This window comes from Pangasianodon hypophthalmus, chromosome 5 (genome assembly GCF_027358585.1).
Source record: "Pangasianodon hypophthalmus isolate fPanHyp1 chromosome 5, fPanHyp1.pri, whole genome shotgun sequence".
In the NCBI taxonomy this organism is placed as follows: domain Eukaryota; kingdom Metazoa; phylum Chordata; class Actinopteri; order Siluriformes; family Pangasiidae; genus Pangasianodon; species Pangasianodon hypophthalmus.
This window is the reverse complement of record NC_069714.1, coordinates 10,721,674-10,793,762: the sequence shown is the minus strand read 5'-3', so window position 1 is coordinate 10,793,762 and position 72,089 is coordinate 10,721,674. Positions and strand designations below refer to the sequence as shown.

Sequence of the window (72,089 nt, the reverse complement as noted above, 5' to 3'; positions counted from 1 at the left end):
GATTAGCAACCATGTACTGAACATGGGTGTGTCTTCACACTCCAACCCTAATGTTTCTCTCTCTCTCTCTCCCTCTGTGTCTTTCTCTCTGTGTATTAAATGAGCTTGAGTGGTTGCATGGGGCTCGGTGTAGGCTAGCAGCCAGAGCAACCTGAGTCTCTGAACCTCACAGGCGGACAGCTAAGCTCTTCTCCATGGGTGTATCCAACACTTGACTGCAGCAGAACATTAGACTGAGAGACACTCTGCATTATTAACCAGAGAGATGGGGATAGAGAGAGAGAAAGAGATAAAGTGAGTAGGCCAGCTTCGCTTCTGGCTGAAATGCGACACTGCACCCAGCAGACATGCATAGCGGAGCCAAACACACCCGCAGACTTTTCCTTCTCCTTTGTTTTCTAATTCAGTCCGTGACAAAAAAACTGAGAGGGCAACAATCATGGCCATTCCATCCTGCCAAAACCACAGGGGGATCAATGCGAAACATCTGGGGCTTGGAGTGGACAGGGCAGCTTTTGTTTGCACAGAGTGAAGTTAGTGTAATGTAGCTCCGGCAGGGTTCCCAGCTACGGTGTGGGTTACCAAGGACTGAAGGGAAAGGTGTTTGCTTTGCTCTGGGGCAAAGGCTGGCCTGGAGCTGCTGGAGTAGAGGATGGCCTTGGTAATGAGTTACAGAGCAAAACATCTCTAAAGCCAGTTCATTGCCTTCACAGGGACTGTCGTTCTAGTTTTCAGGTTTATGAATAATCTGAATAGGACTGGCCATGTAAATATAGTGGGCGATCTCTGATCAGTCAAATTCCGCCACACAGCCTCAGGTTAATGAGATTTTGCTATATCAGTAAAGCTGTCATTGAACATTTATTCAAGTCTCTGCTGGTAATCTCAGCTATATTTGATCCACTATTTATGTCTTTGGAAGAATCCATATAAAATTATTTTAGATATTTGAGATGATTACACTACAGTTAATGCACTTCCTCTTTAAGAAGGATGCATTTAATAAAGGCATAATATTGTACTAGGTTGCTTATAATCTCATGCAACTCCACCTGCTGGCCTAGATGTTACTCCATGGCGCTCTACTACTCTGCATCGACTCTAGGTTCATTGTGGTCCTGAGATGTATCAGTGCCACTCAGTCAGGGGCACACTGCGTGGGTGAAGCCGAGAGTATTAACTGCAGAGGACATCAAGTGCTCTACATCAAGGACAGTGAGGAGTGTCGAGGGTCTTTTAGCTTACATTAAGCAACCGTAATGCATAGACCAGTACCATACTAGCAATACCTGCATTAGCATGTAAATGGATATGCTAAGTTCCTAAAATGCTTTGCTGAACTTACTGGGCAGCATTTTCATTGAAGAGGAACTAATTGGAAAGTTTGAATTTGTCTAACACTTTCTGGATGTATTAGTTAGTTCAAACTTTGTAGCAGGTACAGTCTGCATCTCTTGTATCAGCTGTTCTCAATAGTTATTTCTAATAGGGATGAGTCATCACAACAGAATCAGCTGTGTTGTGAAGAGATTGAGGCTAGATATTTACCATGTCTGAAAGAAGTGTGTGAGCCAGCCTCCTAAACGATCTCAACATATCCTGAGCAAACCACAGAAACTCTTTCAACTTTGAGTTATTCGTTAAGTTTGTCTACAGCCTTACATTTGTAGTGAACTGCTGAGTACATTAGGCTCTGAGAGTGGGCTGCATATGGAGGACTGATGCACTGGGGTAATGAGCCCTTTGACTGGCTGTGCAACACTGTTGTGAGGAGACTAATTGGGAAAGACTTGCTAATTTAAGCACTCTGCTGGATAAATGTAGTGCAACCAACTATGAAGGGTAAATCAATGCATTACCTCGCCACAACTTTTTCTATTGACTGCAAGAATTATACCTGAATATTAGTTTTAAAATGAGTGTAGTCCTCAGAAGGGTTCCATGTAGTCTCTTGCTATTGACAGAACCAAGCTGTGGTAGTAATATTAGGTCCTAACCATAACTACAGGATTCCAAGTGCAAATTCCTTCAAACTAAAACCAAATGTAAAGAAAGCTGTAACATATTTATCTTCCACTGCTTTTCTGAAGAAAGTACAAATAGTGATGATAATGACATATGATAAAACACAGTTAAGGCCTGATTAATTTTTTTTTAAATTAATGATTCAGAATAGACAGTAAAGAAGAATTACCCCAGTGGAGCAAGCTGAAGAACCCACATTTCTTTCTTTCTTTCTTTCTTTCTTTTTAATTATTCTATTGGAAATGTGGTGAGTATCAAATCATTATTGAAGAGAAATAACATAGAAAATAAACCAGGAACTGTTAAGATCAGAGGATTGACATTAAAAGTTGAAATCATAGCTGTGTGTCTTGAGTGCAATTCTTTATCAGACATTAAAGTCTATTACTGGGTGGTATTCCTGCCCCACTGGGATAAGAGTGTGTTTTTTTTGGGACAGCTGGATGGCACTGCAGAGAGAGGAAATGGAACTCATCCTCCCCTGCTGTGAACTGATGGGTGGCAGAGTACAGAAGCACAGAACCAAAGGAGGGGTCTTAATAAGACTTATCCCTCCCTAGAGAAGAGTGTTCTCTCTCTCTCTCTCTCTCTCTCTCTCTCTCCACCTCTGCTCTCTATGAACTTCCTCTGCTCAGGAAAAATGCTTCCAAACAACCAATTCCAAATATCTGTGTTAGAGGACTCAACGGCTATAACTGTTCAAGGCAAGAATAAGCAGCAGCAGGTCATGACCATAGGCAACATTCATAACGACATAGCCTCAAAACAAAATTAAATTGAGGGGCTATCACACATGATTTATACTATACTTACTCCATACTCCAACTCCATATTTTAAAATGTATGGAGATAATGAGGACTTACAGTGAAGATTAGCATTTTTTGAACAGTTGATATATATGGTAGGCCTCTGCCCCACCTGCACTACCAGCTACTGGCAAGAAGTAACCTGGGTAAAAAAGTTGTGGAAAGGGGATCTCTGCCATCTGTCTCTCAGGCCATGCTGTGCCTGGAGCAGCCCCCTGGGAGATGTGCTGTGGATACGTTATTCAATTAGAGGTGCATTATTGGCCCAACTGCCTCCACGTGCTGAGCTGATGATGTTGATTGCCCAGCTCTGCATTCCTCCATGTCCCCAAACACAGCACAATTGCTTCTGTCACATTAAGTGTGTGTGCGTGTGTAAAAAACAGAGAAAAAAGGAGGGCGAATAAGGATATAAGCAAGAGATGAAGTGAAGGGGGGACAGGGTAAAAATGGGGATCTATTAAATAAATCTCCTAAGCAGCTCCGTCTTGTTCACATTACACCCTTCTTTATAATGCTGGAGGAAGCAGCAGCAACCTGCTACCTCTTTATCAGTACAATGTCTGGAAGCCTGCACCATTACTCTTCTTGGAATTCTTTCTTTCTTTAATATGGGCTTTTCTTTTTTTTGACTTTATCAAGAACTAGGTTTTAGAATGTGATAGCAGCTTTTAGTTCATTTCTAAGAGACATGGTGTAGTTTATCATAGCATCATTCAGTCATATAGGTTAATGTCTCAGAGGTATTTCCCATGACTGGAGAATCTTTAATATATTAGAAGTATTTGACTGAATGTTGCTTGGCATTATTATGGCTGAGATGTCCAGTCTTGGCATGGTGGCACAGAGGGTAGCATTGCTTCCTAACAGCTCCAGGGTTCCTGGTTGGATCCTGAACTTGGGTTACTGAGCTTGTGGAGTTTATTTGTATGTTCTCCACACGTCCATGTGGTTTTCTCGGGGTTCTCTGGTTTATTCCCACCTCCCAAAAACATGCTAGATTGGCTACATTACATTGCCCCTAGTTGAGAACAAGTGTGTGAATGTATGTGTGCATGGTGCCTTGTGATGGACTGACATCCCATCCAGAGTTCCAGGGATAGGCTTCTGATCCACCTCTACCATTACCAGGATAATGTGGTTAATGAAGATGAATGAATGGATGTCCAGCCTATAGAGGAAGTAGGTATCTAAAATGGGTATGCCAAGTCTAGATATACAGGAGCTCCTGAGAAAAGTGCACAATGTATCCCCCTCATCCCATCCCAGTCTATGCTTTAAGACACATGTTCCATTGCCTTTCTAGTTCTGGATCTCCTGAAACATGCTGGGCAATTCCTCTTCTTACAGGACCCTAATAACAATATGTACCAAATAAACTTTCAGTGTTTAGGAAAGACTTTGAACACTGGGGTAGGTGACATCTTGTTCACCTTGAAGCATTTCTGTAATTTCTTTATAGTGTTTTTCGAATTTTTAGCAATTGCAAGATTACCCTTCCAATCTGCAACCTTGACTGGTCTTGTGTGTTGATTGCTCTTGTGTTGTATGTTATGACCATTTAAAATACAGAGCACTGCAGACTGATGTTCCTCTCACCTCACATGGCTGGCAGGGACTGTGTGTGTATGTGTATGTGTGTATGTGTGTGTGGAGTTGCTGAAGACTGCTTTCTCTTCTTGCCAGGCAAGGCTGGCTATGACACCCATAGCCATCCCCCAGATGCCCAGAGTGAAGAGGGCTGGGTGCCTCATCTGCTGTGGAGAGAATACAAATAGGTCAGTGTTGCAGAAAAGGGGTGGCCCTGGTCAGAAAGCCCTGCCAGATAAATTCCTCCATCAGACATGATGGTGAGGGCCATCTGCTGCAAATGTGGGGGAAGTCAGGGACAAGGCAGGGCTGCGACTCCCACAAACCCATCACACACAGACAGTGATGCACCTGAAAATGCCAGTGCTCACACTTCACACTTGTCACTCAAACTCACAAAGGTCCCCTTCATCTATTTGTTGCCTTGTACATACAGATTCTGTTCACTCATTGTTTTGTTGTTCTTTTTTCCACACTATTTGATGTAATGTAATGTGTGTTCTTAAAACAAGACCTTATAAGGACATCTTGAGGTCCCTCAGCTTGTAACATTATCAGATTACAAACATGGGAACTTTATTGTCATATCACCCTTTTAAACCCAACTTAACTTCAGAACATACACGACCACTGAAAAGAAACCTAATGAATCATACAGGAAGTTTAAATCCTTAGAGGTTTTGAACATTCATTGAACACTGCAGACTTCCGGTTGTAAGACTGTTCAATCTGTTAATTTTTCTGGGTGTACTGAGAATGTTTTTGTGGTAAAAATACTGTTCAAAAACGCATAGGTGAGTATGCAGGAATGAATGAGGAGTACTATATTAAAGCAATAAGTCATGAGAGGGCGTACGCTACAGTGATTTTATCATGGGTAAGGATGTTCTTAGGCACTATGCATAGGAACATGGTTCCTATTATGTTAGCCAGACATCTAGCTATTGCTAAAGAGTCTAGTGTTTCGTCAATAAACCTGGGCAATTAAGGACTTCTTACTTTTGCCGAAAGAGGCCATTTGACTGACATGCAAACAATACAAGCTTTACTCCTTTCTTTCTTTCTTTCTTCTTTGACTTTTTTCAATCCAATGACTATATTGTATTCCAAGAAGCTATTCTGTTATGATATTCAAAAGTTTGTTTACCAGGTGCAAACCAGTACATGGAAGTGTGTATACCAATCAGATTGTAACCTTTATTTCAGTTTAGCATCTGAGACTAGCTTGTGGGAACATTGTGTGAGCAAAGTTCTTAGAATATTGCAATGCAAAACACCAGCAAAACACAGCTTTTTTTTATGTTACAGGAACATTATTTTAGTAACATTTCAGCCTTACATTTTTAGAACCTGAATATCATTGAATATCATACTGAATGTTCTGATAATATTTGTGCTATGGGGGGTACATACAGCCAGACAACTAGCCACCATCTTGCAGACTACCAATGTACACGTTCCAGCTGTAATTTACCAAAATTTCAGACAGATTATAAATACCATCATAGTCACTGTATTATCAATAAATTTCTTCATTATAATCATTTGAATGTACCAGGGAAGAAAAGAGCTTGACTATGCTAGAAGCTATATGGGTGCATTTCAGACAATATCTGAAGTAAATACAGGTTTTCAGGTCTTGTGATTTCCAAATACAGAATCAGTGTAGATTTAAAATCAACAACAGATCAAACTCTTCTTACAGGAGAGGGATCGGGTTATGTGTTATTTTAGTCTGCAGTAACTCTTCATTCAGATTCCTGCTGTTTGTCATTATACTTGCTGCTGCATTTTCAGTCTAATCAGTGTGATTTAACAATGTGCCATTATCATGGGCATTGCTATGAAGAGAAGGAGACCATGAAAGAATTGTGCATCACTCACATAAAATTATCTTGTTTAGCTAATTATTCAGATAGAATACCTGTGGCGATAACTTTAGCTCTTGCATAGAAGTAGTTCTGTATATGACAGTTGCTAATGTTATACTACATATTACATGCCCTATTAGAGCAGCTCTAAACACTCTTACTGGTCCTGAATTAGGGTGGTTTAGAGGTTCAAAATAAATGAATCTTTTTAGAGAGAAAGGATTACTTGTATATGTGCATTAACATTTCCTTGTGATGCATCAAGGTTGTAGACATCTTGGCTCTAAGAACAAGTGAGCACATAAATTTCAAGTCAAACAAATGTTTTATGCATGAGTTAAAAGCAAGCAAAATCACAAAGCCACAGTTTATAGCATACACTTACACACTCATATGTAGCACATTATTACTCCATGTCTTTATATTCACTCAACCACAGCAAAGTTTAAATAAAGACTACAACTAAAACTCCACAGATGTGATTTTAAATTTACACATCTGTGGAGATGTGTAGCATGGTACCCTTTGTATTTATTTTGTAAAAAGATGGAATTATTATGATTGCTTTAATTAAAAGACTATTTACTATTTACATTCACTACCCCTCTCACTTCGTAATATTTCCTCTCTACCTGCTTTCAAATCTCAGCTTAAAACATATTTATTTGAAATGTATTTTCAGTGATTCATATATTTAATTGTACTGTGTTGATGTATAGTATTGTATTAATCATACTGTATTGTATTGTATTAATTGTATTGTATTGATGTAAATGTGTTAAGCGTCCCTGAGCTTGTGGAAAGGCGCTATACAAATAAAACTTCAACTTCTTCTTCTTCTTCTTCTTCCAGTAGAACAAATATCTGTTAGGCTGTTTGAGAGTTCAGTATGTGGTGTAAAGTGGATAAGATAATCAGACTATATTGAGGTTTGCTAAATATAGGAACAGTGCCTGTCAAAAAAACCCCCATCAGTGCACAATCTGAATAAAAAGCTCAAACTTTAGAGTGTCCTGTTTTGATGCTTTTGCCACTTAAGACAAGAACTTAAAAGGTTTTGTTGAAATCTCATATGCCTTCAAGCTTCCAGTTTTTGTTTTTTCAGCTGGCCTACCTGATAGAAATGTTGTTTTTATTAGAGCTGCTTTGGATGTGTTACAGTGATCTTCTGGAGATTTTGTCTTGGCCAAACACACATAACTTTTACCAAGAATGAACTCATTAGTAGCCAAAAATAGAATTATACAGTTTGTCTTGAAGAGTTTTTTTTTTAAACATTTCAAGTCCACTTTTGGACTTCTTTGAAAATGCCATGAAGATGAAGAAAAACTGTTTAAACTAAACATAAAATTAGACATTGTTTAACTATGTTGTAATATAAACTAAAGCATTCCAGTAATTCAGGAGACCAGAAGCCTGTGTGTATTACCTCAGCCTGGGTTAAAGGGATATAAGGATGATGGAATTATAGGAAATAGATGTCGGTTTCTAGGTTTTTTTCCGGCTTATGGAATACTTGAGGCTGCCAGTTATGTAAATGTGTGAGAAGTGGATTACAGTTTTTTGGCACACATGTAGTATACCAGAAATCCCAAAACTGTTGATGGAAATCAGAATGTGGGCGGCTTCCGGTATCTAATATTGCTATTGAATATTCAACAGCTCATATCCAATACATTGCAATAATCATGCAATACATTTAGCAAACCACACTCTCATGCAGGTTTAAGATTCCAGGTTTTTCTTAATTGATGTAACTCGCAGGCAACATTTATTGATGTAATTCACTGGCAACATTTATTGCTGAAGGTGCTACTCTCAGTATTAATAACTACCTTTCTGTCTTGTTGATGCAAATGAATGGTAATCATTCCTTTACAGTTCATTATTGGCTTGTGCTTTTTTGTTACAATGAACTCAAAAGGTAAATGAACGGCTTTCATTTTCTCCTTCCCACATGTAGTGAGAAAATAATAAACAGTTTCCGAGCTGTCTTGGCTTAATACGGTCATCTCTAATTTTTGTATCTCACCATTGCTTTGCAACACATCCGTCTCCATGATCATTTCAACTGGTGCCAGCAAATGACTGTGACCTCTTTAATTTTGCCTGTGATGAGGGCCCCTCCAATTCTCCACAGTCCCTTTTAGAGCGCAGAAAAAAAGTAGCGAGTGAAAGCAATGTTGTTGCCATGGCTACCTTCTGGCAGCCTCCTCGGTGTACCAAAAGCCCCCACAATGAAGAGCACTGGCTGTTCCCAACCTCCAGCCTGCACAGGAGGGGTGGAGCTGATCACAAACAACAAGAGGTCTCTCCTCCACCAAACCAAGGCTGAGGGCTGGAGAAAGAGCAAGAAAAGTGCACTGCAGCACATAATGCTGCCGGGTGCTGGGCCTGCTTAGTACAACCTGAGCGTTTGTAAGTTTGTAAGAGAGGCACATAAGCGGTTATATACTGATTGCAAAGCAAATGATTTGAAATCAGGTGCTGGATGTAGAGAGGAACAGTGGATGTACTGCTCCTCTGCTACCTAAGAGCTGAATATGTTTGAAGACTGTTGCTTATCAAAACCAAGACTCAGAGACCAACATAAATGTTTTTGCGATGATGTGTAAAACAGCAGTGAGTTGAATTGTTCACTAAAATCTTAAGAAATTTTTAAGAAGCAAATTAATAATGTTTTCTATGAAATGCGCAAAGTGTCAACAGTAAAAGCCACCAGGACCGCATCATGTCAAATATGCACATTCATGTCTATTCCAATCATTTGAGATGCAGCAAATCTTTAATATGCAACTGAAAATCAATAGTTGACGTTGCTTTATTCACAGTGACCCAGTTGCTATCAGATGACTCATGCATTTGAGGCGGGTTAAATGTCAGCACCAGAGGGAAGGTGATCCAGGTAATGCATCTGCATCTAGTGCACGTAATACCTAGACACCAGCTCACAAACATATCGCTCCCCTTGTTACTTCCACAACCATTCTTTTACAAAGTGGAGGACACATTGTGTAACAGTCACACTGCATGCTGTCTGTTAATCCAAACCTTTTAAAATTCCATTATGCCTGTAAATCATCAAGTACATTAGGAGAGCACTTGAGAGTGAAATGCATGGGTGTGTGAATTTTTGGAGTGGAGATACATGTGCAAATGCGCTTGCATGTGCACAGATTCCACAGCCTCCTGTTTCTCCACTTTTTCCCTCCATCTGTATTTTAAGCATGGTTTGTGCAGCTTCTCTCTCTCTCTCTCTCTGAGTGTGTGTGTTTTGTCCACTTATGTGTTTGTGTTTGTGTGTGCAGTTCTCCACAGTGTGTGTTTGAGCCCCGCAGCTGCAGATGCAGTCACTATTGGACACAGTGTTGGTTGTGGTGGTGGTGGAGTCGAGGCAGCCGACCCCGTTCCTGCCCCTGCCTCTGCCTGCGGTATCTCACTGACCTTGGCCCCAGCATAGAGAAGCACTGCCTGCAGCTCTAACAGGCAGAGCCCTCCCTGTGTGGCAGGTGGATATACACACACATACAAGCACACACACACACACACATATATACTGACTCCAGGAGACCTGTGCCTCCCCCAAGCAAACACATTGTCATGTGTCTCTGGACTTGCCTCACTGATGAACAGTGGAATAATGGACTCATTGGCAGGAAAAGAGCAGCTGATTCAGTGTGGCTTCAGTACAGATAGTATTTTGTGTTATGTTGAAATGAATCAGTAATGAAATACAAAAATATTGCATTTAGGCTTTTTGTGAGTGTCAACATTCAAAATACTGATGGATGTTCACTCACATATTGATGACTGTATTAAGAAGAAAGATTATGAACGTTTGTATTGTCTTTTCATAATTTTGCACTATCTTGTCTGTGTACATACCAAACAACTGTGTTATATGTCTACATTTGACCACTTCCATTTTATATCCATTTCTGCAAGTGTAAAATTGAATAATGCACACCATATAAAAGGAATCATTCATAACAGCCAAGTATTTGAAAAATGTTATAGTGTTGCTTAAGGGAAAAAAAAAAAAAAAAAAAAAATCAAGTGTGTTAGTTGATTCTGCCAGAATGTCCCTAAACACAGTGGTCTCAGTGGACTTCCATACAAATGAATTAATGAAACCACATGCAAAAACGTCCAGTGACAAGTAACCTGTCTTATCCTGTAACTGCTTTCATGGTTGAGCTAAAGTTAGAACAGCATGATGCCATTTACACATATTCTTTGAATGGATATAGCCTATATAATTGTATAGGGTTCTTTGTGAAGAGATTTACCTCCCCAGTATAATTGTTTTGGGGAGGTAGTCTTTGCATACAGCTTGTCTTTTATTTTTCTATTTTGCCAGTTGTGAATGAAATGAAAGGTGAGACATACCTTTTTAAACGTGCACCCACATGAAAATAGGGGTAATTTTAGAGCAATATTATTTTCCGGATGAAACTTCTGAGAAAATATCCATAATGGCAGTGATGTCAAATTCTGAACAATTTGAGAGCAGGAGTGCTGGACGGCAAGGAAAGTGATGCAGCAGGAGAAACAATTATTACACTGCAACTGTAGAAAAATGCTGGAGACTAACACTCCTCTACTCTACTGTACTGCTTGTGGTTTCTTTATTGACTTGAGATTAGCCTTAATCTTTCAACTTCACCTTATATTTCTGCTTAGAATTGCCATCAAGCCATATCCTTATGAAATAAGGAATAAAACACAATGGAGCCTGCTGTTATATGAAAAACAATGGGGTGGTGCATTCCCATTGTTTTCCTGTAATAGCACATCCTGAAGTGTTTTATTCCTCTTATACCACATTTGATGTTGTGGAACGTCCAAGGGCAAGTTAATTCAGGTTATCACTTACGTTATAGGTACAAGAAACAGTGGAGGAAAATTTAAGGAAACAAATTTACCTCTGACTGTTACAAATAGATCAATAATTATATGGTTAAATAACACATTTTTAATCTATGTTTGTTAGTCTTAGATTATATGGAACCTCCATCATAAGGACATAATACATGAACTGCGATATCATTCATTCATCTTCAGTAACTGCTTTAACCTTGTCAGAGCCTATCCCAGAGTGCAAGGCAGAGAATTCACCCCGAATAGGACACCAGTCCATCGCATCATACACATACACACATTAACACTCATTCACACTTAGTGTAGCCAATCTGCCTACATGTTTTTGGACAGGAGGAAACTGGAGAACCCAGAGGAAACCAAAGCAGACACAGAGAGAACATGAGAAACTCCACACAGACCAGGGTTCAAACCCTGGAGCTATGAGGCAGCAAAGCTACCCAGTATAATATGCATTTCATATAGTCTCTGTTTCTGAAACTGTAGGGGGTGAACTCCTAAAGCTTCTGAAACATGTTGCTTGGACAGCAGATGAAGGACTTTTTGTCCAAAACGTCTTGTTTCTCTGGAAACCTTTAGTATCCCAGATGAAAATTTTTAATATTTACATATACATACTGTACATATTTATATATAATTTTTGAAAGCATCTTCGCTTTACAGATTTTCTTTTCTAAGATTTTTGTATGTACTGTATGTCTAGTAGCCACTACTGTAGATCAATCAAATCAATCTTAGTGGAATTGGAAATTATCAGACAAAACCAAAGCTACGGAAAGCCCCTAAGACATTCCAGCACCTAGCAGCAGGGTGTATGTTGCAGGCTGTTGTGCCTGTAAGCATACAATTACCAAATGGAAGGAATATGGGTTGGACTCTCCTGAGTTCAAAAAGGAGGAACCACTGAGAGTAGTAGATAACAAAGCTAAGATCCTGTGGGACCTCCAGATCCAGGCAGATAAACAATTAATAACAAACCAACCAGACATAGTAATAATAGATAAGGAGCAGAAACAGCAGTGGTGATAGATGTAGCAATCCCAAGTTATGATAACATCCAAGGAAAGGAGAAATACCAGAGACTAAAAGAAGAACTAGAGAGAATGCACTGGGTTAAAACTGAGTTGTCCCATGGTGATAAGAGCACTTGGGGCTGTGACCCCTATGCTGAAAGAATTCAACAGATTCCTGGAATGACATCAGTCATACTCAGTTCAGAAGAGTGCAATCTGAGGGACAAAAAAAAAGAAGAAATACAAAAACACAACATCAAAAAAAAAAAACCTGCACTGCACCACTCCCATGTACAAGGGAACAGACCATCCACCAAGATAGAAAAGCTGTTTGTTTCCTACACTGTCATCTTTCATCAAGGTTAATGAAAGACACAACAATTTATTATACCTAGCATCATGTTAACACTAGAAGCGACTAATTCTCTACACAGTGTTGGCCTAGCTGAGCATGTATAATCTTATCACCCTAAACCAGCTGTTTCCCTTGTGTGTAGGTAAACGTTCGGCTGTGGACACTTGAGCCCACCTAATCGCTTTGGGTCCACTCTGCCACTTAGAAACAGCTTTAATCAGAGGTTGGTTGTTAGCTCAGGTCCCCCTCCCTACCCACTTTTTCTCTTTCCCTCTCTCTCTCTCTCTCTCTCTCTCTCTCTCTCTCTTTGCTGGGGAGGCAGGAAGAGGCCAGGCTCTCTGGCAGACTCCCATACGCTCTCCCATTCCTCCCATCCGGCATGCCTGATTCTAGTTCAACCCTTTACAAGACATGCCAGGACCCTTTGTGGGCCAATACAGGGCAGGCAGAGAGAGAAGAGCAGCCTCCTCGAGATGTCATTATTCCAGGGGAAATTGCTGCTCTTGCTAGTGACTGCAGCTGGGCGATACACTGTAACAGGCAGAGGCATTGGGAACAATCAGCAAGAAAAGGGTACTTGAAAAAGCCATTTTGTTAGGCACGAGGGTAACGGTTGCCGTTTATTTTTTGTAATTGGCTGTCCAATAATGAAACAACTATTTCACATGTGAATCAGTACAAACTTATGATTTTGTTGCATGAAATACTGGATGTATCAGTTTTAAATCTTGGTACTTCTTGCTTCAGAATGAAATATCCAGAATGCTAGAGAATGCACAAATTTTAATGTTAATAGATTTACAATGTTAGATTTTTTTTTTTTTTTCCTCAAGAGATTTAGGGTTCAGGTGGATAAAAAAGCCCAGCGGTGCATCTGTACATGTTTGCACATGTGTGTGTGTGTGTGTGTGTGTGTGTGAGGTCTATCTAGCAGTGATGCAAATTAGCTTGGCATCCTATACATTAATTAGGATTCCCAGAGGAGTAAACATGAATCGTGATTACCTCTGCTGCATCTTCCAGGAACTCTAAAAAAAAAAAAAAAAAAAAAAAAAATGCTGTACTGCACATTTCATTGCTTGCAACTGAATAAAAACTGCTTTTTTTTTTCTTGTGACATCAAGTGATTGATAGATAGAGAAGAGAACTGCATGTCATTGCCAACTTTTATGTTTGCACTTTTGCCTGTTAAAACTGCACAGAGACTAAAATTCTCTTCACTGCTCATATGCAAATATTCCATCAAACTTCTTTTTGTCATATGCTTTGACATTTCTCACAGTGCAGGTTCAACTTGCTTCCACTGTCAGTAGGAAGAAAGACTCTCTCTCTCTCTCTCTCTCTCTCTCTCTCTCTCTCTCTCCCCTCCCCTGCATGTGGGGAGGTACTCAACCGTGGCTCCATGGCTGTGGCTCTCTGAGCTAGGAGGGAGCAGAGCAGACATGTCGGAAACCTCCCACGAGGGGCCCCGTGTAATTCGATGCACGCTGTTAAAGCTTAGAGTATATTGTCTTCTCTTGCTTATGAAGCCTCCACCCACTGGCCCACCCTACATTTAGTGGATCATGTGACTCTGGTAAGTCATTTGCAAGTACAACAGTTCTCTGTGAGCCCCCATTCATTTCCTGAGAACTACCCAGAGCAGCTGAGAGGAGAGGAGCAGAGGGGAGGGAGTCTCAGAGAGCGAGCGAGGAGAGGAAGACAGAGAGAGAGCGGACTGTATAAGGAAAACAGTTTCTGCCGCTCTGCAGCTCCTGATCAGGTCTGTAGATCTATATTTATATAATTATTCACTCTCATTTTCCTTGAGCTCTCAGTTCTGTTCTTTTCCATGTATAGTGTTTTGTTGGCTTGTCAGTGGCTTAGTTCTGTGCATCTTGTTAAACTGTCATTATGCTGTCATGTCAAATGACAAGTCAGATCACCTCTTGTTCAAGCTTCTATACAGCATTACATGAACATCCCAGGCAGGCGCTGTCAGAGACATTATGGAATTAATATTTCTATAGAAAGAACCATTCTAGATAGGCATTTTTATTCACTTTTTAGTGAAGTATTGTGCAGCATCACAGCAGTTGTCCTGTAGTTTTATTTGTACTTCTACGACAAATATTTGGGCTTCTGGTTTCTTTTCTTTCTTTTTATTTTTTTTAAAGAATTGCTGTTGATTGCTGAGAGTGTTTTTCTTCATTAAGTGTTGACATACTTTCAGAGATGTGCGTGTGTGTGTGGAAAAGGATGCTTGTGAGTAGTCAATACTCATTCTCTTTCTCATTTACTTAAAAAGTTTGGGTGTTATAGTATGTGTATGTGTGTGTCAATATATGTGTGTGGAAAGGGATGACAGATATGACAGATTTGCTTGTTCACGAAACGCAATGGCCAATGGATTAAAGCTTGCGAGGCTTGAGTGCCGGTGGAAGGACACCAGGGGGGTGGGAGGTGTGTGTGTGTGTGTGTGTGTGTGTGTGTGTGTGGGGTGGAGGCTCACAGGCCGGGTGTTGCAAGGGTGGTGTCTAGGATGTCATCTGCTCCTCTGGCACTTGCAGGGGAACAGTCATTGGTATTGATGGCTGGCTGTCAGTGCGGCTGTGGGCTGGCCTGTGGCTGTTCTTTTCAATTACAGCAAACCTGGCCAGAGCTGACAGCAAAGGCATTTGTACACAGGAAGTGGTGTTGGGCTGTAGGATAGCATTGGGTGTCAGTGTGTACTGACCTGTGGTACTTTACCCTGTATTATTGCTTGCCTGGAACTGTGAGGCAACTGGTCACTTTAGCTGCCCCCCTGCTGCTTAAGGCTATTCAGCTAGAGAGATTACGTCCTATTTAACTTTCACTCGCTCTGTATTTATACCCCACTCTGCTCTAAGACATTGGGATGTGTGCGTGGGTCTGTATGAGCTACAATACCGATTAAAAAGTTTTAAATGAACTCTGTTGAAAAGGTAGATACTGTAATAAAAAATCAATTGTTTACTTTGTACACTGAAACACAAGATCAGATACCCTGATCTACATTGACCAGCTTCACATCACCTCTGATCCATACAAATCAACATCTTCTTTCTTACTTTCAAATGCTTTGAAGAAAGAAATCCATTGCCCTTGTCTCTGTCAGGAGCGTATTGAAGCATACTGTCTCTGGTTCCCAGATAGCAATTAACCAGGTATAGGGGTTCAATAGTAGCACACAATCATCAGAGGAAGGTCTGCTTATCTTCTTATCTCCACCGCTTTCCAGTTTACTCAGCTGCATTGCAGGATTCCATTAAAAGTCCAGTGTGGCCTCAATTGGGGGAGGAGTGTTCAAAGTTAACCACCTCTGTGTTGCCCAGATGTGTGTCAGGTTAGGCCAAGAGGGTGCAGATTATTGATGGGCACTGCCTGACGAAGGACTAGAGGGGTCAGCTGGTAGAATCCATAAAAAGCGCCCTTCATCCTCAGGGCAAACAGGCTCCAGGGCTGAGTTACAGCAAGAGAGCGCCAAACTAGACTTATCTGTGGATGACCTCTGACCCTGAGCTATGGTAGTCCAACCTAAGTGACAAATATAGTAGGTACTGAGGCAAAGCACACAGTGATTAAAGAGATGTTTTCATAATGTACAATGAAAACAATAAGCCACTCAGTCCAGTTCCTTTTAGGGAATGATAGATTCAGGAGTGTATATTGGATTGACACAGTAACCCGAGTGATTGGGAGTGATTGGTGTGGGCCAAAAAAGTAAGCCATAAAAAAAAACAGCACTGGGTCATGTTATTCTCCATCACAAGAGAGATAATTTCATGTTAGTTATCAGTGTAAGTTACAGCATGTGAGAAGCTGAGAATACTTTACTCACTATTGTCGTGCATTCAAATGACTCAGGCACATATACACAGAAAACATCAGAGAGAATGATGTCACTGTTTCACTCCCAGAAAAATCGAATTTTATATTACACAAGTAATAATAATAATAATAATAATAATAATAATAATGATAATAAATAACTTTGCACACATGTGTATATATATATATATATATATATATATATATATATATATATATATATATATATATATATATATGTATATGAAAATTCCACAAATTAGGTTTGCTTGCCAATACCACTCAATAGTAAAGATGCCAAAGTTTAATTAACTGCAGTGTAGGTCAAAGATGTAGTTACATTTTAAAGAAAGACTAACAATCACAGCAAAATAAAAGTTACCAATTAGTATGAGATCATTTGCATGTGCTACTTAGTGATTAATGTTAGGAACATAAGGTTACTAAACAAGGTTCCTCCAACCTACTGTATTGATGCTCTCTAAAGGCTTGGCAGTGAAGCATGATAATTAGGAGCCTGCATGTAGAAACGACACTCTCATTTTCCTGCTTTCTCCTCATTTCGACATTTTGCAAAGTTGACTAAATGTTCTTGTGTGTGATCTGTGGTGTGTTCAACCCTTGACCTGTTTGTCCAGCACTAGTTTGTTTACTAAAGCTGTGGAGGAAAGAGGGGCCAGTTAAACTTTGACACAGTTAGCGGAGTATGGAGGGGCTACATTGGCTTTAGTGGAGTATTACACAGTACAAACTATTTACCTGCTGTAGATAAACTTTCACAGCAACTGAGGCTTTGGGCAACTTCAGAAATGGCATAATACCACATACCACTACATATTTTACATTCCATACTTCTATACAAAATACCAGGAACGACTAAGGATTTCAGGAACAATTCTTCTTATTTTTTTTTCCCACAATTTTGACTTCTTCCCAATATGCTTCTATATGGTGTCAAATCATACCAGGAAAATCATACTGAGAAAAATGTGGAACAAAAAAAATGTAGATGCAATGCTTACAGGAGACTTAACCAACCACTCAGCATTCTTTGTGCCAAAACAGTTTTCACTGCCTAAGGTAAACTGGGACACTTACAAAGCTGACTAATTTGTGTTGGCAATGATTTTCCTAAAATGAACGCAAATATCATACTTTATACATTATATTACATACAATAATTAATCTCTGCTTTATAGTCTTTTTTAAGATTCAAACATAAACATTTGTTTATTTATAGGATAAAGCAAAGTATAATTCTATATACTATATACTGTATATATAGTAGTTTAACACAAAATATATATATATAAAAACCTTAATGCTGCATTACCTGCTGTTGCTAACTTGTTAACTACTTTCACACACTAACAACCTGATTGTAATAACACAAGGCAAGAATTGCTCATAAATGTATGTTAGTCTAGGAAGTGATTCAGTTTCACCCCGATAAATCTGGCTTTCACTTTCTTTATGTTCAACAGGAACAGACGTCACACATTTCTGCTTATAGCAGGCAATACACTGTATATAAATACAAATATGTTTGTGCTGCCAATAATTTGATTGAGTCTAACATTTGGAAACTTGGGCTGTGGGATGTAGGCTAATGTAAATTTATGGTGGAACAGAAGTGATTATAAACCACATTCACCATTCAACCAATACTTGGTTGCATTGTGACAAGCCACTTTTGGTGGAAGTCATTTTTTATGGCAGAAGAAATGGTCAATATTAACATAGATATTTCAAACAGTATTTCTAGTATCTTCGCTTTTATTTTTTTTCTTAAGTTGTAGGAACAGTAGGGACACTAGAGGTTGTGTGCTATTGTTAATCATATTAATCATCAGCTGTTAGGATGTAGACTATTACATATATATATATATATATATATATATATATATATATATATATATATATATATATATATACTGTACATGTGTACATGTGTGTGTGCGTGTGTGTGTGTCTTTATAGCATGTTTATAGCATGTTTTGGCTGACTGCAGACATTTAGAGTAAGGAGTAAATTGTTTATATTTCATTACTCTTCAAAGGCTTCATGATTAAAGCTAGAAAACCTTATGTCATTCACCTTACCTTGTCCTTGGTCAGGGGAAATTACTGTTTACATCTTTTAAACTCATATTCCTGTTTACATCCTGTTTACATGTTGGTTTGATAACACCTGTTAAAATGGTAACTGGTTTCATTACTAATTAGTGCTTAGTAATTGAAAAGTTGACTTGCTTTTGTTGAAGTTGATAGCAAACACAACAGAGCTTAAGAGTCCCTCACCATCTGATTTCATCTGCATCAAAATAGTGTGCCACAATAGATGCCTTCATCATTTACAATCTTCCAGCTGGAGGAAATCCACATGGAATAAGGATGATAGGGCCTGATGAATATAGTGAGTAGTGAGTATATGATTGTAGATGAAGAGTAGTATGAATCTCTGTCAGTGACAGGAAGAGCAGAGGAGCTGCGCCACGCGGCGTTTATCCACTGTAGTCTCTCGTGCGTCACCATGACAACACACCCGCGGTCCTCTACTGTTGGTTGCTGAAACCTGAGAGGACTTATGGGGAAGTTAGCAATACAAAGTGTTGTTTAGTCGTTGATTTGATGACAAGATCAGCATGTTGTGTTGTTTGAAACTAAAAACCGTCCATTTATGTGGGAGAGTGGAAGCATCTGTGTAACTGCTTTAGTCAACATGAGCTCTCTTTAGACCACCAGTCAAAATGTTTAAGGAGACATTAAGCAACCATATGGAATCAGTTCAACAAGAGGATGTATATTATTAATAAGAGGTTTAACTTTTCTCACTTTTGAATCCTACACTGGCTCTGACTTTCAATATAATAGTGAATATTAGGTGAAATATGAGAATCTAAACTGTATTGAAAACAGGAGTCGGCCCATGTGAAGCATGAACATAAACACAGCTGCTTTTTGTATTAAGTGGTCCCTGAATGGGCCAAATTTCAGTTCTAAAAATACTCTCGCAAGACTTCCTGTATTACTTAACATTTTAGTGGTATACCTTTCTTGTTTCAGTTGTTATTTGGTCGAAAACAGTGTGTGAGTAATATAAGTGTAAGCCTAAAGTTTGAAATAGTGAACATGTCTACACGTAGTAGCTGTACACTGTCAAGAGCTGTGTGAGAAATGTGAAGCTGTGTTTATAGTGTTCTTGTATACCACATTGCTCAATCAGTTTGTTCAGTGCTCAATAAGTGTGTGTGGGTGGGTTTGCAGGAATGTGTACACCGCTTATTGAAAACGTTGCCCTTGTGTTTAACTGTGTTTCTAGGGGAGATGGTGCATGAGTTGGAACACATAAATATGGCCATATCAGTAATCAGGATGTGGAAGTAAATGCACATTCTCCTGCACACTTTAAGGTGACAATAGATATGTGTGAATATAAGAGAGTGTATGTGGTTGGAGGTGTGTGTGGTTTCAGTGTTTGTGTACATGTGTGTATATATTGGGGGCAGTGAGAGACCAGGCCATGACTAAGGCAGACTACAGACTACCCATTAAGAGTGGGATATAGCCATCCCTGAGGGACAGAAGACTTGGTTATGGTACAGATGATAATGTACTCCACCATGTCCACCCTGAACTCCTTGCATTCCTCTGAGCAACTGCGCGCACACACACACTCACACACACACACACACACACACACACACACATACACACCACAACATCATATGCACAAGTTTTAACAGATTCACAGTATAATGCTACTTTTATTTTCACACTGCTCCATATTTATATTTGTGCCATAAAGGAATAGTAAGAGTATCTGCTATCAGTTATCTTTTATCTTACGCTGAAAGTTATAGCAAACAAGATCGATTCCAGTTAAAGCAATGTGTTATATGTGTTACATAAGTTGTAACATAATGTGTTTTTATTTTGCTTGAGATAAAGAATAGGAAATGTGCAAACAGCATAATCCACTCAGAACTCCTTGACCTGTAATTACTCAGGCTATCACTGCACTCTTTGCCTTATTAAACTAAGTTCATTTAATATTCATATCTGTGATACATAGACACAATCATACTAAAAAAAAACAGAGTACATACTGTATAATCCCTGATAAAGCTTATTTTCTTTAGACCCTAAAAGACAGAACAAAATTTATTTACTTTCTAACTATGATGTGCATTTCAAAAACATGCAAGATAGCACAGCTTGAGTGTGTCGCATTATTTTTGTTTCCTACATCTGTGCTCTGGGTTGTGTTTGCTTTGGATGAAAGCGTTACCTTTCTTTAGAAAAAGAGTCCCCCTGCAGCCTACAGCTGGTCCTGGCACTCAGATGGCTTCTGAAAAGTTAGCTTGATCATGTTTTAAATGTATTTAGCAGAAAGATTGGAACAGCTGCACGTCTAGACCTTTAGGAACCGGGACTTTGTTCTTCCTTGTGAATCACAAAGCAGGATTGTTGAATCCATTGAAGCTGAAAGAGGATGTGTTAACTAATTAAGACAGTGTTAGATCAGTACCTTTATTGTAGCCTGGTAGTGATTAAACAATTATTTTACTCCAGAATGGTATAAATCTTAGTAAGCCAATACCAGTGTTCCTTGGAGATGAGCAAAGGATGTTTTACAGTCGATGGTGGGTGACAGTACTGATAGTGAAACCTGTCAAATTTACAGGCTTATGTCAGTGACATGACTAATTACATTGGGCTGAGCTCATTAAGAGGGATTAATGACATGTGAATGAAAGTGACATTATGAATCTGCTTTGTTAATCATGGCGACCTGTCAGTAGCTCAAGAAAACTCACTGTTCAATAAGCCAGGTTCTGTGTTGAAGCTTGTCATTATAGTGCAAAGCAGACCACAGGCACAGAGGATCACAGGCATGGCATGGAGCAGCCATCCTTTTAGAGGGAAAGACAGAGAGGTTCATTAGTGTGCTGCAGTGCATTACAGATCAGGCCGGCTTGTCTGTGTGTGCACTGAGGGCTTGAGGTCAGTACATAAGGAGCAGTGGGTGCATGTCAGTGATTGAACAGTCTTTATTGATCCAGTCCAGGTCGTTGGTTTCACCACCACATTCTGCTATCGGGGTTCTCCACAGTGATCAATCCTGTATTGCTACACACCTCTTAGAGCAGTTAAGGTTTTTTGAGTCAGATCTATTTTGGAGCACCAGCCACTGATACCCCTGCACTTAAACAAAGAGGAGCATGTAGCAATAGGAGGGGTCATGTGCTTCTGGTCACATCCACTATTTTAAGGTTATGGGTTGCATATACAATAGAATCAGATCATTCATATTTTCTGAACTGTAGCCATTTGTAAATAGATTGCTGGCTAGGAGTAAGCACTGTATAGGTTATAATTAGTAACAACTATTGTGTGTGTGTGTGTGTGTGTGTGTGTGTGTGTGTGTGAAATATAAAGCACTGTGATTTTGTAGAGGAGAGTGCAGGCAGAGGTCAGACTGCAGTGGCACTGCCAAATTTAGCAGAGGAACCAAGGATCAGGAAGCCAGACATGTTTATGAGAAATGGCTAAATCGTGCAAGAAACACCCACATATAGTTTTGCTTTGACTCTAAAAAAGTTTCTTTGCAAACCTTTAACTAAAAACTGTTGGCTTAATGTGCTTGTTTAATGCCCCAAGCATGATATAATAGATGTAAACATCAGCATGAAAAGCAATTCCAGAGAAAGATGTCAAACTGCACAGTACCCAAATATTCGAAAATCATTAAAGCCGTGTTCTGAATGCAACCTGCATTTTTTAAAATTTTGTCTCATTAACCCAAAGTTCAGGTAAGTGTTAAGTGGACTTTGTCCTCTGTTCCTGACCTCCTCCCCACCGCCAAACACGCACGCCACCTCTCTATCTGTCTACATTGACCAGTGTGTAAAAACATTATGTAATATAATATATAACAGTTATACTTACTAACATTAATACTATGTACTTTATATAACATTTAGCAGCTGGATGACTAGTGTAGTGAGCCCTAAACGTAAGCATAATTTGGATCATCAGTATAAAACCTCTAGTATTGCGTTAGCATTATTATGAGTGTTGCTCCAGAATTGGTGAGATAACAGTCACTTTTATAGCACTTAGCCTGAGTACAGACCCTGTGTATGTGTGTGTGCATGAACCTAGAGACCATTTCACCCCTACAGAATTACTGACACAGGATCTCCCCATGCAGAAATAGCCGGAGCCCAAGGGCAATCCACTGGACTACAGGCACTTCCGTCAGCCCCATAGAGAGCCCACTTAATGTTAACACCAGTATCAGCATTCTATTAATGGGCTCCTGCTTCCTATCAGGTGATTGGGGCCGCAGGAGATGCTGAGAAAAGTGATGTGCAGTACGGCTGCCATTTTGGTATCTGTGTGTTTTTTTTTCTTTTTGGATAAAGGGTCTTGCTGTGGGGGGTTATGAGCTTTAAGGCTTGTTCACTTTGTCCTCTTATTGTGTTTTCTGCTCAGGGTAAAAATAGCCTGTATGTACCTAGACTACACTCCAATGTTTCTAAACTACACCCTTGCCAGGTTCCAGCACAAGCCTGTGAGGATAAAGTCATCACTTCTAGCACATTTACACAGTTCATCTGGATTTTCTAAGATTCTCCAGTTTTATCTCTCAGTAGGAGCACATTTGTCAAAGTTATAGGATTAATGGAAGCAACAAGATGAGAATACAATTCATTGTAAGAAAGGCATGATTTGTGACTGGTGATTTTAGCCAAAGGAGGATTGCTAAGGGGGTCCCCTGAGGTAAAGTGCAGTGACGAGGACACACACACACACACACACACACACACAGAAAGAAAGAACTCTCGCTGGGACTGAGGCAGCATATTCCTCTTGAGTTCAATTCAAAAATGTCCCAAAAGCATCCAAAGTCTTAGGAGTGACTTGCTGCCAAGGAAAATGCTTCTTATGAAATGGAAAGTCTGAAGTCATTCACCATGTGCCAGAACAGATTAACAGACGAAAAAGTGTCCACCAGAGTATAGAGGGCTGGGGTTAGGGGCCCTGCAATGTTAGTGGACGAAGCGTGTGTGGAAAATAAATTACACAATGTCTAAGGAAGTTCACTTTTAATTCAACTTCAGTGAGAGTCGGTGCTAATACTCCTGCTAAGCTTTTACACAGTCATTCCACTCTCACTGCTCCAGTGACATGATCTGTTGGCATGTGCACTTTGAATGGACAGCGCTGAAGTGATCTGTGAGAGCGAGAAGTGGAAGGCTTACTGCCACATATGTGGGTGGTGCTGGCAGTGGTGACAAGCTCTTTAAAAATTAACAAAAACCCAACAGAATTAGCCTGGCAATTGCCACGTAATGAACTGGCTATTCCCCTTTTTCACTAAAAGCATGACAAGTTCCTGTGAGAAACACAGGGGAAAGTGAACAGAACAGCTCCTTTTGGTGCTCTGCTGAGGTTGTTGTCAGACTGACTCATCACATTGGGGGTGTTTGGTGGGGCTTTGGAGAGGGAATTGGCTTTTGAACTGATCTTTCTCTCAGACACAGTGCAGAGCAAGCTGGAGGAAGCCCTCTACTCCTGTTCTGTGTGAACTCTCACCAGAACATATGATTTTTGATGTTAATACCAAGAAGATCACTATCTGAAAAATGAGATTGAAAGAGGCAGGAGAACCACTACAATAAATCCACAAACAAGACAAGGACAAGAAGCTTTGGGCTTTGAGTGATAAATAAGATATATTGTACACTTACAGTATAAATGTTCCTTGAAAAAAAAACTGCAATGGAGCAGTAGTTTTTCATATTAGCTCTGACTAATGTACACAGCATTTGTATGATGCCATCTTACACATCCAAATTCTAAAGAACAGCAGATATAACTCCACTAATTCCACATGATGCCTTCACTAAAAACAGGCAGTTTACTCCAGACTCTGCCCAGACCGTGCATCCTTTCTCACATCACTCATACCAATGCAATACTGGGTATTGAGAAACATTACCAGATTAAGTCTGGCAAGAATACAAAAAAAATGCAGTGAGCCCCTGGCTATAGAGGACTAAATGCTCAGTGCTCTTTTAAATTACTATGTGGCGGGGTCACTGTTGGATCTGGAAAGGTCACGCTTTTGCGTCCTGGGCTGCCACCTCATATTGATCCGCTTGTCATTTGCCGAGCTCCAGTCTACACTGATTCCTGTCTACGCAATGCAGTGGCCTCCATCAGGTCCCATCCTCAGAACAGTGCTGGATCTGTGAGTTGTCACGGGAATGCCATCAACCTCTCCTCCCTCCCTTCCCTCTCTTTCCCTTATGGCCAGAACGAGTACTGGGCGATCACTTTTCCCATTGGCCATTTCTAGTTGAATTGCCCTCATTCTTTTCATGAGCCTCTTGGGGGCTGGTTCTGGTGGTGCATGGCAACAAGATGCCTGAACACTCACCTCCGTTCACACTTGTGCTCACACATGGGATCACCATTTCATTGCACAGCCATAGTGAAATGGAAAGATGATCTTTAATCTGTTCTCTATAACAGACACAGGCATATGTACTGGATCACACAGTGTCTTAACTTGTCCTGTCAATGGATACATTAAGAGAGCCCTTTTTCTTATTTTTTCATAGTAGCTCTATAGACATAGAAGAGTGTGGTTTAACAATTTATTTTTGATGCTCTTGTGGCAAAGTTGGAACAACGAGAGGTACTTAGTGCAAATGGCGTTCTTAGTGAGGGGCAAAATTTACATTTTAGCATTAAACCTAATTTTCGTATTTCATTTCCACTCATTTATTAATTAATTTAATATTTTTGCTTTTGTATTTTAGCTACTTTTCACTAGAAAAATCCTTCACAAATGTTCTTATACATACAACATCAAACAAAAACAAAACATAAGACTGTATATTTTTGGAATATCTTTGTGGCCATCAGAACAGGTAGTACAATTGTACAGAGCAGTGCAAAAGAGTTTGGGTTTGAGTGAATGCATTATCAAGAGGTTAAAGATGCTGCTGCGATAGCTAATCAGATCAGCTTATGAACTCATACGACCTTGTAAAAGAGCGTATTTTTCCCCATTGGCAAGGTTTCTACTACAAGCACTACAAAATGCAAGATTTAGTCCTTATTCTGTAGTGGACACTTGCTATTACAGCAGTATATTCAAGATTCAAGATCTTTATTTGCGATTTGCACATGTACAGGTATACATGGGCATTGGAACTCTTGTGTGGTTCTCTCAGTAAAAGTCAAAGGTAAGAAATAAAAAAAGGCAGTAAGCAATAAAAACTACAAATAACACAGACAACAAATACTAGTAACAACAGATCACGATAACAATAACAATAACAATAACACTAAATAACCAGCAATATGATTAAACATAAAATGCAATTTGTACAGCCAATTGCCTCCATTGGCTGTATATTACTCTATGATAGCAGCATTTATGATATGTTTGCTGTGTGTGTGTGTGTGTGTGTGTGTGTTTAAACAAGGGAAAAGTTACTTAGAGAGTAAGTCCCTTAAGTGATTGAAGATGTGAGTTGGGGTTGAGGGTATCTCTCTCTGGCCTGGATATCCTCGGCTATCAGTCTGGTAACTGCTAGAAAGAAGCTGTTGTGATAGCTCTTGCGGTGAGCTTTGATGCTCTCTGGTCTGTGGTGTCTGAGGTGGTAACCTGAGATCCTCCACGTGAACAGTCCTGATGACCCTTTGTAGGGCCTTCCTCTCCTTCAGTGTGGTGTTCTCAAACCACACTGTGATGCCTCTGGTGAGAATGCTCTCTACTAATCCTCTGTAGGCCTGGGTAAGAGGTTGGCAGTTCAGACCGGCTTTTTTCAGCAACCTAATAAAGTAAAGGCGCTGCTGGGCTTTCTTGACAATGGCTATGGTGTTGTTTGACCAAGTCAAGTAACTGGCAATGTACAGGCCCAGAAATTTAAAGCTGTCTACCCGCTCCACCTCAGTACTTCTGATAAGCAATGGCTGTGGAGGAGGAGCCCGCTTCCTGAAAGCTTGAGTAAGTTTCTTAGTTTAGGCTGCGTTTAGGACAGGGTCTGCATATGAACTATATTTAATAGTATGATTTTAAAAAAAGAAACTCTAACCGTATGTTTTTAGCAATGGAACTAAATCCTCATGTGTCACTACATAGACTAATAATGTTTGATTGCTTTACAAGCCAACACATGTTGTTTAAAATGCTGCCTTATCCCTGATTCTGTGCTAAGAATGGATATTCGGTGGCAGTAACCCGTGCACAATTTCGAGCCAAAATGATTTCTACTCCCACTGCATCACCTAGTAAATTCAGCACATTAATTTATAAAAATTAAATTATTTTTTTGGGTTGGCTAATTATGATAATTTCCCATCTCTTCTGAAGTCCTAATCAATTGGAGTCCAGACAGATGAAAAAAGCTAATAGTTAACATCACAGTGCTCCACACAGCTATATTAATAATGTATTTAAACTACTTCCTGTGAAACAACCTGCTTGTTCTCCTTATTGATTTCCCATTAGAGATGTCTTGTGGGGTCTTTGTGTGGTTAACTCAGCCAGAGGTTTCCTCATATATCTACTGTTCTATCTGCTCACCATTCCATCTACTGTTGGAGAGTATGATAGCATATGATGTGAATGGATGACAAATATAGGGTTTGTTTGCAGGCATATAAAAATGACTCCCTGTCAGACAGCAAGGTCTCTGGTCACTGGTAAAGCTCATGTGTTAATCTAGAGGCACAGCAAACCTCAGCGCTCCAACTTAGGTTGCCATGGTAACATCATCTTGGTCCACCACTACCTGAAGACATCCTCATCACAATACATGTTCGCTCCAGCCAGATTAGTGGGGGAACATGCTTTGTATGTAACAAGAAACTATCGGCCAGATGTATGTACGTCAGGAAGTACAGTGCAAAATGCAACTCGATGCGGCTGCAAGATCCATTCACAATTCGTCTGACATTAACATTCAGTTTATTAAGGCTGTAGCTCATCATGCAAACTGCACCTGGAACCGCCTACTAAATGCACTGTGCGTGTGGAGTAAATTGCTGTGTGAAAGCTGTGAGGTGGTGAAAATGGCCAGACAGAGAGGACTAAAAGGGTAATGCAAGTTCACTATATATACTGTATATCTGTGAAGTTAATTGTTTAGTTAAATTTTGAGTAATGTTGCCATGTTTCATCACAAAATCAGCCCAATTAACAAGATCCCACAATGGTGCCAAAATTATTACACATTTTGTAATTATAAAAAAAAAAAACTTATAATAGCAAGCAGTAATAAAAAAACAACTCATGTTGGCAGTGTAAAAGCTGCCCATTTCTGTGAGAAAGGCACACACCTGGCAATAAAGCTCCAAGCAATACTCATGGCGTTAATTTACACCTTTTCAGGAGAGGTAAGGTGTTTGGACAAAATTATGTGCAAAAAATTGGCCATTGCTAATTGATGAAAGTTTAGTACACTCTCCATTACATTTCTCCAAGTTTTTTGTTATGACTTTCAATTTTCTTGCGTGATCTTCCGTGAAATGGTTTATGGGTGAAAGACTGTAAGCTCTTTTGCTTTAACTTTGTTTGGGTCATGTACAGTGATTGCATATGGTCAACTGGCCCATTGACCTTATGTAGAAAAGTCATTACTGCATTTCACAAATTTATAAATGCTTGCATTATTTTGGTAATACCTTTTATTGACCACTGTTATAGAATGCTCCCGAAGTGTTAGCCGTATCAAGGCATACTGTTTGCTTTAGTAGATCTGGGTCTGAGTCATTTGGCTGGCAGACAATTAGGCAACTACTAATTTCACACTCTAGTGTGCAAGGGTTAATCCGCTAGCTGATGGCTCTCTGCAAGCCGAAACGGCCTGGGCCAATTGCTGATTTGGACTGTTGCAGTGGCCTATGCCAGGAGTGAAGTGTAATGGAGATGTTTAGAGCATATCTGCTATGCTTGCATTTCTTCATATGCTGCTGCTAAAAAAATAAGGGAGCGGGTTACCTCAGGACACCTCCTCCTGAGGCACACTCACATTGTTATCATTGGCTCCTTCTATGAAGGTCTCGTGTCTAAAAGATACAGCCTCATCCCCTCACTTCCACTCTGCCAAGTGCAAGATACACTGTTTGCATGCATGCTGTATGGATACTATTGGGTCAAAGGAACTCGATAGTCACCCACCTGATTACATTATTTTCTCATTTGCTTCACGACTTGTCCAAATCATGCTTGTCCTAAAACAACTGGATAAGGGCCTAAATTAAGAATAAGATACACCAGAATATCACTTGTTTTTTGATTAAATCTTACAGTGTTAATGCCTGCTAATGCTATGCAAAGTTAAATTGGCTTCAAAAGCTGCGAGAATTAATGCATCTACTCTGATTTTACTGTGTACTGTCAGTTTTCTTCTGATGTAGATGTGCTTTCTTTGCTTCAGTGCTTTTACAAATGACAAATTGAGTAGACACGAAGGAAGAGATGGCCTCAGTGGGACTAGTAAACCATTTCATCTTCCCACTGTGGCTATGCTCTGAGAAGTATATTAGCTTGTAATCAGATTCTACCAGTTCATTAAACCTGTCTCGCTGCTCATCTTTAGCTGTCGTGGCCGGGAGGTGGATGCATTTTTCACTTTTCTGTTTTTCAAGTGCCTCTTACAGTGAGGCTCAGGCCAGAGGGGATGGTGGTAAAAAAGACTGTAGCCTTTTGTTCCAACATAAAGACACCTAGGGCAGTTTTCATAGAGAAGCAGCTTCTATAAGACAGTCTGTTGTCTGTAGGTCCTTTTTGTCTGTGGGTGTATTTTTGTCTGTCTCCGTGTGTGTGTGTGTGTGTGTGTGATGTAGCTGGTCACCTAGGTAATGCAGAACTTTTTGTCTTATCTGTGAGATCTGTGAGTAGATGGAATTGGGAAGAAGTATGGCAAAAACTGCTGTTCAGGTTAAACATTATGGAGCATTTTATTAGTTGTTTTTTTTTGTTCTTTATGGACTGTAATAAGGTCAGATGCACTGATATGAGAAATCTGGAACAATGTTTATATTTGATACACTCATTGGACACTTTATTAGGAACACGTGTACACCTGAGCATTCACGTGATCTTAGTGACCATGGCATGACTATTTATAGTATTTCAGAAACCTCACACAGAAAGGTGCGAAAAAAAAAAACCCCTCTCTAGTGAGTGGCACTTCTACAAGCGGAAAAACAACGGTGATAAGAGAGGTTAGAGGAGAATGGCCAGACTGGTTTGTGCTGATAGGAGGGCTATAGTATATCACATAAACACTCTTTACAACTGTGGTGAGCAGAAACAGCATCTCAGAATGCACAACACATTGAACCTTGAGGCGGAGGGGCTACAACAGCAGAAGACCACATTAAGTTCCACGCCTGTCAGCCAAGAACAGGAATCTGAGGCTACATTGAATAAATGAGCAGGCGTACAGGTGTTTCTATTAAAATGGCCAGGGAGTGTATGCTATGTACCAGTGCTGATGTTGTTGCTTATACACACATTGCTAAATTGGGACTACATCTGCCTGAATTTGCATTATAATTTTTTTTTTAATTTTAGAACATTTTAATTTTGCAATTTTATTGTTAAAATTAAAGATATCTGGATCTGTAGCTTAATGGGTAGGATTAGGTTATGAAGCAATTAAGTTAAAGCAGTGTTGTTTAAATGTTCTGATGAGTTTTCAGTTATCTGTTAAGTCACTGCAACTGTCCAGTGCAGATTTATTTTTAACAATAACGATATCATTACAATGTCACATTACTTTCCTAGTGATCTGTTTATTGCAGTATAGAGTGTTTTTCAGGCAATATATTTTCAGGCAAATCTTTTAGTTTGTGAAAAGGTAAACCACATGTTCAACTGCTCTACTTTTGATCTAGTCTAATTACTCTAGTCTCAGCCAGTGTCTATGATCCCATTATTGCACAGAACCATCTGTGTGCACCATTTTAACAGGCGTTTAATGAAAACGCCATCACAGATGTGTTTTCTTACTACAGGCCATAAAGTAGTTGTTTACTAACTACATACCTTCATGCCACCATCAGCCACTCCATTGTATTCAGTGTTTCCTGTGCAGTGCGAGTTGCAGTTCACTTCAGTGAGGAAAAGCTGAGGAGTCAAATATGAGTGCTTAGTTATGGTAAACACGACTTACCCAAATCTCACCTCTCTCTCTCTGTCTCTCTCTCTGTCTGTCCTCATAGACGCCATCAATAACAGGATGTTAATGCTTGACGGAATGCCAGCAGTCCGAGTCAAAGCAGAGCCTCTGGAATCTGAGAGAGGGGTAAGGAAACTGTTGCCTTTTTACAACACCCTACATCACTTTTTCTCCATGTTTATCCCCCACACCCTTATGCTTTGAAACAAAAAAAAAAAACCTTGCTTTTCTCAGTGTGATAGCTTAATTACTCCCAGGCATGGTACAAAAGAGTTAGAGGTACATGTGTGGGGAGGGGTATGGCCCTGATGGCCCTGACGGAGCTGTAGGATGGGCAGAGATTCACAGCTGAAGTAGGAATGCTCTCAGGGTTTCCAGTCAGGGCCTCTGCAGTCAGGCTGGCTGTCTTGGCAAGACAAAGACACAGATGCACAGACACACTGCTGCCTTTCTCTCATTCTTCATTATTTATTTTTTTTAATGTCATCATGTGTGTGTGGGTGTGTATCAGTCACTCCCTTTGCTTCTACTACATGTCTATGAATATTGAACTGTGAGATGACCTACAAACTAGCTCTATTTGTACTCACTCCCACTTGCTAACAATGCTAGTGAGTGTTATTTTTTTTACTCTGTAACCTAGTGAAGTGACTTTATTTCTTTTTCTTTCTGAACAAAGATATATGTATGAAAAGTAATCTGTCAATCCTACACATTTCCTACATGAGTAATGCATGATGATAAGAAACTCATCTTGCACACAGAGCACTTCATCAGAGGAAGTAGTTCTGTTTGTATGGTGGTTTATTCAACACACTGTTTAAGCGCTAACTAGCTGCTAGCTTTCTGTTTATCCACAAACTGTTATAGTGGGAAATGTACTACACAGACAGTGTCCCTTTAAAGGACATCACATCACACCAGGATCCCAGCTTTCAGATGTGGTCTTCATCTGGGTGGAGATTTGCCAAGATTGAGCTGGAAATGGGAGTGAAAGCCTTCACCCCAACGGGCTAACATAAATAAGCTCCACCTCAGACACTAACCTCAAATTAAAGCAAAATGCAGTGAGACAGAAGGCGAGGTGGTAGGAGTGAGGAGGAGTGAATATGAAAGAGTGGGCTGACTGAGGTTTAGAAACACGCTGCTTTCTGCAGAAATGACATCCAAACAAGGGAAGGAAATGTGACATGTGTGTTGTTTTGGCTTTCCCACAAACCTTTTGATTAAGAGCAATGTTACTTTGGCTGAAATTGAAAACAGGTTATTTTCGATTGTATTTAACAGGAGGTTCATAATCACTTTACTCGCCCATGCATTAAAAAAAAAAAAAGTTTTCCACAGTGGTTTTATGGTGGTGTCTTATAACGACCTGTTCTCGAATCACAGTGACATTATACCTCTGTAAATGCACAGGCCACAAATCATTTGTACTGTTTCGTTTAATGAACAGTGTTTAATGTAATGTTTTGATCAGTTAACACATTTAAACAAATTGCTTTGGAGCTGAACGAGCCGGGTGGATAATGTGGATTATTATTATTTTCAGTGAGCTATGTAGAGCTGTGAGAGAGAGAGAGATGTGACTGTGATTCTCTGGAGACTTTAACCACATACTACACACAGAGTGTATACACACACAAATGCAAAAACATACACTCAATCTCCTGGGTGCTAAACATATCTTAAGAGTACATCCGCTGGAGTCCAGTAGACAGGAAGGAGAGTTCAGCAAGGTTAAAATGCCTTTAACCTCTCCTGCCTTAGAACAGCCTGCCTGATTGTAGTGCACTCGCTTTGTAGAAAAATATGCTATGGTGTAACACAGCTCAAGAATACAAGAAGTTATTCAGTAATCACATTTGCAACTAAGGCTGTGGTAAAAATAGTCCTGCTGCAGTTCCTCAGTCTCCTCAGTGTGGTTAACCAGAGATGTTGTCATTGTCCATATGATGAAAAGAACATTTTTGTTAAGTTCGAGTCACTCACAACGAAGTCTTTCAATTAGACACTGCTGCTAAATGTGTGGCGACCTGTGAAAGCCCATCACACAGTGAAATTTTGACAATTTCCACTAAACTACATGTTTTCTTCAACTGAAATATGTTTCTCTTTTGCATGTATCTGAGTCACAATGAAAGTTGTAGCATTTTAAAATGAAAGCTAAGGCTGTTTATTGATTTAATTAGCATGTAATTAAATATGTAATAAATATACAATAAAAATATAAAATTAATAAACATGACAGTATATGATGAGATATGAGCAACTTCGATCATAAGCATCATCCACATCAGTATCTGTAGTTTCATCTCCCAATGTAAATATTAGTCACAGCATTTGACGAACTGAAGCCTCATTGTTGTCTCTTAACAGATCACTGTTTGCTGAAATAATCCCTGACTAATTCAGTGAGTTTTGTTCTGTTAGCTGAATATCCCCTTTTTTTTAATTAGCATTCAAACATTACAGCTTTGCCCACTGCAATCTCTACAGAGTAAATGATGGCATCTGTAGCTTGTGGATAATTTGACAGCTAGTATTTAGACTTTTTGCAAACTGAATCTTTTAGGCTTATGCTCATTTCACTATGGTTGCATAAGGAAAGCATACTTAGCTAGCAATCTAGCAATTAAAATACAAATAATTGATAAAAATAAAAACATTTCAAATATTATTTTGGTACATTCTTTTCTGTTTTCTTAAAGTAGCCACAGTGATGGGTTTTCTCAGACTGCCACACAAATCTGATTGAGTTGTACCGTAACCAGAGTGTTTATATCCTTTTATGGGAATTAAATTTTTCTGACCTTACACAAAAAGGGTTTTAAAAAATGCATGATCACACACACCCTGCTTACGTGTGAGAAATAGACCTGTTCAAAATTTTTAACTGATTACTATTGTGTTGAAAACCTTGTTAGCCATTGCTAGCCCGAGTGTCCTGCTAATAAGAGTGAAGGGCTAGTCTTTGTTCTGAGAATCGCAAAAGCTTTTCTTTCTGTCCAATCAACTGAAACTTGTAATCCTGACCTTGTGGCCATGGGTTCTGACCTCTAACAATGCCCTCGGGCCTTAATAGAATAACTGCTGTGTTTTAAAATCATGCGTCACTTCTACATTAGAAAACGGCCACCATTTGTGTTTCAGACTGAGATGTTGCTTCATTGTGCTGGTGATTCACGGGTCGGTAAGACTTCCTGTAGGCTTAAAATGATTGTGAAAGCACCGCACTGGCATGACCATCCACCACCATGTTCATTTCAGCTGCCATGGTGATTTTAGAACTTTCCCTCGGTGTTTAATGTGCTGCTCTGTCTCGATTAGCTGAGAGTCCAAGAGCACAATCTTAATCCTGTGTCCTCTCTCTGCTTAGCGCTCTCACTTCATAGCAGTTAAGACTGCACTGTTGACAGACTGCATTGTTCACGTTCCTGTACTTTGTGGTTCCGACCTGCTGCCCGTTTAAGATTTGTTAAAGCTGGTGGTTGGAATGGTCTCAGAAATGCTTAGGGTACGAAGTCAACAAATATCTTGTGCAAATATGACTTTTAAAGGTTTGAATAAAGATGCAGTTCGAAAGTCAGGCTGCCTGTGCAGGTTTGTTATGTTTGGATTAGCATTTGGAGTAAGTGCATGTGTGAGAGGGAAAGAGAGGTTGGGGGACGCCCTGGCTGAGCCACCAGCACATAGCTCCTCTGAGGCACATGACAGTGCCAATGCGGGTCAGGAAATTGGGCCCATATGATGTTTTTGCAGTGGTGGAGAACAGATTTTAGGAGGAGATATAAGTGGAGCCAAGAGGGATGAGTCACGGGGATTGAGAGGAGAAGCATAAGAGAGACACAACTGCAGCAAATGGCACTCATCCCAGCCCTGTGATGTCATATCTTAAACCTCCAAAATAGTGTCACTGTGTGAGGGAGCTTATCTGGGTGAAAGTTTGTGTGTTGCAGTGTTTATACTCATATAAGTGTTGTTGCCTGTTTTGAAGTATACTGCACAACAGCTTGGATATGACTTAATTTCCTTGTTTATGTCTCTGTCTCTCCTCCTTAGTCCCCTAAAGTGCACAACTACCCTGATATGGAGGCGGTGCCCCTTCTCCTTAGCAAAGTGAAGGCAGAGCCACCGGAGGACCTGCTCTCTTCTGAGCACTTTCACACTCAGACAGAACCCGTGGACCTATCGATCAACAAGACTCGGTCCTCACCTCCTTCCTCCACTGCCTCGCCTATCACTTCGGCCTTCTGTCCGTCCTCCTCTTCATCTTCATCATCATCCTCGCCTTCTGTCATCGCCTCCATCTCTTCAGGAAAGCCCTCGGTGTTGACTCCTGGGCCGCTTGTGGGCTCTCCCTCGGGGGTCCGAGGCCAGTCATATTTACACATCATCCACCCAGTGCCGCCTTCCAGCCCCAGCAAACTGGCCAGACAGGTGCAGCGCATCCCGGTGGTGGTGCAGTCACTGCCGCTAATGTACACTACAGCGGTGCGCTCACCCTCCAACCATATCAACTCCACCATCATGGTCCCTCTGCTGGACGAGGCCAAAAGCCAGGGCAAAGGTGAGGAAGAGCTTGTCACTGCGTAAGTCATTTTAGCTTAAACTGGAAGATTAAGAAGGTCTGAGGCCAACACCCACAACTGATATATTTATTGAATCTGTTAGGAGAAATTTCCATAATTCTTTAGTAATCTAATTTTCAGGATTTTCAGATGTGTATTAATTTCATACAAAGATTTCTCAAACTTAAAAATATTTTTATTTGATATTTAGTTCAATTTTATTTGTATATGAGTTATATATATATATATATATATATATATATATATATATATATTATAGAGAGAGAGAGAGAGAGAGAGAGAGAGAGAGAGGTGGATAGTGGTGACAGTGGCAATGAAAAGGTGGTTTGAGGAGGCTCTAAATGGAACCTATCTTCTGCTGGGTGACACTGGATAGTGCGATTATAAATCATTACTCTGCTACAATGGTATACTATAGTCAGATAGTACTGAATGAGTTGAAAGAATGTTTAGTATGAGCATCATATTCTTTATGATTACAGCGGGAGTTCTTAGGTCTGCTAAAACTCCTCATGAGGTTAAATGTATTAGATTAGACATAAGTATTCCTTCCACACTCCTGTGGATCTCCTAAAAATACAGAAGTATGGGCTTAATTGTCCTCAGCTGCTTGTGCAGATCCTGATGTGTACTTTCTGTCTGGCCCTGCCTCATCCATGACTTGGGTCTTTGTGCCTCAAAGAACCCACTTGAGATCAAAGATGAAACAAAAAAGAAAAGACTCATAAGAAAATGTCAACAGCCTCTAACTCAAGTACAGACCCTCACCTGCACTCTCTGTCGGTGTGGGTGTCTCCAGGCACTAATGTGTTTTTGGTGAGCTGGGGGGATTTTGGAAGATGAAAGTGGCTTCTCCTAAGTGTGATATTTTCCCTGCACCTTGGCCTCCAGTGCAGGTAACAGAGACCAGGCTCGGCCCCGCGCCACACTGGCTAATCAAAAACACACGTCTCAGGCCAAGCTTTCCCCCAAACTCCCAAGACCTCACCGTCTGTTCAGTTGGGCTGCATTTTAAAGCGAGCGAGTTGCAGGGAAGGGCTGGCCCAAACCCACCAGGCTCTGGGTGTTGCTATTGAGCAAAGATCAGCCCCGGACAGGCACTGGGGTGCTGTGTCTTAGTAACCAGTTGTTTATCTGGGACTTGTGTTGGTCCCAAAGGACTGGGCATGGCTGGGTGCAGCTTGCGGGGAGGAAGGAGAGGAAAAACAAAGTTTGCATAATCGGGTGGGACGGATATTGAAGGTGGGTGGCTGTTTAAGCAGCATGGACTCCACCCAGGGAGCTTTACTGAAGCACAGAGGAAATGGAGTCAGGCTTGGGTGGAGTCAACCGAATGGCGGTCTGTGATATGGCTGTGAGATAGCACAAGTTTGGGGCACTTACAGCCAAAATCACAAAGCATGCACACACATAGCCCGTGCACCAACACACAGTGCGCACACACACAAACACAAACACACACACACACTCACACACAGGTTGGCTATCATTTTAAAAGGAATTGTGTGCCCTTGTCTACAGCTCGGTCTCTGGTGAGGTTACCATGGAAACAGGCTTAGGCTGGAAACAACAGCAGAAAGAAATCCTGGGGTTTGCTTCACTACCTCTTATGAACTCGGCTTTTGTCGCTGCCTTTATATGGACATTTTCCGAAACATACTGACCAACAGTGTAGGTAAATTGGATGGCTTACTGCAGAGCCATTATAGAGATCACTGTTGGCTCTGAATGTGTGTGTATGTGTGTGTGTGTGTATGTGTGTGTGTGTGTGTGTGAGCATGCGTGTGTGGTAGCAGGCCACTATACTGAGCTCTGTTTAGTCAGAGTAGAAGGAGTCTGAGTAAGAGGCCCATGCTCCAGGCTCTAGTAATGAATCCAATGAATCTTTAATGGGAGGAGTTGTCAGAAGTTCTGCTGAGTGTTTGTGGCACTTCAGCCAGGGCTGTCCTCTCCAAGTCACTGAGATACTGTAGATGGGCTTTCCTGCATCATCAATGAGAAGAGACACTGCCTCATAAAATCTGATGGAATGAGCACTGGGTTCACAGAGTGCAGTTACACTGCATCTAGTGTGGTATAAGATGTGTATTATACTGTATGCTTGGAGCTCTGTCTGGGCTGGGTAGTTTTTTTAGCTCAGCATGGGTGGAAGAGTGTGTGATAGTGTGTAAATGCTGATAATGTGACTCTGCCCAGGTGATGATACTGAGATATACAATTGGTGATATAAAAAAAAATTTAGAATCAATATCCCAGGAAAAGATCATTTAAAATTGTTAGACATTTTCACTGAGAATAATGGCTTTGTGAGTATAACATAATACTGTAATCAGAAAGAACAAATTATGAAGGAAGAAATTAAAAGAATACATTGGTGTAAAGTATAAAGCAATAATTGGAATCATAAAGACTTGCATTCTGTCAATAATGTTCTTATCATGTATCTTTCCTCTGACTGAGTCAAAAATAAGTAAGAGTGGCTGTAATTTTATTTGGGAGACGACAAGAGAAGTATTGAAATGTGAACATAGAGGACCTGGTGTTATAGACTTCACTTTAAAGACGAAAACTGCTGTATGTAAAATTACATTAACTGGTTTATACAGAGAAGAAGAGTAGATTGGTATTTCAAAGTGGAAAAAGAACTATGGTACATTACTATAAAGATGTGTTTTCTGAATCTGTAAATAAATATAAAACCCATAATATAGACTGGATTAGTGACTATGTCAAGAAATCTATTGTGTATATGGCAAAATTAAGCATAAAGAAACTATTAAAAAAATAAGTAAAAAAATTATGAGGAAAAAACTGTGTCACATCTATCAGATGTTGGCTGGAGCTGGTTTGTTAAAACAACAAAATGTGTCATGCCTTGTGACAAACAGGAAATGCTTGAACATTTCCTTATGAAATATTACCTCATGAAGTCTGAGATGAAATTAATAAAATGTTTAATATTTGAGTTGATATTAATATGAAAATGATTTCATAATGTTCTAACTATTTGATAATGCTCTGTCACAACAGAAAAAATAAATTATACTGTAATTTGCAGTATAAAAAGGATTAAGATGACAGCCAATAAACCAATAGACAATTCATATGTAGTAACACTGTAGTCAAATCAATAACTACTGAAATATAAAGAGGAATACATTTTTCATGTATTTTGTAACATTGTGCTGTAAAATATTTTATATTTTGTGCTCTCTGATAGATTAACAGAAGAATGCTAAAGTTTATTTAAACCACTGACTAGCTGATTTCTCTGCAGCTTACATGCTGCTTGCATGGCTAATCAGACAAAATGCTACTCTTATTCCCTGGAGACTTTGATACATTGTGATGCATGGCTGACTATGCATTGGGACCTTACAAACATGATTTTACACACATAAATGCACACCACACGCAAGCACGCACACACACACAAACACACAAAATATTCAGAATAATTCTTTACGCAATTAACAGAAAACTCCAGTGATTTTCAACCTAATTATTACAGAGTATAATTTCTACACATTTCCCTGTACTGAAAAAAGAACAGAAAACATATTTACTTGAAACTCTTGGCATGGCAGTCAGTGGTGATTTCTGTCAATAAGCATAAAAAATATGTGATTATAGCACACAAATTGGAAACTAAAACTCATATACTTTAATAATAAAGATGTTAGGATCCAGATATAAGTGAATGTTTAACCAGTGATGTTCATATGTAGTTATATATATATATATATAAATACACAATTTTTGGTCCAAACATCATCACGCAGAAAGTGAGGTCCATTTATCCCTACGATAATAACCCATAATCACAAATTCTTCCCCCTGAGTTCTCATTCACACCTGAGTGATGTAATGAGTGATACAGGTCTAGAGTTTAGCTCTGTAATTGTTAATTTTTGTTTTACAAATATAAATGGTTTGAATAAATATTTATTGACTGTCCCATCAACTGCCCTTCTTTTTTCTAAATCTGGGAAATGTGTCAAAATTCTTGTCCATGATAATGACACAGATGCAGTGGATAGTGGTTATGTTGAAAATCACACATATATTTATGTATCCCACTAACGAATAATTTTGTGCTATGTGTGTGCATGTACAGTGTGTGCATTTGTCTATGTAAAATCATGCCAGCCGGTTGCTAAGCCTACCCTCCAATTTCTATATTTTACAAATTGGATTATTATCATTACAGCAATTTGTGGTTAATGTTAACCGATTACAGTGATGCATTTGGCCTTTAGTATGCAAAAGAAATGCCACTTTCACAGCTCTAAGTGTAACTGTGTAAATGTATATTGGTAATGCAACTAACTTGTTCTCTACCTCACACAGCAGCACAATCAGACATAAACGGCTTGTCACCAAGACAAATCAGAAGTGACAGTGATGATGACGACCTGCCAAATGTAACCTTGGACAGCGTCAATGAAACAGGATCCACCGCCCTGTCTATAGCACGAGCAGTGCAGGAGTGAGTAAAATTTCTATACACACAAACACACTATATATCCAGTCTGTCTACTCTGACTAATGTTGAGTCTGTTAAAAAGAGAAAAAAAACTTGAGTTATGAGTAGGAGTGTAAGCATATTGTAGCATAGTACTCATGATGCGCACAAAAGATGCCCACCATATTCGAATGCTATTTTCTGCCTCCATTCAATGCCGTTTTGATTGTGAAAAGGGTTTAAATCCTGAAGTGTGTTGTGGAGTGTTTCACCACTGGCATGTCATGAAGCTGTCCTGGTGTCTCAGATGATTGAAGACACCTCTCATTAGAGTCAGTGCCCTCTTATAAACTCTTTGACTATTCCCTGGCCAGACTCATGCAAGTGACCAGCCATCCTCTTGTTATTTAGGCAAACTGCTTGGAAAGTATTCCAGGATTCTGCTCTGTGTCACAGCCTCCTGGAACAGTGCAGAGTAAATGTTTCCCTTCGCTGAGAGTGTGCACTGGACGTGGGACTTTGCCTCGGCTGGCACGCCAGGGCCAAGGTTTTACCAGAGGTTTTAAAAATGTGCTGTTTGACTGAGGTGCTTTTTGGGTGTTTACAGAAGTGAGGAAGGGTGGGGAGGGAGAGTCAGAGAGTGAGAGAGAGAGAGAGAGAGAGAGAGCGAGAGAGAGAGAGAGAGTGCAGCTGTATTCACTCTAGCTCATAAAATGAGATTATTCCACAGTGCTGTCGAATTCTTGAATCTGGTTGCTTAGAAATTGTTGATTAATTAATTAATCTCTAACAGCACCGTTCTGACAGTGCCAACAGCAATTCAAATCACAGGTTTATACTTAATTCACTCGTTCAAGAGACTCATTCAAAGAGACTTGTATGGTGGATGCCAAACAATATTCTAAGGCTAATAATAAACAGATTTAAAAATGTGTTGTTTTTTAATAAAGAAAAACTTATAATCACTGATATGGTGAAGCATATATGGTTATATGCTGAATGTTTGACTTTTATAGAAGGAGTCTCCATTGGCAGTGCTTTGCAATGGCCAAAAAGCTTTATGCCACGGGAAAGACTTCAGCACGGAGGGCGTTTCAGTTTCTCAGTAACATGACAAGCTGCATTAAAAACAAATTTAAAACTAGAGGCGAAGGACTACTTATACCTGTGATAACCGGAGTGTTAAGTGAGAACAGGAACTAGCTAACTATAAATGAATAAAATAAGTATGACATCTTTCTTTAATGAATAAAAAAATTGGAATTGTTGGTGAACTGCTGTGGTATAAGGGGCATAAAACACTTTGGTGCAGTTTCTATATAAATGCATGACCCATTTTGTTTTATTCCTTACTTATATATGCATGTACATATATATATATATATATATATATATATATATATATATATATATATACAAAATGCTACTGTATATATATATATATATATATATGTATATATATATATATATATATATATATATATATATATATATGTATACAACAAATATGAATAGTTTCACAGTTTTAGTGTTATCAACAATGTGGCTTAAAACTGTATTTAACATCCAACTACACAGCCTTTTAACAGTGGACTTGTTCTGGTCCTAATTGCTCCAATTCACTACATGTCATTACTGTTCTGTCTGTAGGGTGAGTGTGTAGGTGTAGGTGCTTGGGTTTGTTGGCACTGCCTCACCCTCAGAGATGAAAATAACTCTCGGGCACACATAGCTGTCAGTGTCCGCCCTGAATAACCTCGAACGGGCTCCGTCTCATCCACAGTGCTTCTCTTAAGCAGAATGAGAGGAAGCTTTTTGCACCCTGACTCGACCTGGCCTACAAACAGCATATGGCAGCACTCAGAGAAAGGGCGACAAGGGCTATCATTCTTAAATGTCACACTTTATGAGATGTGAGTCATCAGATGGGCTGCCATGCAGGGGAGTGAGGGATAGAGGGAGAGGTGATGATGGCACGATCATCAGTTTGTGCACCTGATCAGCCCTGTGGGGGAAACTTCCAGCTGCCTGGAGCTCCGTCTCAAGCACTCTCCTCCCACGTGTGTATAAATCTCCTCAGGTGATGTGTGTGTGTTGGTGTGTTCAAGTGTGTGTGTAAAATGAACCACACACGTTCTCCATGGCATTCTCCATATTCATGAATGCTGGGGGGAAGAGATGCTGTTCTATTATTAGAGTGGCCCTGGCAGATTCTTCCCAGTTCCATAAGTATCTGGGGCCATTCAGCCAAACAGGTTAGGGAATTCATGTGCACACAAACACACACACAGACACACATACCACTGTGCTTGAACACCTCGACTGCAATTACAATTTTTCTCTGACACCCTTCCACACCCTCCATTGTCAGTGCTCTAGAGTATAAGAGTAGCCAAAAAAACCTTACTGTACTAAAATGAATTAGTAAGTGAGGATAATTAGTAAGTAACCATCCATGTAACCACTTCTAAGTAAGAACGTACAGTATACGGTGAAAAGTTTGTGGACATCTGACCATCACAGCCATATGTGCTTTTTGAACATCCCATTCCAGATTTAGTTCCCGCTTTGCTGTTATAGTAACCTCCTCTCTTCTAGGTAGGCTTTCCACTAGATTTTGGAGTGCGTCTGTGGGGATTTGCACTCATTCAGTTGAAGAGCATTAGCGAGGTCAGGCACTGATGTTCTGTGAGGAGGCCTGGGGTGCTGTCAGCATTTCAGTTCATCCCAAAGGTGTTCAGTGGGGTTGAGGTCAGAGGTCAGTGCAGGCTACTTGAGTTCTTCCACACCAAACTTGGGAAACCATGTCTTCATGGAGCTCGCTTTGTGTACAGGGGCATTGTCATGCTGGAACAGGTTTGGGCCTCTTAGTTCCAGTGAAGGGAAATTATAATGCTACAGCATACAAAGACATTTTATACAATTGTGTGCTTCCACCTTTGTGGCAACAGTTTGGGGAAGAACCACATATGGGTGTGATGGTCAGGTGTCCATAAATTTTTGGTCATATAGTGTATCTACTGACAACCACAGTAGCAGTAGTAACACACAGTAATTGCTACACAGGAACAAATTTATACTTCAACACATGTAGTGATGATGGTGGTGAGATCATAACAATTCATCATTAATGAATTGTGACAAATATGATGTAAACTCATGTATTAACATATGTACAGTATTAACATCATACATAATGTACACCTGTTGTCTGTAAAAAAAAAATAGCAGTAATACACTAAGTTGCACATCTTATGTGTGCTAATTTAAACTTTTTCTACACAAAGGGTTTCCTATTTTTGTTTATTCATGTTTGTATGAAAGGATGAATGAATGATATTATTATTATTACCAAAAACTATCACACATGAAATAAAAACTACTGGCCTTTATTAAAGATGACAGACTTGAAAGTTTTAACAAAACAAACAAAAAAAAAATATTTCACACTAAGCTCTGTGCATTGGGTGGAGTGCAACTGCAGCATTTGGCTCTGGAAACTGCTGTCAGTTTATACACCCTTATGATTATCATGTCTTAAGTCAGGCAATGATCAAGCTGCACAGGCCTGCATTAGTTAGACCAAATCCCAAATGGTGCCCTTTTCACTAAATATGCTCACTATGTAGGGTATAATATAATGCTGATCTAAAACATACTGTATGCAATGCACTATATGCCCAGTAGAATGACAATTGTGATTCAGAATATTTATTTATTTGATTCAGGATATTGATTTGTTCTATATAAATTTAGTAAGAATAAAAAGTACCCTGTTGTACAATTTTAAACTGCTCATACATGCACAATAATAATGAGTTTACAATTTTCAAATTTATTTCCTTGAATAAATGTATCAGAGGAAGAGAAGTATTATTACTGCCTACCTCTGATGGCCACTCTTTCTGGCTGCTCCACAGGATTTGGCTTCACTGCAGCTTAGTGTCTGTAGATTGTCCAGTTTCATCATCTCTCTCTTTCCTTCTGTTTGCCTTAGTACAATCACTGGGCTTGTGTTTCAGCTAATCTTGCTAAAATTCTGTTGAAGTTGAGGCATGAAGTATTAAGACACTCATTAATTACAATTTATTACTATTGGCCTTTTTGGTTAGAAGCTTCAAGTGGCTTCATCCCCTTACACGGCAGATCAGGGAGCTGCTGGGATTAAGGAACAAAAAATTCCAGTGCCACAAACAGAGGCCCCCCAAACACACACACACACACTCACACCCGCACACCAACACCCGCACACACACCCACACACTCACCCGCCCAGCACACACACACACATACACACACAAGCACTCACAAACAAACACAAAGCCAGGATGTCAGGGTTATGCAGGGTTCAAGGTGTCCTGTTTACACAGGGCTGTGTGTGTTGTGTTGCACTGTATTTATTAGCCTTTTCCTCACCACACAGCTATACAGTAAGACCTGCGAACTATGTTTTATGGATCAGCTGAAGATTGAATCAGACATTATGTATGTGCTTCTTATGGTGTCCTCTGGAGTGAAGTCAGAGTGTAAACATCCTGTGAGAGATCTCGCTGCTGAAAATCTTTCCACTGTAAATCCTCACTGTCTCCTCGCTAACTCCCCTCCGTACTTGTCGTCCTTGCATAAGGGGCTTTTCGAAGTTCCGACCTCCCCCTCTTTCTTCTTCAGTCTGCAGTCTTCTCTTATCCCACTACTGACATTCATTTGGATTAGAGAATATACTACTATTATGTCTCTTTCTCTGTCTCATTCACTCCCCCTCTATTTTTGCCCTTCCTTTCATTCCTTTCTCTCTGTATCTTCCTACACTCTCCCTGCTCTCTTCACTGTGTGTGTATATGCGTGCGTTCGCTCATTCTGAGTAGAGGCAGAAGGGATCTAGAGTTCAACTTCATTTCTGACACATTGGCTCATATCCGCTTGGCCTCAGTCTGGTCACGTTCCAACACCAACAGGTGATTTGTAGAGCAGGGTGGAAACAGGAAGTGGGCTGTGTGTGGTGGAGACAGCTTGCGGGAGGCATTGTCTGGCTCCTCCCCCTCAGGTCTCACCAGTTGCCCGGGCCATGCCAATCACCAAGCAGGGGCCCAAAAATGAGAGGAGAGAAAAAAGCAATAACTATCCTCTCTGTGCAGATTTTTTTTTTTTAACATATTTTTATTCCACTTTTAATGCACAGTGACATGACTCTGCTCTGTGATCCTTTTGTGCTCAGCTCATACACTCCACAACCCACGTAAATGCACTGCTGCCATTTCTCACTATTGAAAAACAGCACCGCACTCACATGTATCAATATTCCATTACCCTAGAGCCATCACGAACACACACATACGTTAATAATGGCCAGGGTTTTTTTTTTTTGCCCATTAGAGATGTGATGCCATAAAATATTGATTTGGCCTGAAAAGGCAGACCAGTCTCCATTCATAACACAGCGGTGAGCTATCATTAATGGTAGCAAATAAAGCAAAGAAAAACAAAAAGCTCTGAGCTCAAAATTGGTGGTTGGTTTGAGAAGAGAAATGATCAGGCTTGGCTTCTTAGTCACTTTGTTGAGCCGAAATAAATCAGTGCTAGAGCACCATCCAGTGGTTGACAATGTAAAGGCCTATCTCTCTCTGGAAGCTATAAGAATATTTCACATTCTTTTCCTTTTCTTTCTTGCATTCTTTCTGGTTAGTTATCAGAGCCTGAAGAATAAAAAAAAAAACGGATTGACAAAAAAAAAAAACAAAAAAAAAACAGCATAAATGTAATGACATAGACAGACTATTGAGGTTGTGTTCAGATACAGAAATATTTCTCCTAAACTGATAGTAGTAGTAGTGTAGTAGTGTAGTTATTCCAAAGTCCATAGAATACCTATCATATATGTATTTTAGATGTATGTGAGAGGCAAAAGTAATGATGAACACAGTAGTATTATTTACATTATATAAGTGGCGTTGCGGGGGCATGGTGGCTTTGTGGTTAGCACGTTTGCCTCTCACCTCCAGGGTTGGGTCGATTCCCGCCTCCGCCCTGTGTGCGTGGAGTTTGTATGTTCTCCCTGTGCTTCGGGGGTTTCCTCTGGGTACTCTGGTTCTCTCCTCCAGTCCAAAGAAATGCGTTATAGACTGACTGGCATCTCTAAATTGTCCATAGTGAGTGAATTGGTCTGTGAGCGTGTGTCCCACACCTTGCCTGAGTCCCCTGGAATAGGCTCCAGGCTCCCCTGCGACCCTGTGTAGGATAAGTGGTACAGAAAATGGATAGATGGAAGTGGTGTTGCACTTGACTGTAATATGGGATTTATTTCTATATAGTTATTTAATTTCTATATAGCAGGTCTTGCCTTTAGATCACTTATATTGTCTTGCTTTCTACTATGGTGTTGTAAAATACCCATATTAATATAACTAAAACCTCAGAAAAGCTCTTTGTTTTTAGAGCATCCCCATGAAACAGAAACAACCCTTTGGGATTTAACCTTGAAATATATTGCTCCTCTATGCTTCTGCTGAAAATATAGGAATCAGTATACCACTTAAGGAAGCTTAAACTCCACTTGTTTTCTGAATTACTCATGGTTCTTATTTCTCATGTCACAGTTCCATGTCACCGTTCAGTATTGAGAGCATGAGACGGCCACGGCGGTCCGAGTCTCCAGACTCTAAGAAGAGGCGCATTCACAGATGTGACTTTGACGGCTGCAGTAAGGTTTACACTAAGAGCTCCCACCTAAAAGCACATCGGAGAACACACACAGGTTAGTCAGTCACACACAGAAATACACATTTCAATTCAATTCATGTAATGTATATACCATTAGTGTTATGATAATAACCTTTTAGTTGTAGTTTATTTGGCTGATTAATTTTCATTGTTCAGTAAATACAGTTGAATGCAAAAGTTTTCATCCTCTTAGGAAAAATGAAGAAAGCAAAGTAATAAAAAATTATAGTAACCAGATAATAAAATGGTAGATATTAATAAAAAAAAAGAATTTTTCAAAAAGGTTTTAAAGTTTTCATTCTGAATTTGATACACTGTAAATACTCACTAAGAACATATAGACTCACCTTTTGCCTTTATAATAGCCTTTACCACAGTGCTGTTGAATTTGTGATTGCTTGGTAAGAAGATGTTGATTAATTTTCTGTAACAGCTGCTCTGACAATAGTGCCAGCTGCAAGACAAATCACAGGTTTATATTAATGTGCTCATCCTAATATGTTATTGTTACTATAGTAACAACTTACATAGAGACTTGAATAGTGGAGTCTCTTCATAAACAGATTTGTGTGGAATTATTGATATGGTGATTTTTTTTGGAGGGAGTATCCAGTGTCAGCACTTTCTAACAGTCACTTTATAGCTGTTATCACGTCAGTGATAACAGCACCTAACTTGTTTTATGTATGTTCCACAACATTAAACATAACTATAAATGGATAAAAAGTATGATGTTTTTCTTTAATAAATAAAAAAAAATGTTAGCATTGGCAAATTAGTGTGGTATAAGAGAGATAATAAACTTGCATTACACAACCCCGTCATTGATTATTTTCCTCTAACAGCATGCCAGATCATGTTTTATTTCTTATTTAACCTCTTTTGCATCATTTGAACAATGTTCATGTCCTCTCAACAGTTGTACGTTGTTCTACATTCTTCCTGATATTTTTGCACCCATCTTTGCCTATTCTGTTTTACATATGTGTTATAACTCTGTTATACCTCACTGCTTTCTTTAAATCAGGTCTGGGGAGTGACAGAGTTGTAGGAAAAAACATCCTTTTTCACAAAGAAACCATAGTAGATGCAAACCTTTTCACTCAGCTGTATCAACACTACAGCTTATTCTTATCATGATATTTATTGCATTGTATTTTTCCAGGTGAGAAGCCATACAAGTGTACCTGGGATGGCTGTACATGGAAGTTTGCTCGCTCAGATGAGTTGACGCGGCATTATCGGAAACATACAGGAGTGAAGCCTTTCAAGTGTGTGGACTGTGATCGCAGCTTCTCACGCTCGGACCACCTGGCCCTGCACCGGCGCAGACACATGCTGGTCTGAGTGAAGGCCACCTCACACACCCTCTCTCTCCCACACACACGTGCGCATGCATGCCGGGGGAGCTGGGTCTCTCCTTGCACTTGTTCAGCTGGGCTGGACACAGTCATGGCCATCCCAGGCCCTGGTGAAAAGTGAGAGAGAGGAGGTTTGAAGGATGCATGATGGACAGAATGTGTTGATAGAGCTGAACAGGGTCTGCCTCAAGGATGGAGCAAAGCTGCTCTACAGATCTGGGCTCATCTTGAAGTTTCAGGACATCTTGAACTGGAGCACTTGTCCAGATCCTGGTTGTTAGTTCTTACGTGAGAGTTCTTCTGTCTGCAGTTTTTTTTTTTTTTTTTTAATTTAGCATCCTTATTTTGTTCTCATTTAAAATGTCTGCTTCCCTTTTGCCATCAACAATGTGAAGAACTGCAGTATTGAATGGCTTCCTCTTTGGAGATCTGGAGCTTGATATTGTAGACACAGCCAGGTTCCTACAGGAACAACATTTTCATAAATCTCAATTTCCTCCAAAGCCAGCACACCTGATTATGAGGAGTCATTTCTTTGGCAACAGAGAAGAGACCCTGAGTCAGCGATTCCTGAGGTGAGGTGGCTGGAGATTTTTCATATAACGCAAGTCCGTAAATCATCGAATGAGATTATACACACAGCAGGTGACACATCATGGGAATCATGCAGTTTATATATTATGTTTTGTTTTCCCCTGATGTTGGTTTTCTCACACTAAAACTGTTTTCTGCAGCACAGGCACTGAAGTATATGGGGTACATTTGGCTTTAAGAACTCTCAGCTGGCATTTTGCTGTGCTTTATGGTGACAAACAGGGATATAAAACAGCGCATTCAGTTCTGTGATTAGCCAGTGAGTACGATTGTACTCTGTTCATATGATTTTATGTTTGAATTATTTTCCCTGCTTAAGCCTTTTCCTATTCCTGCTGTGTCACAGCTTTGAATAGGATGGGCCCTGAAATAAACTAATAGAGTAGAGCACTATGTTCATCACACACAACACTGACCTCCACCATGTTTGACTGGCTGACACAAAGCTCAATGCCCTCTTTGGCTTTGAGGAAATTTGGGTGCAAAAAAACAAAACAAAAACGCAAAACACTTCTGCTAACATGAGCCTTTGATGGTGTGATCCGTTTTTTGTACTCGAACGGACAATACAAGCCAGGAGAGCAATACACTCACTCTAGAGTGACGAGAGAGGGAGACGGCCTCAAGGCTCTCTCACTTACTCCATCAACAGAGGGCTTTCAAAACATGGACAAATCGCTGACTTTCTACCATTGCCACTTGTTTTTCTATACTAGAGAATCTTGTATATTTGTAATGGATTTGTAGCTGTAATTTTTAAAATAGCAATAGCATATTGCTATTTTAATCTCACACCTAAAGGATTTGATTGCACTCAGAAGAATCGATTTTCTTTTTAAAGAGCCATTAAATGTGGCACTGCAGGTTTGCCCAAAAGAAGTTCATTTAGTTCCCGTAATCCCTTATGATACACACACACACACACACACACACACATGCACACAGATAATGCATGCAATGGATCTAGGGCATTTAATTGAACATTTCTCAAGCGTATTCTCATCATATTTTAAAGTATTTACATTTTTAAATTAAAAAAAAATCATTGAATTACTTGACTCGCTTTTGTCACTCGGAATCTGAAATGTAGTTTTTTTGATGTATAGTGCACTACTTTGGTCAAGTTTTGTCTAGTGCACTAAACAGTAAGCTGTTTTACCTTCATACTGACTCCCAAATACAAATAGGCCACTAGAGGGCGATCAGCAAATAAAAGTTCAGTAAAGAACACATGAAACATAAAAAAAAAAAAAAAAAATCTTACATGTTCATATTTGTGGCAGTGATTTGTTCATAAGTTTCGTGTCCAGTGAGAAGGTTAAGTCAATAAGTCATCCATTCTGAGTTGCCAGATGGTTTGCTCATCTTTGGTGGCCTTAAGATAAATATTAGATGATATATGAAATGATGTGGCATACACAAAATCTGTTTTATTCATCCCAAATAAACGTCATCGTATACACAATGTTAAAGCATCCACTGTACGATGGGAATGTCATCAGATTGGTGTGAGAGTAGCACTTTCAAATGGCCAGTAAAAGCCTCAGTGATACATACACACACAACATGTACAAATGCACACACACACACACTCGTGCACTGCTGTTGGAATCTCCATATACATATTTTCAACTAACAAATCAAAATTGAAATGCAGTTTTGTGAAATGCTGTAAAAGGAATGTGTCCAGTACAAAACTAACATGACCAGCGTCACCTTGCTTTTTTGTGATCTGAAGTATTATAATCTATTATGTTTTTGTTTATTTGTTTGTTTGTCTACACGTGTGTTTTCTGTGGTACATGGGCTTGAGTGTATCATCAGCACCTTGTTTTTATGAAGTATGAATATGAAATGAATTATTTTCAGTTAGACATAACATTAATCACCAGTGTATCTTATCATCTTATACTGTATTTTTGAGAAATCTCCTCAATGTGGGGCACTTCATCTGCATATTGCTATTTTATGTAAAAAGAAATCTTTTAAAATGTTGTAATATATGTGAAAGTGAAAGTTATTACTCAGTTTTGAAGGCTGTAAATACCTATTGAGAATAGGGCTTTTTATTATTATTATTATTTTTTTTAATACAAGGGATTAACTTTATACAACTACAATAAAGAGATGATCATTACCAGTTGGTACACAGTGTATAATGGGACTGTGTGGGAGAGTGTTTGAGGTTTTATCATCTTAAATGCTCCTGTTCCTTATGATTAATGTGTAGGGATTAAACAATCCATCTAAATGTACACAGTGCTGAGGATCAGCTGCCTCTGTGCACATTCAGCCATTTCTAATACTCTCTTAAATGTTTTTATAACAGTAATATTTCACAAAATGTAAAAGGAAAAGATAAAAACAACCCAGTCAAATGAATGTCCCTTTCCAAACAGTATTCAAGAGCCATCAGCATTTTTCTCTTTGCTGTTTTTTCATTTTTATTTATTTATTTTTTTTGCTGTACTGATATCAGTTAAATTTGTATTTGGCATCATTTCTGCTCCTGTACAGTAAAAATGTTTGCCTATAAAGTGTATTAACAAATGTGCATTCTCAAATCAGTTTTATAAAATTTCATCTTTGAAAAGAGAATGAAAAAAAAAAAAACATTATTATAAGGGAGCATCCATTTTTTTTTTTTTTTTAAAAAAGAAGTATTACTTTCTGCTCTGGCATTCTTACACTTTCTGTCGCATAATTTTGTAACGGCGAACAGGGTCAAAGTTATGCAATAATGACGAGTGCCTAATATATTATACACGAAGCACATGCAGAAAGGCAAAAGATGCCATAAGCACAAAAGTGCATCCGGTACCAATAAACCTGTACAAAATACCCAACCTAATGTACAGTACCAAGCCTGTTTGTAATGCACTGAGCCTTACGGACCATTTGAAGACAACATTTTAAATGAAAGCTGTGAACATCCGCCCATTAATCACATAGTGAGCAATGCTGTATGTGTCTCCTTGGGAGGATTTGGATGGATATACCTTACACTTACAATATCAACTTGACTGAAGGACACAGTTTCTCCATTATTAAGGTTGACTTTTACCTCTTTGATATTACGCAGACCAGAATTTGAGTATGAGGCATCCTTACAGCTAAATCTGGTGCCTACAGAGTGGACCTACAGCACAAAAAGACGATGTCGCTTTGTAATTCCTCTGTGAATGCTCGTTTCTGATTTGTATTCAACTTATTCTGTACAGTATTGCCTCAGTTTCAATATCAACTTCATTTCTTAATCTAAATATTTACTTTATTTTGTCTTTTTTTCTGATATTCTGTGATTATCGTTCTTGTATTTATGTATAGTGTATGTGTATTGTAAATATATATTTCAGAGCTTTTCATTTTGTGACATTTTGCCCTGCTTTGCTTCAAAGGGAATCCCTTCACACTGAATCCTATCACAGAATGTCTTCATTTCAGATAAGAAGAAAAGTGTTTATTCTTTATTTTAATTCTCCAGAAGGTGTCTAGATATTATGTGCTTTTGGGTTTCTCTGTAGTTTCATTTTATTTGCTAAAGATTGAGCTGTGAATTTCAGTTGAGTTTTAACATGATACATGTATGATAATCTAATCGGAGGCATGGAAGTTAATAAAGTTGCATTTTGTATGGAATACACATGACTCATTGAAGTGGGCTGATGGAAGCTAGTTTCATCTTGCAATTCTGAGAAGAACATGAGCAAAAAGTGCTATCTAAATCCTGCTTGACAAAAGCCACTGAACATAACATTACTTTCACAGGAGAGAGGGTGTGGCCGTATGACACACAATACACCAGAACTACACCTGCCTGATGGATTTAACCCTGTAATGTATATCAAACACCTGTGACAACAATTCAACACCCTTCCCTTTAGTGTAAATGTTGAGCTTGTTTTGCTTTTTTATCTCCATAAGCTGACAGTTATAGGAAATTATAAACCCTCCTTTTATTTTCAATGACTAGCTGCATTAATTATTTCAAAGGTTAAATCAGGACAAAACCAGTTAGTCCACATGCACACATAAAGCCTCATTCAAGTGAAGCGCTTCATAAATCTTAATAAACAACAGACAATTTTCAGCATTGGAGCAATGCGTTTCACTGCCTAACGTACAGTGAGGAACTTCAAGCCCTTCTTATACCAATCATGATTAAAGCCAGCGTCAGAGCTAGAGAGTAAGTAGTGAGCAATCTACCACTTCTCACTGGCCTCTAGCTCTTTCCTTTTAGACTGACTCATTACATTTGTCCATGTGTTTCTCACGGCCTAATTAAAACCATCCAAACAATATAATATGGTACATGTAGTCAGGAAATCCACACTACACCTCCCAATGTTTTAGTCTTCTGACACATTATTCTACTGTGAAATATAAAACAAATGGAGAAAGTATTTATCTAATATTGTACATATGAGTAAATCTGTACACGCTTATGGTTTGAAAATTATAGGCTTGCACCAGCACATACAACAACACCCAGTTCTCTAATAATATCATTACATTGTTTTTGAGACCAGTATTAGCTGTATCAATTCAGTTTAATGACACTGTCATTGTACCACACCTATTATCATTCAGCTATGTGCCTAAAGGGTGGCAGGTGTGGTAAGGCACATGGCAGGACACAAAGCCTAGAAACAGAGTAGCAGGACATGCCAGTTTAACTTGTGCAGAAAGGGAGTTACTGTGATTTATATGAGATTATGTGACAATAATGAAGCATGAATTGGTAATGAAGAATGGAATGTGTGACTCAAACGCTGTCCAAATACAAATGCATCACTGTATTTTAAAGCTTTTGCTTTTAATGTAGACACAAATTGAGTTTATGAAGTTAGGTCTTGATGTGAACCATAGAAAAGCCATTAGATGTTACGGTCCTTCATCGGAATTCATTATATGATCTCTGCTGTCATTATTATATTGTCACTAGGAGAACAGGCAGAATACTTGAAAACATAAATGTTACCATACAGTAGATACAAAGCACTGTAAGCCTGACATGTACAAAATGAAGTGTTATCTGCTATAGCTGTTATCCAAAAACTATCATGTAGTTCTTAACTTATCTAAAAGATTTCTTTTAATCATTAAAACCATCATTCCCGTAGCTCTATTCACATATGTGCATAGAGAAGTACTTTATACAGTAAAAAAATTCATCTGAAAAAAAATAAATAATAGAGTAAATGAATTACAATATTTACACATAAAGCTATTAATGTTCCAAATAAAATATTTAAAATCTCATATAAATGATTTCAGTTTCTGTAATGTACTTTAAGAATAAAATCTTCCCCTACAAAAACAAAACCCCGCCTAAAAATGGTTCGAATCATTTAGCTGTGACAGATGGACAGGAATAATTGGGAGAAACTTCTATCTTTGGTATTTCAGATTTGATTTCGATTGTTTGTTTATTCAGTGCTTCACACAAGAATTTCTGAAACACTTTATCATCAACTTGTTCTTTGAAAATGGCTGTTATTAACGAAGCGGGGTTTTCCAAACACGTTTATCTTTCAATTTCACTTTGACAAATGTGAAATTAACCGTAAGGTGCAAAGCATTTAAGAATATATTCGCATTAAAAGTGATTTTTATGTTTCAAAATATGGAAAAGGCACATTTTTATGAAAAAAATACTACTAGTACTACTAATAAAAAAAAACAGCTGATGGAAAAAAACCTCCCAGCTAAGTTCTCATCACGTAGTGGCTGCGTTCCACAGGGTTACAGGTCTAGTGCCAACACAGTTTAATACTTGTGCCTCATGAGCTGCCAAAACCAAAGCAAACCCAACACACCCAAGTTCTACTGACAGAAAGAGAGGACGTTATGAAAGCCAGCGTGGCATTATGGTTCTAGCTCTGGTGTCTCTTCATGTGCAGGGCCAGGTGATCAGAGCGTGAGAAGCTGCGGCTGCACACCGAACAGTGAAAGGGTTTAGCACCCGTGTGCTTCCTGAAGTGGCGCGTCAGCTCATCGGAGCGGGCGAAGCGCCAGTCACAGCCCTCCCAGGAGCACTGGTACGGCTTCTCTCCTGAAATAAGACACGGCGCCATACAGTTACGACATGCTGGAGATGCCATCTCTCTAATGTTTAATAACTCATACAGAAAAACTAGAGGCCTAATGGACATGTCAAGGTATGACGGTATAGAGTGATGGTAGCTTTCTCAGCCTTTAGCCATATAAAATCATTTCGTATCTCATGAAGGGGAGCTAACACAGGTTTTCAAGTGCATGCCCGTGTTGTACTTCTGCCCAGCAACATATCAAGTACACTAAAAAAGAGAGAGTTACGAAGACTTTTGCAGTATTTGTGATGAAAGTTTTTACCTGTGTGAGTCCGTAAGTGTGCTTTCAGATGGGAGGACTTGGTGTAGACTTTCTTACAACCTGACACAAAAAATAAAATAATAAATAAATGAGCAGATGTGGTAAGATGAGTTTCAGCTCGAGCTCTAATATTAATGATTTAATTCCACACTATTTCTGAAACCCTGATTATCTTATGCAGAAGTGTTGGGAATGTCACACTACATTAACTGATACTGTTAACTGTACCTGGTTTGTAACTTTGTAATTATCACTATTAACACTAATTCTAGGGTTTTTTTATTTTTTGTAATGAGACCTCTAACGTGATACTGTAACCACAGCACGCACTGTGACAATCCTACCACCAATTATATACTGATTTTATATTGCTTATTATTTTGCATTAACTATTTTCAGATGATAAAATCTATCGTGATGAAAGGCACAACAAACTGACTGGAGCCCAGGAACACTTCAAAAATGTCTCCTAGGTGCACCTAAGATACTAAGGAAAGAGTTTCAATTTCTGTCTAAAATCAAGTGCTGGGAGAGGTAATGTTTGCAGCTCAAAACTGCAAAGCCAGTTCTGGTGCTCATGTATGACAGTACCTGAGAGCAGAGTCTTGTCTAATAGCTCACCTGGGACATTGCAGTGATGTATCCTCCTCTTGTCTAGATCAGGATTGTTCCTGCGGTTGTGCCTGGCAGGCACGGCTTGTGTTTGTACTGGTACGGCTGCTTGAGGGCCTAAAGCCGGCCCTACCAGTTTAGATGCAATACTGGCAGCGTAAGAGGGAGGAGGTGACAGCTTGTGTAAGAGTTCTTTTCTCCTGTCAGGACTGCTGGGCTCGGAGTTTGGAGGGGAGGGGGGAAGGTACGGCACATTCGGCTTCTGATGATGCCGACCAAAGTGACCGGCAGGTGAAGACCCACAACTGCCCATATCACACATGGGTCTTCTTGCAATCGGAGTAATGGATGAATTCATGCTGTTGTATGATGACATGGATGAGCAAACGCCAGAGTGGGGACCAGAGACTACAGAGTCTAGGTCTGAATTCAGAAGTTGGAACAGAGGAACGTCTTGGTAGTCAAACTCTGGAGTCTCCTGCTTGATGAACGCAGAGCTGCACGTTCCGCTGGCTGGGCTGAAGTGGTGTGTGTATTCTGAGGGTGGAGGAGCTGACGGGACGGTGCTGTGGCAGCTCGGGTAGCTGAGTGTATGCATGGGTTCTGGTTTCATTTGGGGTGCCAGTGTGGGCCTTGCAGGTCGACAGAGACCGGTACGCATGTACGGGACGTCGGGCAGGAAGACATTCATGTTGATGCTGTAAGGTGAACCGTGGTCCATGGTCATGACACCATTCTGATTAAACTTCTTATGCTCTGGCATGGTCTGGAACTGAGGTGGCATGTATTTGTCCATCTAAGAGGATAGCAAACATGATTCCATACATTCAGACACTACAAATAAATAACCACTGCACATTAAAATACATGGGTGTTCATTTAACATGGCGAATGACTTGATGAATAATCAGGGCTTTTACCTATCAATAAAGGGTAGCTGACCTATAAATAAACAATAGAGTGGACAGACCAAATGTGCAATAAGAAAGCATTCAGACACAACATGCCCCCACATATTTATGACATTACATACATACTGTAATATCTTTCGGTAGAACAGCTAAATCAGGCGAACAGAAATAAGACTATACTAATTCTTGAATAGTGGAATTGTTCATAACTAATTTTCAGTGCATTCATGAACTAAAGATTCAGCAATGAACATTTTATAGTTTATAAAAGTCGAAAAACAAACCAACACCATGAACTTTGAAATCCGAACAGATTTAAGATCCACGCTTTTGTAACTACATTCCTTTTCTACTAGTTTGATTGCAGTTATGGAATAAGTTATGAGACATGAATAACTTCATAACATGATCAGACTAAGGGGTTAGTTCAGCATTAGGGACTGTGTATCTTAGTATAGTATAATATAAACACCTGCTCTGTAGCTGTAAGTAAACAGAAGTACACTGCAGAAGTGGGTAGGTATATGATGGTATATTCTTCAGCAGTGCCTGCTAGTGGTATCAGGGATGCAAATAATGGTTCCAAAGCTCTGGCATTGCCTAGCACACAGCCTGAACATGTTCGCCTGGAATCTGAATTTAGCTCTTCCAGCTGCTCGCCTGATCTGGAGAGCTCACATTAAACCATCATCCACTCAAGGACGGTTCCCTACTGCTACAGAAACAAGCATGCATTTAAAAATAGAGGGAAAATACCACCCTGGTTAAGCATAACAAGGTTGTATACATCAGTATCCTGCAGGATCTGAACTATCCGAAATGCTACAGATTACCGTACCAGAGTGTGCTGAGCTGGTGGGGTGCCATTAAATCTGCTCCTCCCCGTGAGACGCTCCTGAGGTCTAAACACGTCTCCTTGCGCTGCCTCGGCCAGCGTGAGAGGCGTGTTATACGACTCCTGGGGAGCTGGAGTGGAAGACGCACTTCTCCTCAGCAAAGCGGTAGCCATTAAACGCTGGTCTTCGCTCAACAGATCGATGGAGCTGAAGTCATTCACTGCGCCGCCGCGCTAATCTGAAGGGCAAGAGCGAGCTGTCAGGAGCGGCTCGCGCGTCTGACATGACACATGACGCAAGAGGCGCATTTCAACGCCGCGAGACTGGGCGGGGCTCCAGAGGCGCAAACATAAATAATTCCACCTCACTCTTCAGCCTGCTAACGTTTATGTGGCCTGGGTTACACACTCCACACGCCTCTCATTGTCCTTGATGAAAACGTGATGACACAAAAACAATTACTCCTCTTAAAACAACCTTTAATTAACACCGTGTTCACACTCTCGCCTCACCTGACTATCTGGCCTCATTCGGAGAGCGGTTCCTCCCAAAATAATGGGAAGATGTGCATGCTTTACCTTATATCAACAAACAAATCCCAATCTTTAAGGTAAGACAGGGTCAGCGACACTATACACACCAATCAGCCATAAGCGACTTTGGCAAAGGCCAAAATGTGATGACTGGACGACTGGGTCAGAGCATTTCCAAAACAGCAGGTCTTGTGGGGTGTTAGTCCCTACCAAAAGTGGTCCAAAGAAGGACAAGCGGAGAACCGGTGACAGGGTCATTGGCACCCAAGGCTCATTCATGCACATGGGGAGCGAAGGCTAGCCCGCCTGGACTGATCCCACAGAAGAGCTACTGTAGCACAAATTGCTGAAGAAGCTAATGCTGGCTATGATAGAAAGGTGTATGGGGCTGTGTAGCTGCAGACCAGTCAGAGTGCCCATGCTTACTCCTGTTCACTGCACGTGAGCATCAGAACTGGACCATGGAGCAATGGAAGAAGGTGGCCTGGTCTGATGAATCACATTTTCTTTTACATCAAGTGGATGGCTGGGTGTGTGTGTATCGCTTAGCTGGGGAAGAGATGGCACTAGGATGCACTACAGGAAGAAGGCAAGCCGGGGGAGGCAGTGTGATGCTCTGGGCAATGCTCATAAGCATTGTTGCAGACCAAGTACACCTTTGGTTTGGATAACTGCATAAATGAGCAGGTGTACAGGTGTACCTATTAAAGTGGATGGTGAGTGTATACGCATACATTTTCATACCAAACCAAAAATGTCCACTTTAAAAATAGTCACCGTTTCCCCCTACATGGTTACCAATTTATATTTATGCACAGCTGAAAGAATTTTAGTCAAATTTTATTTCATGCATGGATTAAACCACAAAGAGATTTTAATGTCACACAGAGTAGATAGTATTGTCATTAGTAACCCAGCATGGGTTGTTTTAAGGTTACAAAATATAATTTTGTAAGAAATTAATCTAATCTTTAAAATTTTCTTTAAGAAATAATAATTTGTCTAATTAATTAAATAACTAGCATACTTTTTGCAGGCAGTCTGCCATTAGTTAATTACCCAAACCACGCTATAAAAAAGTTAAGCTATGACCTACTTAATGTCTAGTTAATACAGAAATCTTATTTTGAAAAGTTCAAATGAATAATAAATTAGGTTATATGTGAGCAAACGTGCAGTTGCAGCTGATTTCTTTTACTTCAGACTTTTTCTGATTGTCACTCTGTCTCAAACGTCACAGTGGAAATTCCAGAAAATTAATGTTATATTCCAGAAAAATAAACGTCCCTATTTCCTTTTAGGTCCACATCCCTAACCCAGCATGCTGCCCATTATCAACTCAGTGTGAGTCACACTGACCCAACTACCTGACACAACAAGCTACACCTAGCAGCCGAGTTATAAAAATAACCCAACATTTTAGAGTGTAGTCTTTAGATGATGTTAGAATTAAAACATCTATTTCACACTCTCAGAAAAAAAGACCGTACTTTTCCTTGTTGCTGGAGTGGTACCCTTAAGAGTAAATCTTTTGTACCTTTAATATACACCTTTCACCAGAAAACATGGATGTAATGTACCTTTAAAATGACTTAAAATGAACCATAATTAGTTTTTAGAGTAAAGCTTTAAAGGTACACTAAATGCACCTTTCTAGGGAAAAGTATGCTTTTTCTGAGAATGCACTGTGAAGATACTCTCAAGTGAAAGAACACTGAACAAAATTATATCTTTATTTAATCAAAAAAACGTGCTGTTCTAAAAATATTATATGCATATTTTCAGTATACAATCGAATGTAAATCCGGCAGTTAACGAATTGTGAAATTTCCTCCGTAATATTGTTTTAAATAGTATATGAACAAACATATATAACTTTCAGAGATGAAGGTCACCTAGAAAAAGAGTTTGAAGTGGCCTGTTACATAATATGTTGCTTTCTTTACTGACATACAACCATTTTTCTGTAACATTTAATATTTTGTTTCAAAAGTAATGTTTGGAAATCTAAAATGTTTTTATACTGACTCAATAATGCAAAGGTCATAAAATAAACATCTATAACTAAAATAGGGTGCCTATATCTTTCATGTCATGAAAAAGTACATATAGAGATAAATATATATATTGTGTAAATATTTTTCTATTGAGTTTTTGAGTCTGAAGTCTACAAGAAGACACGTTATATATGCAATTTATCCAGAAATCTGAAAAATGACTGGCATCATCAAAACTGTCATTTCTATCTGTAGTATCTTGCCTTGCACCTGCATTTGAAACAGTTTTACTCAGGGAAAGCATCTGAGCTCGATCTCACCAAGTTCATTGAGAGTGGAATTGCAGACCATAAGTCACTCCAGCTCTCCAATTCTCTCCCTTGGGCCATTTGTGCTGGTATGCAGATCTGCCTGACTGCACTACAGCTGTCTGTAAGCATGGCATGTTCGATGCCAATACATGCCAAGGGAGGTGGTGAAGTAGGCAAGCACACTGCCAGGGATGAATATTGAGAATGTTAGATCAAAATAGCATGAGATGACCCTGTTAAGTCGCATACTATGCATGCGAGGAGGAGCAGAGGGCACTGATTTGAAAAAAAATGTTGGAAGGCAGTCAGTGTATTTTAGATGTTGTGACACATTTTGATTCCTTTCCTTAACTGACACACAGCATGGCTATATCAGGATTTCCAGTTGTCTTATGGTATTTCAGTCATACTTAATCTCATATAGTGCCAGCTGGTTGAAATAACTGTACAATGATTCAACCTCATAACATCATAGGCACATGTTTGTATAGATTTCATTTATTGAAAAATAAATGTATTTACCAGTTTTTGTTTAACTCAAAAAAAAAAAAATTGAACAGTGAGCAAAACCTTGCTGTAAAATTATGATACAAAGTCAAAGCCACACCAGTCATCCACAGTAAAACATGTGTAGTCCTGATTCATACATAGGTTTGCTTGCTCACATGTTGTTGACATGAAAAAAAGGCTCATGTCAGACAGGTTTTGAGACCTTGTTCTGGGAGCAATTACACTAAAGGAGAAAAACAACATCAACAAATTCGATGGCATTCCTAAAAGGCTAGTCATTTAGCATTACAGTTTTTCTGCTCAAGTTTCCCAGGTTTGGATATATGCTAGAATTTCACTAGGACGAACATAAAAAAGTAACCATTAGGCTTAAATTCATTAGAATTGATAAATTTATATGTACAGTACTATGGTCTAATTATCTCACAGTACTTTTCTTTCAAACCATGACACCAAAATATTCCTCCACAAGTCATGAAAAGACAGTCATGTAGTTTCCCTCTCAATATAATTAAAATGTACAACACTATACATTTCACCAATGTTTAATTAACATCTGTATTCACCAAAGAAACCTACTTTACTCGTTTTCAGGTTCAGGTTCAGGTTCAATATGTGATTGCACATCATGAATGATTGCAGCTTTTTGCTTTCCCTTCCTTGGGCCATTTGTGCTTGAATGCAGATTTGCTACAGCTGCTGTGAGAGCAGCATGCTTGATGTCAGTACACACCAGGGCAAGTAGGAAAACACCCGGACATTTCCTAGTTTCATATTCTACTAACTAAACATGCATAATAATTACATAGATTATATAAATTATATAGAATATAATTATAGACAGACAGACAGATGGACAGACAGACAGATAGATAGATAGATAGATAGATAGATAGATAGATAGATAGATTAAAACATGTCCATCACAGAACTAAGAGAACAACTGCATCACAGAACTAAGAGAAAGTGCCTCCGGCAGTTGGTAACCATTGGCATGTATCCATATGGCACACTTGACATGGAGTATAATAAAATGACCAAACTAGCACAACGCCTATTAGAGCAATAAACATTTAGAGTCAGTGAAAGGCTTATGACATCAGATATATTCGCTTACTTACTTTACTAAAATTAAAATGAAAAATTAAATAATTCTGAGCTTGGGTTATAGTCTGTGTGGAGTTTTGCATGTTCTACCCTCTGGGTTCTCTGATTTCCTCCCACATCCCAAAAACATGGCAGTAAATAAAATGACATCTCTAAATATATATATATAAACATATATATATATATGGTTGAACAGTACAGTATGTTTAAATGTATTTTAATATTGTTCAACATTTTACAAAGAAATTTCAATGAAAAAATATCTTGTATTTTCTATCTTAGAAAATACACTGACTAAAATAAAACTTACTGAAAAGCATTTATGACCATAATGCCACCTTAATAGTCTTAGTTAATAGTCTTTCTTTGATGAATTTATTTTTAAAAAATTACATATTTAACAGGAGTAAGAGATTACTTAATAGGAAACAATCATATATTACTTTATAAAACCAAACTGTATTTGAGAATAATAAGGTTCTATCTGTGTCCACTGTTCAAAACTCCACTTTCTACAGGTCTCAGAATTTCCATAATGTAAATGTGAAGTAGCCTTAAAGTGTAGGTAAAAATAAATTTCAGGGTTCTAGAGTTTTGCTATCTGAAATGTCAAAACTTTTATGTCCCACATCTCAAAACAGCTCTTCACCCAGATTGAACTTTATAATACTAAGATCACATTGTGTATATGTGTTTGCACACTGCCCTGCAATACACTGGCATCCCATCCAGGGATAGGCTCCAGAACCACCACAACACTGACCAAGATAAAGTGGTTACTGAAGTTAATGATAAGCTTTATTGCTAATGCACCTAAATAAAGCATAACAGGTTTAAAGTCAAATGCAGCTGAGTGTACAGTAATTTTTAGTTCATTGACTTTCCCACATTTTACACATGAAAAACATTTATATTTTAATCAATTGCCCCATTACTGTGGAAGTGCTAGTCTTCACTGGAAAGCTTAATAACATGAAAATGATGATGCTAAACATAAAGCTAACTGCACCTATTGTTTGTACAATAGGTAATTTTCATTCTTGTTTATAAAAAAATATCTCAATAAGATAGCATGGTGGAAAAATAAGCAAGGTGTTGCTTACTCTAGGTGACTGATCATATGAGGGAGTAAGAAAAAAAATTGTCAAATGTACAGACAGACTTAATTATAGGGTTATTAGAAGTGACATTTCAGGTTGTCATTTTGGATAATAATTTTGTCTTTATATTACTGTCAATGAAATTGCGTATGAGGTCGTAGAGAGAGACAGTGTGGTGCTTTAAAACAGTCCTACATACATTTAAAAACACTTATCAATTCATTGAAATATAGGCAAATTAGTGTTATTTAAATTGTTATTTCGAAAGAGGAAGTGACTTTATGTACCAAAGCTAAGTAGGACAATGACAGACACTCCTGATGATCTGTTATGGTGCAATATTTAATTACAAGGGTGTTACTTACCAAAGTATCTGCTATTAAAATGTAGGCAAACAAAGGATATAAAATGTGAACAGTCTCTAAAATATGTGAATCAGAATTTGTATTTACAGGTACAACTACAGCATTATGCAGTATTTGGAGCAAAACAGAACAAAACAAGAGGAATAAAAAGTTCATATAGATAGTGTACAAACACAGTAAACTCAAAATCCTAGGCGTTCACGTAACTTAATAATAATAATAGTCATAGTAATAATAATACAGAAGGATTGTAAAGGTCATATTTTAACTACCATCTCATTAGTGAAGATCAAACAGCCAAACATACTTTGCTTGGGCTGCAGAAATACAGCCATTTATGGGATTGTATAGCTTGCTACACATTGTAGTGCATAATAATTATTTTGCTCATATTCATATATTCAAAACTCAGAGTTTAGAATCAGTGATAGGATCAGAACATATTTTATTGAACAAGTGAGTTTTCACTTTTCAGGTAGTTGTTCCATTAGAGTAAATTAAAACCCAAACAAAGTATATAAGTAAGTAAGTAGAGATGATACCAGTCGTGCTTTTAGTTATTTTGTCTTGTATTTTTTGATCGCTTCATTAAAAAAAATTTAAGAAAAAGTCAAGTTTTTAGTATCAGCTTTGGTACTGGAAAAGAAAAAGTGGTATGCTGCCATCTCTAGCAGTAAGTATTGAGGGCATTTTGGTTTACCTTTGCTTGTGAATTTGGTCAGTATAGTGTCTGATTAGGTTTTGATTGTTTAACATGTTTGTGTGTTGTACACCTTTTGTCAAATTGAAACTTCAGGATCCTTTAAATGGCATTATTTCTTATAACATGACAGGCCACAGACATTCTGAGATTTAAGGTCACCTAATACCCTGTACACAGGTACAGATTTACATTTGGAGCATGCTTTTATCGAAAACACCTTACAATTAAGGAACTATATAAACTAATAATTTTCATTTTCAGTAATTCTAGTCAGGTTTTTTGGAGCCTCCAGAGCCTACCCCGGGAACACGTGAGGTGGAAATACATTCTGGATGGGACGCATCACAGACACACACACCCATCCACACCCAGTGGCAATTTCATGTCACCAATACACCTAATTTTTGAGAGGTGGATTGGTGACTATGTGTGTATGTACGCTATACGGCCAAAAGTTTGTGGACACCCAACACACATATGTACTTTTTGAATATCCAGTTCCTCCAGTCCACCTTTGCTGTTATAATAACCTCCATTCTTCTGGGAAGGCTTTCCACTAGATTTTGGAGTGTGGCTATGGGGATTTGCACCATTGAACCAAAAGAACATTAATGAGGTCAGGTGAGGAGGTCTGGGGTGCAGTCAGCATTCCAGTTCTTCCCAAAGGTGTTCAGTGGGGTTGAGGTCAGGGCTCTGTTTTTATCTTTACTTAAGCTTTAGATTTGATAAATTATTTACTTTCTTGATTAGTATTTGTAACATTAGTCTGCAATCCCTGCTGAAAAATCCTGTTAGACTGACCAGCTACCAGTTGGTCAAACTGGTAGGCTGTCTTCTCCAGTTGATAAATTATTTCCCAGCTTCCTTATTACTTGACTAACTTGATCAACGGGTGTTTGTAATTTTCTAATTGCCTTCCTGTAATGTAGTGAAAATTGAGAAACTGTTTCCTTTCTACCAGCTGGTAGAGAGAGAGAGCGTCTACCAGTTTGACCAGCTCGACCTGTGTTTTGGCAGCTGGTAACTTGTGAGACTAACCTGGATTTTTCAGCAGAGATCTTTCAGAGTATCAGTCATTAAAGATGCTCCAGGTACATTATATCATTGTACTTTCAGCTTTTTATACTTTTTCTGGTTTCAGGATGGTCTGGACAAGACAGTGTAAAACACTGAATGTAAAATGTAAATTCAAACTCACATCCTTCCAGTCACTAGCACAGAACCTACCACTGCTAAGGTTTATAATTCAGCCTAGAAGTATTCCTAACTGGGTGTGATTTTAGTTTACTTACCATGAAACTAACATTTCTGCATAAAACAATGAATTTTCAGCATGGTAGCAATGTGTTTGCACCTCATTCCCAGCAGGGGGCACTGTTTAGTTGTGAAAAAGACCTTTTAGGAGAATACTTTGCAACTTAATGTGCCATTTCACTGGTGCATGGTTTGTTTATTAACTAGAAAGCTACCACTGAGAATGATTTATTTAATTACTGTGTTTATTAATTCATAACTATATCCATCAGATGTCTGGTAGCCCATTACATTTTTATCTTCTTTTATGCAGAGGTGAAAGAGTTCTTTTGCTTGTCTGCTAATTTAAAGTGAACGGTGATTTAAATGGCATTTTGGCCTTTTTCTTCTAATTTCTACTTTTCAGTGTGTCCCACTTTTCATTGTTTAGAGTGTTACACTCAAGTCCATGAACAATCGCACTGTGTTATTAGGTAGTTCAGAAATGAAAGCCTAAATGGCTCTCCAAAGGACATGATTATGAAATTGTTTATGGAAAAAAAAAAGTTTTTACCTAATTATAATAATAATAATGATAATAATAACAATGACATACTGAACAAAGCATATCAGCACTAATACACTTTCTTTGCCTGCAGTTGACACCGTGTTATCTGCCCGTGATTATTTTGGTACTATTATTCTACTCTTGTTTGTAAAACAGCAGATGAGGCTAATGCCAGTCTCTGGGGAAAAGTTCAATATAATTTGTTAATTAAATGGAATAATTTAATTACAGTAACTCCGAATACATTCATCAAAATAAATTGTTTTTCAAGTCCCTGTTATAATTAATGTTTAAGTGGAAACAACTCAGTTTCTAATGTACATAGTGCTTCCCCCACCCGCATTGCCTGTCCATTCCCCCCCTTCTGATGTTCAGCACACAAGGGTGTGTGTTTGATATTCAGTGATACTGCTGGCTGAAACCAAACATTTATTACAGCAATTTAATTTAACCTCTCAACAGGCTTTTACATGGAGAGCCGAGGGATAATATCAGTGAAAGGCATTCAGTGTTCACTTATTAATCTGCTCCTGCCTCTGGCCCTTTCATAAAGGCAGCCGAGCATTATCCAGACTCCAAACATACCAAGGCCTTTTAAACTGTCTCCAATTTCATCACAACGGCAACTAGATAGAGTTTGATTCATCCGAGCGAGGCAAAATAATAAAACATAATTTTGGCTAATCTGCTTGAGGAATGTGGAGCGTTTGATGTGGACAGTGCTGTGTCTTCACTCAAAATATTTGCCTATTGACTCAGATGAGATGGAGGCCTGCAGTAAGCTTGTAAGCTCCTCGGCAGCCCTCACCTTACAGGTGCTCTGGCACATACACAACCCAGGCCTTGTTTTAGATGAAGACATAGAAAAAGAAATACAAATCTGAAAGAATTTATCTGACAGTAGGAATGACCTGTGGACTTGTGGAGTGAGCAGTGAAGTGGTATAAGATCTTATTTCACTTTTACATGGTTCAAAATGTAATTGATTTGCTCAATTTATTTTCCACTGTGTGGTTTTTTTTTTTTTACATTTTTATTTTCTTCAGCATGAAATAATAGGTTTTATACACAATTTTATGATTTTAAACTCTCTATTGTTACTTACTGGATTTTCTCTTTAAAAAAGGCAAAGATTTCTTATTGGTGTGTTAAATCTGAATGCTGTAAGTGTAACGTGAACATGTGTGTTGAAGGGTAGATTAGGTTTTATAGGGAGATATAACACTCCATAAACAGTGCTTGTTTTAATATTCTGGACCTGCAGGACAGAGTTTTGCCACAAAACACTTTATGGCAAAATCATGCCTGCAATGCAAATTGCACATTATTTTTGACTCAAATATTTATAGTACATACAGAGAGATTTTGTAATCAGCTCTGTAACGTGAGATCCACTGGTCATTAGCAGGAGTCTGGTGTGTCATAAACGCCTTGTTCAGAGCTGGAAGATATCTGTCAGAGTGTTATATCAAACGAGATGAATATTACATGGTAATATTCAGCAACATATAGAATAATCAGCTTTTCACCTGTGAGACCAGCTAAAGCAGATGCCAATTTGCACTGTGGAGACAGAACACGAATATGGAGTGTACAAGGTGTTTATCATGTGTGAGAGAAACTGAGAATAGAGCACATGGCTTATAGGATTTGCAAAATGGTATATTAGATTTCTGAATGAGTGTATGAATGTAAATTCCTTTAAAAAAAAGTGTTAATTCACAATTTATACTTTTAATTGTGTTTATTAATTGTTAAGTTTATTTAGACTTACATTTCTTTTTGGAAGGATTTCATGCACGTTACACATATACAAGCCTTATGTTTAGATTTTATTGCCTTGATTTGTATGAAAAGTGTAAGACTAAATAAGGTATGATATATTGCAGTCTGGGAGATGAGTGGATTCTCAGCAGGCACATTCTTAATCATTACCTGATCTTTCCTCAGCTCCTCCTCCACAGTCATTGCCCAGATTCTTTCAGAATAGACCACTAATCATCGAACAAAGCTGTCTCTATTAGCCTCCACTAGCCTCGCTCCTTCTTTACTCTCCACTCGCTTCACTTTAGCTGTATGAAAAATGTTGCCTAATATTTTAGCCTTTATCATTCTGATAATCAATTCTGATGAGCAACACTATTATTTACCGACAGGATAAATGAAACTTGTAAAGAAACCCAAAAACTTGTTCCATATTTTAATGAACACAGTATTTTAATGAACACAAGCAGTGCTGTGCCTCTGAGGTGAATAAGATCTGAACAAAAGGGCACCTTCATGATTAAAGTGATTAGCAATGCCTTGAAAGAAAGAGCTGTCAGTCACTGAAGTTCTCTAAAGGCAGTCGCCTGGCTTCATGTTTTACATACCCAGTGAAAAAGGAAAAATGTGAGGTAAATGTATAATACACAACACTTCGATTATAGCGACCTTGGATCTCTGATACTCTTCAGTTCAGTGTTTCTTATTCACCCTGCATGATCAAATGCCTCCTTAAATATAACTATTTCGAATATTTTATCCCTTACAATCTGCAGTAAAAACACAGGCATTTTATTGTTCCCATATATGTTAGCAAGGATTCATTACTCTCTGATTATCACACCAATAATTGGCCATGAAATAATATGAGAAAATGTCGTGCAGCTTTGGTGGATGTGGAACCTGTCTCTATCTTGATAAAACAACTTGCTATGTTTTTTTTTAATCATCCTCTATTTGTGAGTTTTACCTGTTTTTAATAATTAAGATCACTTTGGTATCAAATAGTCTGGAGGTTTGTTCAAAGGTTTTAATTAGGACTTTATTTATGCAGATTCGCAGAGAATTTGCATAAAAAGCTATTCTGCAGATGGGTTTATGAGAGTAATGAATGTGCCAGCCTGTAATATAACATCTGCTTCATCACAATGGCGCTCGTCTTCAGGAAAAAAAGTGTTGATTTTAACGAAGAACTTGCTGAAAAACATCTCAGAAAATCTAACAGACTTCTGAGCAAGAGGGGAAGCAGAGCAACTCTAGACATCTTCATGTCAATCTTTTGGTTTAATTTATTATTTTTATATCGTTTATATTGTTTATTATATGTATTTTGGTTTTTAAGCACAGTGGTCATATAGAAGTCATATCTATCTATCTATCTATCTATCATATAGGTGTATTATCTACAATGACATGGCAATGACACGGAAGTGGAATTTGTTCATGATGGAGCTATTTGTTTCACAGAGGTTCATAAATAAAAGCAGTCACTTTCCATCAGTCCACTGCAGCCCAATCATGTATATTCAGCATTTGCGGATGTGTTCAGGACGTTTGGAGATTGAATATGGGGCTGCTGTGTGTGCATTTGCCACTGGCTACAAGGTCACTCGGCTATTGATAAATCACACAGCTGTGATTCCCCCCTGACAGCTCAAACTAACATCAAGCTGGATGGGAGAGAACAAAAGACCATCAAGCGGCCCTTTTCTTGACACTTTTATTCAATCACGGCCAGATTGCTTACGACAGCAGCAGCAGCTGTTTTGTCTTCATCTTTCCCCATTTGATAAAGTGTGTCAAGTCATATTTTTGTAAGCACTTCGCTTCACCCCTACTGTGTGAAAGCAGCTCCTGTTCAGCATATGCATTCCACATGAAGGGATCATCAAATGGGTCAGGGTTTAATGACAGGCCTCTCAAGGTCATCTAGCATCTTAGAGGAAACCACAACAAAGCAACAAGCTGAGGGTCAAAGATAAGAGCACGCTGGGAGATGTCTTAGATAAAAACGAGAGAATTAAACAATGAGAGTGCGGCTTGGCTTTGATTGTGTTGTTTAGCGAAGGCACTTTGTGATTGTTATTTTGGGACCTTCATTTCGCACAGGGCCGATGTTAACCTTGTCCCCACAGGATAGAGGTTACTGATATGAGTAATGCTGCACATGCCCATTGTTTATTTAAGAGCTCCCAGGAATGGGATTTCCATTCGCCCCTTTAAAGTCTCGATTTAGATTGCATTTGCAGCAGTTGTTTTCCGAGGCATGTGTGATCACAATTACAGATGATCAAATGTTTGGTGATCTGATGATGCGGCCTGCAGGCAGAACATGGCTGGTGGCCCATGATAAAAAATGCTCACTTTCTTGCGATGCAGTTGCTTATTGTGTTTGTTATACCAGGCGGTGGTGCTGAAAGACAAAATCTGTGAGGTTTTTACAGTACACCAAGCTCCTAGATGTATACACAAACAGATGGAGAAACTGATGGCCAGTGTTGCACTGTTTATCCATATCATTGACCATATGTCTCACTGTCTTTGGCAGCCTGAAAGGTTAATGTGCATTTCCTTAGCCCAAATGCTCTTAAGCTAAAACTAGATGTAGTCTTAAGAAAGATTAAGTGCTTCTGAGTACCTTCTGTGGTCAAAGAGCAGACCACAGATTCTTTATTAAGACCTGTTTGAAAACAGAGAAACTGTGATCTATTTAATATTGTGATCTATATATTTTTAATATATTATAGCCTTCTTATTGTGTTAAACTATGAATTTCAGATGCGTGAACTGATCATGAAACAGCCCATTGATGTGTGTATATTGATGAAGAATAATCATTGTCAAAATACATCAAAACACGTGGATTGATTGTTGATTGGAAAAATTTTCTGCTATTAAAAACAAAAAGTATTTTTATCAGACAATTTGATAAAATGTTCATTTTTGACTCCTCAGTGATGCGCCGCTGAATTTTTCCAAAAACAATAGAATGTAACACCTTTTTTTTTTTTTTAAAAAAAAGAAGGAATTAATAAACAGTCTGGAATACATACCGTACATATCAAGATAAGAGCAACTTGTTTGTTGGAATGACTCCTCTGAATGTGGTGTGCAGAAAACAGATGCATCAGCCATATGCTTCCCTCTAGAGAAAGAAGGTTTCAAACAGGCCACCTTGCTCAGGTTAAGTGATGAATGCTACCCACAGCTTCATCTCCACATGTCCCTTTGATATACTTACACTTCTAGAAGCAAGTGAGATTTATTTACTTATCATTTCAAAGTAGGAGGACACTTAGTATTACAACACTTTTGGAAAATACCACATATTACAATAAGAGAAATTCTGCACTGAAGTAAATTTCTGTTTTGTTGTGGGGTCATTTGAACCTGAGCAAATAAATTAGTTCAGTTGCTGTTATGGACAGTTCTTATTGCTAAGTTTAATACTTTTCTGTTGCTAATTACAGTACAGTTTTTATGCATTTGGATGCACTTAGTTGTACAGGCAGCGAACACCAGAACAGAAGCAGTAAGTCAGGTCATACTGAGGTCAAATATTTAAAACAAAGCAAACAAAAACATTGCAGAAGCATTAGGTGTGGCAAGATCAACTGGTTGCTGAATTTCTAAGAAATTTTGCAGTAGCTTGTTGATTGCTGAACATCCTATTCTACAGTCAGCCACCCCCCCGCCCCCTTGCTGCTATTAAAGCCTCCACTCCTCTGGGAAGGATTTCCACTGGATATTGGAACGTGACTGTGGGGATTGGGGAGTGAGGCCGGGCACTGGTGTCGGGAGAGGGGGTCTGGAACCCAAAAAAATTTCTTCCACACCAAACTTTGCAAATCATGTCTTCATGGACCTCGCTTTGTGCACAGGGGCATTGTCATGCTGGACCAGGTTTCGGGCGGCTTAGTTCCAGTGAAGGGAAATCATAAAGCTACAGTCTACAAAGACATTCTAGACATTTGTGTGCTACCAAATTTGTGGCAACAGTTTGAGGAAGGCATGATGGGTGTGATGGTCAGGCGTCCAAACTTTTGGATATATAATGTATATAAATTACCAGTCAAACGGTTGAACCCACCTGCTTACAGAAGGGATTTCTCTTCTTCCTTTTTTTTTTTTTTTTACTATTGTCTACTATTTTATAATAATTTTCAAGATATTAACACTATGAAATCACACATATTTATGCAGTGACCAAGAAAAATGTTTGAATGGCTTGATTTGGACTTGATCAACATGTGTGGGCTTTGGTTCATAATTCCTAAATATTATGATTATTGTGACATTATTATGATTATAACACCCTACTCTTATTCATTTCATGCTCTGTGTCTGTGTATTTTGGGTTTAGAAGGCAAGGTTTAGGTTGGTTGTCCTGAGGTGGCAACAGTGTTTAATGTTTATTTCCAAAGCATTTTTTCAGAAATCACCCTCATACCATTCAATCCTCTTCATGTTTAGAAACAATAAATATCTCACAGTTTCGTGGGACTGAGTGTTTTGGGAAATTTCACCAATGCAGAATCTCATAGACTCTCTTAATAAGAGCTTTCATTTCGTGTTTCTTCTCTTTGTGTTCAAATGCAACATCGTAGACCCTTTTGTATGATTATCTGTGTACGTTTTTATGTTTGCGTCATAGTATCGATAGGAGCAGCAACAACTGCAACAATAGGTAAAGCCCTCAGCAAAATAGTGGGAAAGTAAACATCGCTAGTTAGTTTATGTGATGGATATGAAGCAAGTTTGCTTAAATACAAGTAGAGTTTTTCAAAGGAAAATGTGGATCTGAATGTATATGATCTCAGTACTCTGGGAGCAACCATTAAAACAAAGCAGTAGATGAATTGCTATTGTAA

General features: G+C 39.0%; 2 protein-coding genes across 3 annotated transcripts; one reads left to right on the top strand and one right to left on the bottom strand.

Annotated features, from left to right (window-relative positions):
* The first annotated feature begins 13,963 nt into the window (after window positions 1–13,963).
* klf12b (Kruppel-like factor 12b) lies at window positions 13,964–51,953 on the top strand. 2 transcript variants are annotated; one of them, XM_026912743.3, is made up of 6 exons: window positions 13,964–14,304; window positions 30,632–30,714; window positions 34,648–35,155; window positions 39,531–39,666; window positions 46,236–46,393; window positions 47,525–51,953. In XM_026912743.3, the coding sequence occupies exons 2-6, from the start codon at window positions 30,649–30,651 to the stop codon at window positions 47,704–47,706; spliced, it is 1,050 nt and encodes a 349-aa protein (XP_026768544.1). In that variant the 5' UTR covers window positions 13,964–14,304; window positions 30,632–30,648; the 3' UTR covers window positions 47,707–51,953. The 2 variants fall into 2 exon arrangements, with proteins under 2 accessions (XP_026768544.1, XP_026768543.1); XM_026912742.3 differs by having other exon boundaries at window positions 13,966–14,304; window positions 39,528–39,666.
* A 1,156-nt stretch (window positions 51,954–53,109) lies between these two features.
* klf5b (Kruppel-like factor 5b) lies at window positions 53,110–57,340 on the bottom strand. The gene is made up of 4 exons (XM_026912828.3): window positions 57,030–57,340; window positions 55,290–56,076; window positions 54,669–54,728; window positions 53,110–54,369 (listed from the first exon to the last, which is right to left on the bottom strand). The coding sequence occupies exons 1-4, from the start codon at window positions 57,198–57,200 to the stop codon at window positions 54,191–54,193; spliced, it is 1,197 nt and encodes a 398-aa protein (XP_026768629.1). The 5' UTR covers window positions 57,201–57,340; the 3' UTR covers window positions 53,110–54,190.
* Between the last annotated feature and the right edge of the window lie 14,749 nt (window positions 57,341–72,089).

What these genes read in the sequence shown, in the direction of transcription:
- klf5b (XM_026912828.3), bottom strand. Translation starts at nt 57,200, where the DNA reads ATGGCTACCGCTTTGCTGAGGAGAAGTGCGTCTTCCACTCCAGCTCCC. An exon ending in CACCAGCTCAGCACACTCTG is followed by an intron (nt 56,077 to 57,029) that starts GTACGGTAATCT and finishes CTATCCTCTTAG; the next exon opens with ATGGACAAATACATGCCACC. An exon ending in ACACTTACGGACTCACACAG is followed by an intron (nt 54,370 to 54,668) that starts GTAAAAACTTTC and finishes GTCTTATTTCAG; the next exon opens with GAGAGAAGCCGTACCAGTGC.
- klf12b (XM_026912742.3), top strand. Translation starts at nt 30,649, where the DNA reads ATGTTAATGCTTGACGGAATGCCAGCAGTCCGAGTCAAAGCAGAGCCT. An exon ending in GGCCAAAAGCCAGGGCAAAG is followed by an intron (nt 35,156 to 39,527) that starts GTGAGGAAGAGC and finishes TACCTCACACAG; the next exon opens with CAGCACAATCAGACATAAAC. An exon ending in ATAGCACGAGCAGTGCAGGA is followed by an intron (nt 39,667 to 46,235) that starts GTGAGTAAAATT and finishes CTCATGTCACAG; the next exon opens with TTCCATGTCACCGTTCAGTA.